Source organism: Aythya marila (genome assembly GCF_965140915.1).
Source record: "Aythya marila genome assembly, chromosome: 7".
In the NCBI taxonomy this organism is placed as follows: Eukaryota; Metazoa; Chordata; class Aves; order Anseriformes; family Anatidae; genus Aythya; species Aythya marila.
Genome location: NC_139048.1, coordinates 14,018,246 through 14,073,707, shown reverse-complemented (window position 1 = coordinate 14,073,707; position 55,462 = coordinate 14,018,246). Strand labels below are relative to the sequence as shown.

Genomic DNA, 55,462 nt, shown 5'->3' with positions numbered 1-55,462 from the left:
TGGGATGGATGGGGACGGGGCCAGCAAGGCCAGCATCTGGCCGGGCCCCACACCCAGGCCGAGCCTCTGGTGTCAGGGCTCAAAGCGCCCTACAGGGCCCTGAGCTATGGGGCTGACCCCCACCGGGACCGCTCCTGGCCCAGCCCTCGCAGACATTGCTGTGGTTTTTTAGGTTCATTCGCCACGTTGTTCATCTCACCGCCCTGCTCCCGGCTGGGAGGGAGGGCAGGTACCCTGACCCCGACCCCAACCCCTTCTGTCCCCCCCACCATGGAGCAGATGCCTCCTCCCTCACGCTGCAGTCGCATGGCGTGACCCCCCCCAACCCTCGCCCCAGGGCATGGTGACCCACGACCCGCTTGGCATCTCCAGTCTGTATATTTTGTATAATAATAACAATAATATGGGTTAAAAAAAAAAAAAAAAAAAAAAAAAGGACAATAAAATCTAACCACGCTATGCACACCGCTGGTATGTCTTTGCCTCTGTCAGCTATATGGGGGGGGGGGAAATGGGGTTCCTTGTGGAAGCACTAATAGGGTGAAGGGAGGCTGCATGGGGCAGGGTTTTTGGGAAAGTGAAGCCTTGAGAAGTGGGGAAAAAATGGTCTGAAGTAAAACAAAGAGGAAAAAAGCAGCACTAAGAAAGGGATGTAGGAGCCGGTGTGGGGTGGTGACACCCCCCAGCACCCTGCCTCCTGTGCTCCAGGAGGTGATGGCCAAAGCAAAAAGCTGCAGAGACAAATGTCCTGAAAGGCTGGGCTCTGGATATGAGGGAAATGGCCTGTGTGGGGCTGTGAGAGCCGTGAGCTTCTTTGCAAAGCCTCTGGCTCCCCGGTGGCCATTTGGAGCTGCCCGGGTCCACACATAGCAATGGCAATTTCTGAGGGCATTTCCTCCAGCCTGCCCAGTCTAACCTAAGAACTGGGATTTGCTGGTGGGGGGCGATGCCATCCGTGGGCTCGCCGTGCCCTCTTGCGGCAGGGGGCTGCTAAAAAAACACCATCGGGGTCCCTCTGCTCCTGCTCCCCAAGGACTGGGATGGCAGGGACAAGGCTGAGGGGGCCCTGTCAGGGGGTGGTAGTTAAGGGAGGGCTAACAGCAGGGCGAGGCGTGGTGAGGTGACCCTCCCGCAGTCTCCTAATACGATTTATTTGGCAAGTAAGCACCGGGTACAATTTATATTTTTGCTGCTTTTTAAAGTTTGGCATTGTTTTTCCCCTCAGCCCACCGCCCTCTTGGTGGTCACCCATCCAGCTGTCAGCCCCACAGGACCCTGCTTAGCTTGCGGGGCGCAGCGGTGCCGCGCGAAGTAGGTCAGGGCTCGCGGGAGCCCCGCCCAGCAGCGGCGCCGCTCCGGCACCGCGCATGCGCCCACACGGCTCCCGCGCCGCGCATGCGCGGCTCCGGGGTAAACACTTCCCGCCCCACCCACCCCGCCTCCCCCCTCCGCGCCGCTTCCCTACACAAAGCCGACCGCGCATGCGCGCTCCCCCTCCCCGCACCTGCGTGCTGCCCCGCCACCTCCTCCCCCCTCCCGGAGGGGCACTCCGCGCATGCGCATCGCGCCCCCGCCTTCCCCGCGCGCGTGCGCCGCGAGCTCCCCCCACCTTCCCCCTCCCCCCGCCGGCCTTCTGAGCATGCGCGGTGCGCGCCGCGCACCTCTCCGCGCATGCGCGGTGCGCGCCCCCCCCTCAGTCCGTGAGGTAACTCCCGCCGCGCCGCCCGCCCGCCCTCAGTCTCTCGGCGCCGCTCGGGCCGCACGGGGCCGGCAGCGCGGCGGGGGCTGTTAGGCCGCGGCGGAAAGCTCCGTGCCGGTGGGGGCCTCTTCGCGGAGCGGAGCGGTCGGGGCCGGCTCCCCGCGCAGGCGCAGGGCCCCGTAAACAGGAAGCGGCGGCCTCCGGGGCGGCGGCGGAGACAAAGGGGCCCGGCCAGGCCCGGCCCGGAGAGCGGGGGTGCTGGCGGCGGGCGGCAGGATGGTGCAGAAGGACGGGCAGGCGGCGCTCGAGGAGCCCCAGGGCAGCCCCAACCCGGCCGCGGTGCCCGGAGCTCCCTTAGAGCCGCCGGGAGCTGCCGCTGCCGCTGCTGTGGGGCCGGTACAGGGGGGCGAGGAGACCGACACCGAGACGGAGACGGCGCTGGGCTCCCGCCGCTTCCTCTGCGGCGTCGTGGAAGGTGAGGGACGGAGGGGCTGCTCCCCTCCCCCTCCCCTCCTCCACCTCCTCCTCCTTCCCCCGCCGCCTCCGCCCCGTGGTGCGCGGGTTTTGGCCGCTAGAGAGGGCTTTGGGGCGGGGAGGAGCCGCGGCTGCCGGGCGGGGCGGCTGCTGCTGCTGCTGCTGGCCCCGTGGCGGCTGGGACTGGGAGCCGCTCGCTGGCAGGGAGAGCCCTCGGAGGGGCGAGGGCAGGCCTGGCTGGGGGGCTGGGGCACGGCCGCTGCTCGCTTGGTGCGTTAAAGGGGGAAGAAGGAGGGAGAAAGGAGCTGCCGTGCGGTTATCGCAGTTCTGCATGCTCTTCCTGCACGCCAGAGGCTCGCATTCGGTTTCCTGCAAAGGGAATAGGTGATCACAGAGACATCTGCTCTGGAATTAATATTAAACGCTCCCTGTTCTCCGCAGTAATGCAGCGTAACGCTTTAATTGTGCTGCACAACGGTGCTTGTTCTGTATGCTGGCATAGGGGCGTTATTAAGAGATTTAAATTGTTCTAGAAGCTTCGCAATAAAGGGACTTATTCTGTTTCTCAGTAATTACAGAATATACGTGCATTTCTGGCAGGTTGGTTAAGGTAGATATTTGAAAGCCAGCAAGAAAAATGGTTTGCTCCCTACGTAAATGTTGGCTTGGAATAGCTCTGAATTCCTGCCGACTGCTATTATTTTTGTACCTATAATGAATCTCCAGCAGGAGACCAAAATGATTAACAGATGGAATAGAGTGTGAAGCAGGCAGTTTATCAAAGTCAGTATCTGCACTGCTTGCAGAATGCCTTTTGTTCATATCTTTAAAAGAGAAGGCCATTTGGCTCTAGCAAATGTCCTCGTGCAGAGCGCGGTAGGCCCGGTTAATGCCTTTAGTTTTTAGCATTGCTAGAGCTTAAATACAGTCAGCATGGAGAGAAATTCCTCAGCCTAAATATTAAACTTCTTTCCTTAAAGAAAGATGCTTTGGAGATAGGCAACAAAAAACAAGGATATAGATTGTGGCAGGGTGGTTTCTCACACTCCTGCCAGTATACCTTGACCGTGGTATCACACATTCATCCGGGAATGTGTCAAAGCAGCTGTGTGTATCATAACCATCCTTCTGTTGTCTTAATTACCTTGTAGACCTCCTTTGCATGTGTTTTGGTGCAGCTGCTGTAAACAGAGGTGTTCTTGGCTACGCTGTAAAACAAAGCGAGAAAATGGCCCCTGCCCACTGAAGCAGTCTAGTGCTAGCCAGGAGCTTTCCGTTTAACCTTAAAAATGTGTACAGAGAAAAGGATTAAGGGATTTTAAAAACAAAAGAAGCAGTTGCGGTGAATGAGGTAAACAGTAGTGGGTGAAAAATAATGGTCTCTTTAGTGACGCAGGAAAATTACAGGGTTCAGAGAAAGCAGGGATTAACTTCAGGAGTGAGGATACACACTTGGACACGGTGCAGCAGTTACACCATGTCTCTTGTCTGTGTTAATTAAAGCAGTGAGCTGGAGAGCCTGCATGTTTTTCTTGCAAGGGATGTGGGGGGCAGGAAATAAGGGAGATATCAGGTAAGGATACTGGGTGTGCAGTCCAAGAGTGGGAAGAACTTGTAATGCGTCCAGTGCACCGTTCTGGGAGTAATAGTATTTAAGAGAGTCCTGGATGCAAAGCCATGGTGCTCAGCCTCCAAGAGATCCTAGCTTTTAATAATGGAGAGCGTGGCACCTGGGATCAAGTGTTTGACGTGATCTGTTGCCTTTGTATGACCCTGCCATGCAGTCTTGAGGGATCAATACAAAAGAGGTCGATTTTAGGTAGAAGCGTCCCAGGATTGTCATCAGCTGGTGACATCAGTAATGTAAGAGATGTGATGACAGACGGAAGAACTGTATCAGTTCTGATTAACGTGTTCTCCTCAGCTCCTATTGAACCAGGTTTTGGTGTGTTCTTTGTGTCTCGTTTTGTTTTATAGGAGGCTTCTGCTCTACTTCAATTTACTAGGTGTGAAACAATAGCATCGTAAGGAAGACAAATTGTTGTGCACGAGTTATGAGATGTGGGCGGTGCTGACTGGATATCGCAGTAATGCTTTCCGTTTGTGGATTGTTGAGCTTCCTCGGGGCAGCATTAGTAAGAATTAGATAACGAGTGAAAACAAGAAATTTGTTCTGGGTGAAATGATTTTGTAGTCTCTTATGCATTGCAACTGCTCTCTTGTTTGTTGCTCTGTTTAATTGCCCTTGGTTTGTCACCTAGCAGTGTCAGTGAGAAGCACTAGTTAGCCTTGCCACTTTGTCGTGCCAATTAGCCTAAGTTCACTTTCTGGGAGGCTAATTTTTAAAACTTGAGCCTGCTTTAAGCTTCTTAAAGTGAGTGTTGGTCACTTAGGTAAATGAAATACTTAAGACATAGAAAATGCTTCAGTTGCATTCAGGCCGTAGGAGGGCATTTTTGGCCTTATTAAGAGCAGATATATATATATTTACAGTGGTGAATAGCTCTGAAAATGAAGATATCTACCTTTTGAACTGATGTTCTGTGGGAACTTGTGAGCTCTGTGTATTAGGAACATCATTCATCATTCGTGTTTGGAAATAAGAGCTTATTAAATTTCAGTGTTATTTTAATCTTGGGTCTTTGCACAGGCTGCCAAGCCGAAGCTTTGTTTTGAAGTGCCCACTTGTGATGGGACTGTTTGCACAGAGGTCTAAGTGAATTTACTTGAACAAAAATAGATTGAGAGTGCTTTTTAAAGTGTTATGTTTCTAGAATGGAAGGAATTTAAACCAGAATCCATTAAAATATTTGTAGAAATACATGACTGTGAAGATAGAATATTCTAAAATTACTTGTGTAGGTGTTTTTATATGATTATTCAAAGACATTGTTAGCTTGTGAAGATGTGGGCATTTGGGAAGTAAAAATATCAACATCAGAGTTAATTTTGACAAGAAGCCTGTTAATCTGAATAAAAAGAATGAAAACCGAAGCATTTTATTGGCTCTTGCACATTTTAAATTACTTATCTACCTCAGTATGCATTTGTATACTATGTGTTTGTATTTAGAATCCTAATCTGTATCAACAGCTGAGTGTTTTTGAGCTGGTAAATATTTCCAGTATTTGTTATAATCAAATTACCTTATAGGTGTCTGGAGTGATAGCTTAATTAGGTTCTGACTGCTCAGTCCGCCCCTGAAATAATGCTGACTTGACTTGAGAAGGGCATCTGCTCAGGAATACAGCTTGGATTCTGAAAATTAATTGCTTCCATGCCCAAAATTATCAGGCCTCGAATCATAAGAAATTAAATATGTTATAATTGCATTTTAAATTTAGATCAGCTTAGTTTATTACACTTTCCTAATGCTGTGGAGCTAGATTTTTGTTTTTGCTTGGGGAAGCTTTTTGATGAGTGTTCAGAAGTAGCTTATTGGCAGAGAAGAAGATGGTTGTAATAGAATATTTCACAGAGCAGGCATTATCTAACATCTAACCGGATAACTTTAATCTTATTTCCTCTAGGATTTTATGGAAGACCTTGGGTTATGGAGCAGAGGAAAGAACTTTTTAGAAGGCAAGTCATGCTTCTTCTCGCTGCAGCACATTCCAGTATAATATAATCATAATCTTCCACTTGGAACAACAATTCTCTTCAGGCCTAACCTAGAGCAACCTTTTACGTAGTGCCTGTTCCGGGGTATTCACCTTCCTATCTTGCTAATTGCATTTATCAGATACCAGGTGTATGCAGAGTTCATAAAAATGTGATTTGATCTTATAGCACAATATTCAGTGAAGAGGAAAAAAAAAAAAAAAGGCCTGATAATTAAATCGAATAAAACATAGGATTTCTGAACTTGTAGATTGCTCTCTCAATTAAGGCTCTTATCCTCTGTTCTTAGACTTCAGAAGTGGGGACTAAATACATACTTGTATGCTCCAAAGGATGACTACAAGCACAGGATGTTCTGGCGAGAAATGTACTCTGTGGAGGAAGCGGGTAATTACTTTTATTTCCCCTCTGCACTTTTGATACGTAGATTGTTTTTAATGAATTGGTCACTGCTGCATACGCTTGTGCATTTAATCACGGTAGCCAGTTCCAAAAGTGAGCTGAGACCTGTTCTCAGTACCCTGCAGCTGTATTTAATGGAGTTATGTTAGAAGCATGGATTTGCTTCTTTTAACTGTGACTCCACAGATGACTCCTAAAACTGCTTTTCAGGCTTTGTCTCAGTAAATTTACCTTTTTTTCAGGAAAAGGTTGCTTAGAATTGTTCCTCTGGCTCTTGATCATCTGGGCCATATTATGAAACAGAATTATTTGCTTCAGAAACTAAAAAGATTGAGAGAATAGTATGCCCTTCTATGTGATTCATTATGTTCTTGTCTCAGTGAAGAGAGTACCGGTTAGAAAAGCAGCTTCTGGCTAGTCAGAACATAAAAGATCTGTGTAAAAGGTGCTGTGAGGCTTTTTATCCACCCCTGGCTTTTACAGGATCTACAGTGGTATTTTTTTCTTGTGGGATTATCATTGTCCTTGGGTGAGGGGAAAAAGATACCCACTCGAAATTAAATAATCCTTGGATGCCACTTTGAATCACTACAGAAATTTAGGGGGTACCACAAGATAGCTTCCAATAACAATATTGTTAAATGCTCTATAACTAATTCTCTCCATTTATTGCATGGAAGATTAATTTTTTTTTCCTAAAACAGCTAGTTCTGCCCTGTGATATTAAGAAAGCCCTTTTCATGTGTACCAAGCTTCAGTCAAGGGAATAGCATGTGAACTAGCGTCATGCAGGGTGATATTACTGCATTGGATTGTCTCTTAGTATGCATGATAGAAGTAGAAAAAATGAGTAATGGTTCTAGAACTGTTGGCGTGCACGCCGTAGAAACAGACTGCATCCATATTTGTCACACAACATTGAGATCAAGAGAATTTTTAAAATATCTTTTAAAAAATTAATGTGGAAAATAACACTGGGTCAGTTCTGTTCCTTTTGGCATCATTTCTGTGAACTCTTAAGTACTTTGGCACTCTTTACTGTGTTAGTTTTCAGGAATTTCAGCAAATGCCTCGATTTATTTTTACTGCAGTAACACTGGCTTCCGCACTTTAAAATTTACATATAATTGAGATTTGGTTATTGGAGCATACCTCTGAAATATTGGAATTTGATTTTCAGAGCAGCTAATGACCCTAATAGCAGCTGCACGAGAACATGAAATAGAGTTCATTTATGCAATCTCGCCTGGACTTGACATCACTTTCTCAAATCCCAAAGAGGTATCCACATTGAAACGCAAGCTGGACCAGGTAAATGACACACACGCTTACTGCAGTTACACTGCTGCTTCATTTGAAAACCTCGGTGCCTTACTTGCTCTTGCACGTTTTTCCTAGCTGCTTTGATGTTTTCAGCACTAGCATTAGTTCGGGTGCCCTAGTGAACAATTTGAATGGGTGCGTTTGGATTATGTTGCAGAAATGACCATTGATCATCTAGATTGAAAATAAAGTCTTTTATCAGATTCTGAAAGCTGTTCTGGGGACGTTGTCTTCAGAATATTTTAGGACCTCAAAGCTAAGACGCATTTACAAAGCAAGAACTCTTGTCCACAATAAATCCTTCAGAGGTAGACCTGACATGTATATATGCTTTGTTCTCGTAATTAACTCTTCTCCTTTGTCCGAGTGCTGTTACGGAGTTAGTTTGCTCTTTTCCAGCTGTCTGTTCAGTGAGATCAGCTTAGATTGTAAAAACTGGAACAGATTGCAAGTCTTCAGAGACGTTGAGAAAAGCGGAGCGGTGGATCAGAGACAGGCGTTCATTGTGAACAGTTAACAAAGCCTGTCTTGTCTCTCGTGCCTTTTCTCCCCCGTTTCTGTATCTTTTCCTTTGTACAAGTTTATAAACTGAAGAATAATTCCTCAAATGTTTTTTCTATTTTTTAAATGTTTTATGCTCTTGTAAATTCAGATTAGATTTCAAAAGTCTATAGTTTGTTTTTGTTTCTTTTAATAAGCTTTTACTCTTGTCTCTTATATTAGGTTTCCCAGTTTGGCTGCAGATCTTTTGCACTGCTGTTTGATGATATTGATCACAACATGTGTGCAGCAGACAAAGAAGTTTTCAGTTCCTTTGCTCATGCTCAAGTCTCAATAACAAATGAAATTTTTCAATATCTAGGAGAACCGGACACATTCCTTTTCTGTCCTACAGGTAAAACGAGATGAATTCATTCAGGCGTAAAGGAGGGGGCCTGTTATCTGACTGTTAGAAAAGCTGGTTTAACATTTCATCACTGCTTTAAGGATTATTTTGGGGTCATATGAAGAAATGGACCTCTAAAGAAAGGTTGAAGTGGTTCAAATATATGTGGAGGTTTTTCCAAATCTGCACATCTCTGAAAAGCTTATTGCCAAGCAAAGAGGGCGGCTTGATAGAATGGTTCAGTAAGTTTGAACCAAAAACAAGGTTAAACTTACACTTCTAATTGGCATGTAGCAGTCTGTTTCCTTTTTCGTTTGGGATAGCTATTAGTTTGAGAATTTTTTAAAAATAGAGATACAGCACATGGCACCAAGCCTGCTGGAGTTCAAGCAGTGTTTGGACAACGGCCCTTTGGGGACCTCTGAGTTGGACTAAGTGATTCTTGTGAATTCCTTCTAACTCAGATATTCTCTGATTTATTTGCTTCTTTCACTGGTACCAAGTTTTAGTAAGATTACCTGCTTTTACTCATTACCGATTTGTTTTTTTTGTTTCTGAAATATCAGATGACTCTCAGGTCTGATCACTGCTTTTACTTTTTTTCAGATTTTAAGCTTCATCTAACACCTATAAGAATATCTTATTGTACGGGTGACAATATTACTAGGTTTGGTGTCACAGGTTATTGGAAGGCAAATTCAGTTCAGTAGCCATGTAATTACTTCATCTCCTTGCCTGTGATACTTCGGTTCTGTTGCAGATTTCCTCTTTGAACAAATCACGTTCTGTTTTTTAAAAGTTTATTTGCACTTTATAATCAGTCTTGTGGTTTCTAATTCTCTTGCATGTTGTCTGCAGTAACATGCACTTATTTTTTTCCTTAATTTTGATAGTTGAGCAATTTTTTACTTTCTGATGTTTTTGCTGTGTATCATTTATAATCTCCTTTCTATCTAGACTTGTTGGGCTTTGGGGATTTTATTGAGGCTTCACTTCTCATGTGATAGTGTGTGACACATGTGCACCTTACTGATAAGTGATGTTCTCTTTTCCTTTGCAGAGTACTGCGGAACTTTTTGTTACCCAAATGTCGCCCAGTCTCCGTATTTACGGACTGTAGGAGAAAAGTTGCTCCCTGGCATCGACGTGTTATGGACAGGTAAAAGTAACTGGGTTATTTGTCTTAAATTCAGAGTTGGTGTTACCATAAGTCTTAAAAACAAAGAAACCAACCCAGCAAAAAGCCACCTGCTGTCCATCTACGCAGGGTGGGAGATGTATATGCAAATCCTGCTGATTGATCATCCTGTTTCACTCTTAGGTCCGAAAGTTGTATCCAAAGACATTCCAGTAGAGTCCATTGAAGAAGTTTCTAAGATCATCAGGAGAGCACCAGTTATCTGGGATAACATTCATGCTAACGATTATGATCAAAAGAGGCTTTTTCTTGGACCTTACAAAGGTCGGTCAACCGAGCTCATCCCTCGACTAAAGGGAGTTTTGACCAATCCAAACTGTGAATTTGAAGCCAATTACGTTGCTATTCACACGCTTGCAACCTGGTACAAGTCTAACATGAACGGAGTGAGGAAAGATGTGGTAATGAGTAAGTATGCATAACTTCTTGCTGCAGCATATGTTTAACCATATACATCATACTGATTTTTGATTATTCTAGCCCTTTCTTACTGGCTGTCTCTTTTTAAGATAGCGTTTTCTATACTGTAAGTGAAGGAAGATGGTTGCCTGAAAAATAGCAAGCATCCAGATTGTTTACTGAGTGCTTTTTATAATGTGCTACGGATGCTTCTCAGGAAATCAATAAAAGCAATGATAGTAGCTTAAATTTGACAGAAGTGACCATGGGTCTTATTTCATTGTAATAGAAACAGATTGGATTAAAAGAGAAACTGGATGCCAGAATGACTAATTTCTGTATCCTGTTTCTGGGCTGACGGAGGTGACCGTAGTTTTCTATTTTGTCTTAGTGGGATGTAATTCCTTGTCCTTCCTTGTGAAGTAAGGCTGTTTGAGAGCTCTTAAGTGACTTTTCTAACATCTTTTTACATGTATTTTAAATAAACTTCGCATGTTAACGTTTTTTTTTTATACACTTCTATCCGTAGCTGATACGGAAGACAGTACGGTTTCTATCCAGATTAAACTGGAAAATGAGGGGAGTGATGAAGACATTGAAACAGATGTTCTCTACAGCCCACAAATGGCCCTGAAGCTGGCCTTAACGGAATGGCTACAGGAATTTGGGGTACCTCAACAATACAGCAGTGAGTTTGATTTTAGTATCATTCTGGTAGAAAAATGTCATTAAATGACCAGTTCGTGTATTTAGATTAAAACTATTTTACAGATGGCAGCAATCTGTATACTTTTCAGTTGTATTTACTACCTTACTTAGTGGGGAAACCTTAATAAAGACAGACGGCTTACATTCTGCAGTGTGCCTGTAGTGGCCCAATTGATCAGCTGAAGTACCAATCAAGTATGATCCTCTGACATTTCTGATACAAGACAGGGACGAGTTTGGATCTTGTTGGTCTCAGTTGTTACTAGACTTCCATGGGACCTCAGAAAATCGAGTAGCTTTTTTTTGAAGAGAGTATTACAGATGACTGTAAACAATAGTACTGCCCCAGAAGAGTCCACGTTCTCCCTGTTGCTTTGAGCTGGCTTTGTTTATTTGAGTTTCTGTCTCTAGAAACCACTTGGGTTCCTTCCAGCATTGTACACCTTTTTTTTTTTCTTGTAGCAATGGGAGCTTGGTATCTGAGGTAAAATCTGTTTCTCTCAAACATAGGTTTTGGGTCATCAGAGTGCCCTTCTCTGATAACTCATGGTAGAGCTGGAAGAACATCTGATTTCCATCTCTACTCTATCAAATTATCCTTTTCAGCTGCTGTAGTGTTTCAGAGCTTTCTAAATCTCAACTGCAGCAAAAACATGGAATGAGGAGTGGTAGTCAAGGTGTCATTTTCTTTTGCATTCATGGAGTTGCTTGGGACGATACCTCTTAAAATCACATAGTCCAAATCCTCTGCTCAAGCAGGGTTGGCCGGAACAGGTTGCCCAAGACCTTTTCAAGCTGAGCTTTCAGTACCTTCATTTCCCTAGGTTAAAGATGTTTTTGCGTTTGGAGTACTTAAGCATCCTTTTATTTTGAAGTCTATTCTCTATAGAAATAGAAACATCAGGTCAGTTGATACAGAGGAAAAAAGTTAACTTCAAAAGCTTTTTATTCTGTCGTAGTCAGAATTGATGCTAGCAGTACACATTAACTATTTTTTGTAACTTTTTTCCCCTCCTCCTTATCTTTGCTTAGTGGTTATCTGAAGGGGGAGCTTGCCAAAATGCGAAGTCTGTAGTTAGAATTACAGTGACAGAAGCCAATAGGCAAAGTGCCAGAAGGGAGCTGCACTGATTGGATGCTGCGACAGCAGAACCATCCATGATTTGCAGAAGTTGCTGTTTTGAATGGTAGTTGGCAGATACTGAAAACTTTAAACTTGTTTCTTCTTATTCTCAGGTAGGCAAGTGGCCCACAGTGGAGCTAAAACTACTGTAGGGGATGTAGGGCCTCTGGTGGCACCATCCTCTTTAAATGCAGCAACTGTGGTTACCACAGTTTACCAAGAACCCATCATGAGTCAGGGGGCAGCGCTGAGCAGCGAGTCGCCAGCTTTGGTAAAAGAGGAAGAGAAGAAGCAATCTGATGAGGAGCCAATGGACATGGTTGTGGAAAAACAAGATGACGCAGACAAGAATGCTAATCAGATTTTGACAGATATTGCTGAAGCAAAGATGGCAGAGGAGTTGAAGCCAATGGATACTGATAAGGAGAGCATAGCTGAATCCAAGTCCCCAGAGATGTCTATGCAGGAAGACTCTGGTAGTGACATTGCCCCTATGCAGACTGATGAACAGATTAACAAAGACCAGTTTGTGCCTGGGCCAAACGAAAAGCCTCTCTACACGGTAGAACCAGTGACTTTAGAGGACTTGCAGCTTCTTGCTGACTTGTTTTATCTCCCTTACGAGCATGGGCCCAAAGGTGCACAGATGCTGAGAGAATTCCAGTGGCTCAGAGCAAATAGCAGTGTTGTCAGTGTTAATTGCAAAGGAAAGGATGCTGAAAAAGTGAGTGTCACCTAATCTTGTTTCTCTCCTTTTAAATCAAAATCCTGAGCAATATTGTCTGTTGTCTGCAATGGAAATGGATGTTCTGTTTCCTAGAAGCTGAAGGGTAGTGTGTAACTAACCACAGGTCACAGTAACTGTTCTAAGTGGTGTAGCACTGAAGGCAGCTCTGTGTCTGCATTTGGACAGTGATCCCTGTACTGGCTTCACTTCTAACAGCAGTAGAGAATACCTGTGAGTCACATGTGGTGTGATATTTTTGCTGATAGAACAAAATTAGCGAATTGCATAGTCATCCTTCATATGTAGACAAAGCCGTGTTTGATCTTGTGGATCTTTTGCCTCCATCCATAGATAGAAGAATGGCGTAACCGGGCAGCTAAGTTTGAAGAGATGTGCAGCTTGGTGATGGGAATGTTCACTCGCCTCTCCAATTGTGCCAACAGGACAATCCTGTATGACATGTACTCCTACGTCTGGGATATCAAGAGTATTATGTCAATGGTGAAATCTTTTGTGCAGTGGTTAGGTAGGTGCATTGGGAGCCACTATAATCCCAGATAGCATATCTTTTTTTTGTGTTTTTAATTAGCCCACGGGGAAAACAAAGTGTTATGCAGATGTGTTTTCTTGAACATGGGGTCTGGTTTGACCCTGTTTTAAAGGTTTTCCTGTCTCGCTATTTGAAGCAACGATGCTGTGAATTTGCTTTGGTATTAAAGTGAAGTCTGCTGGATGCTTAAGATTGGAGACCTTGATTTTCTTCTTGGGCTAATGAAACTTGAATCTCATCTGACACGTAAGTGTTGACTTTAACTTACTCTTGACTGAATGCACACTGGACTATGCCACGCAACTCCCTGGGTATCCTGGTATATGATTGGAAATGACGCTACGAAATGTGACCACATCAGCCACCTGCTGCTTGCTCTGTCGCGGTGACATTACTGCTGTCTTCAAAGGAACAATTGCAGAAGCGACCTTTCAGTGGGCCTGGCCAAGAGGAAGCCGATCCTCCCAGCCCTGTGCGCATGCGAGCTTTAGCTTAAGGCTATTCTGGTGCAAAATAGCTTCCTTTAAACACTTTCCAAATTGCCTTTTTTTATTTTTTTTGCAGAGGGTGGAAACTGTGGAGCTCTCTAGACCGATTTAGTCTGAAACTTAAACTGATTTTTAAATGCGCTTTTTTTTTTTCTGAAAAATTTTTTGGGGGATCCTGAGTTGGCAGATAGCACCAGCATGGCCTGGGTAATTTTAGTGACCTCATTTCACTTTCAGGTTCCAATCCACCTGTAAGGAATATGCTGTGGACTTGCTTGACATACACAGCAGGCAGCAAAGCTGATGGTCTTATGTCACACTTCTTGTAGCTGTCAAAAAAAAAAACAACTCACAGTGGTTAACCATTACACAACCTTGGTCTAGTCCTAGTGTTTGGATTGTTGTTAAGTCATACTCTTAAATGCTGAGAAGTTTAAATAGGAACAGAGTAGACCTATTAAGTCATCAAGTCAGTTCTGACTCAATTTCATTAGTTTTGTGCTTATTAAATATCTGATCTCTGTACTTATGGTTGATTAATTGAGAAAGAAAATGAGCTTTTAGAACTGCCTTAGGCAAAGTACAGAGAAGAAAACTATCTTGGAAGGGAAGCCAGTAAATTAACATCTCTGCCTTTAGCGGGTATGTATTCTTAAGACCAGTGTAACACAACTCCCCCAACTTTACTATTCTTGCTGTATGTTGACCTTCACCTATGAAGAATACTCTTTTCTTGACAACCTAATCTGTTTAAAACTCTAGACCAAAGCTTTAGAGGACACAAGAATCACTGCTGTCTTTATAAAGATAGAGAGCCCAACTTATGACTTGCATTTCAGAATTTTGGCTGAAATAACTTCTGATATTCCGTGTCCCTGTAAAGTTGAGTTCAAGTCTTAAATGCATCAGATACTTGGAATAGTTTGCCTTAAGCTAACTCTGTAAATACCAGCTCTTAACTTTGGCACTGCCCTTTGCAGTACTGAAACCGGCATTAGAGAGTTGAAAAATTAAATTTAAGAGTTTTTGATGCATACTGTTAAATAGACAGTTAAATAATGCTTCTGTGAGAGGAGGTATTTTTGTCTTTAACTTGCATTTTATCATTAATATGAGTACATACGGAGCGAAGTACGTGCCAAATCCAAACAAATTAGTTTTCACAATGGTGTGCTTAATGGTCCACTGAACATTCATTTTTCACCTCTCCTCCCAAGTCCAGCTAGCATTCAGTCCCTTAAATTAGTGTGGCTGTACAGTACTATGGATTACTAATGACTTCTATTGTCTTCTTCCCCATTGTGTACAGATGGGAGAATCCTCAGCACAAGTATCTTCTGCTATTGGATGGACAGCGCCAGATGTTCGCAGCGCGTCGTCATTAATTAATTAAAATGGAAAGGTTTTGTCTGTGAGGCAGCTCAGATAGATTAGATATGTGATAGGCATGAACTGAAGTCACATTTGCGCAGCGACTAAGGCATTAACTATGTTTTTCATTTATACAGCTCTTCATTCACGCAGCTCCTTACTGTAATAATTGGAAGTGCTAGTTAAGTTGTAGTCTCAAAGGAGAGACAGATACTGTCTTCCAAGTTATTGACTAAATTCCCTTGTGAAGGGAATTCTTTTATGTGAGAACTCTAAAATGTGGGAACAGACTAAAATCAAATTCTGATTTTTGGATCACTTCTGATATTTGTCCATCCTTAGGGTAGTTTGTATTCATATTCCTAAACTCTCATAAACGTCAAACTTGGCACACTTTGGGACTCTCTGACTAGCACAACACACTTGTCTGTACTGATCTAGGACTGTTACTTGAACAGGAGTTAAACTGCTGTCTACAAAAGGAAAAGAGTATTTGCGCTGCTCATCTTGTCAGAAAATTAGGCAGGTAATTCCCATTCGAGATACTGCACATCTTTTAAGTCCCCCAGCAGAGTTGTCATTTACGATGGCCATCGAAGGCTGTGGTGCCTTGCTAGTGGAACAGTATTAAAAGTCAAACAGCTAGTGGAAGCTTCTTTTATTAAAAAAAAAAAAAGTGTAAACTAATGCTGAGCACTTTTTAATGGGCCTGCTGTGGCTGGTTGTTCAACAGGGACCCTGGTTCCTCTTGATATGCTTGAAGGCAAAAAAACAAGAGGCTGAAAAAGCAGAGCTAGTATTATCTATGGCAAACAGGATGTACTAGTTTAAATAGTGGTAACTGGAATTAACTCACAGCTTAGTTTTTTTAACTTGCCAACAGCATTGTGAAGGTGTGGCCAGGATTATGTAAATACGTTTAGTCTCTTTGAAGAATGCTGTTTCATACAATTGTCCTGGCTGTCCGAGCTGTTCCAGACTGCACATATTGCCGGTCCTAGTTTTCTGACAAGATTAGAAACAATAATTACTAAAATGTGACTTCAGAAAGGTCCATTTCTTTCAAGGGGCTGTGATAATGGGATTTTATTTGGTCTTCAGCTGCTAAAAATTTACAGCATTAGTTTTTGAGACAAGCAGCTTCCAAGATGTTCTCTTTTTGGAAACGAAACATTTCTGCCACGAATGGGCAAACAAAAGAATGTACAAAAAGCCTGGTGAGGTGGTGCGATTGTATGTAGCACCATTCTTGTGCTTTCTGGTCCGGAATGAGATGTGTTATTAAAAACTAGTTCTTAAAACTAGTCTGTTACATAACATCAAAAGCTGCATTTAGTGCATGAGCACAAAATCTGTATAAATTATACATTATTACAGCCTCTACCAAACCCCTGGACTATAGCTCAGTTAGAGAGCTTTTTCCACAAGTGTGTTAGTTTTTTGCACATGTAAGACACCCAGGAAATCCCCCTTCTCGTAACATTCTCCGCTTGGATCTGATCTCAACAGGGTGTCGTAGTCAATCTTCAGCACAGTTCTTAAGTGGAGACCAAGAACCCTGGGCCTTTAGAGGTGGTCTAGCAGGAGAGTTCCAGGTATCAATATGACTTCACAACTGAATGACATTTTCTTTGTTTTATGAGAAACCTTTTGTTGCACATCAGAGGTCTGGAAGGATTGGTCTGCCGAAGGCTTTCTGGTCCAAAGCCCATTAGCCTTACAGCTTGGTTTAAAATAATTTTCCTCCCCTTTCTACAGTAATTTCTCAAGGAGATGCTGCCTGTCCCACGCGCATGCGAAGCGCAGCGGCTTTAGTTGTACATTTCACATTGTTTCTTTGCAGGTCGCACAGCATTTTTATCTGCGCCCGCAATTGCACAATGCGCGCATGCTTGTCTGCCAATGGGAATTCCATGAGCAAAAAAAGGGATAGTGATGCAAATTTTGGCTCCTCTCTAAATAAAGCTGTAACGCCTTTTGTTGGAAAGATTTCAATTGGCAAATGCTCAAAAATCTGTTTATGCCATGTTCGAATTTGTTCATGGATTTTTCAGGTGCTATACTTTTCCCCCTTCACAGGTGCTCTGCGCGCAGCAAATTGAATCAGCGCATTGCTTTTGGGATAAAGCGTCTCCTCTGGCCAGTTAACCCTCTTCAGACCAAACCTTTCCTCCTGACATTCTATGTTCCTGTGCAGAGATAGTGTAGATATGATTGGTAAAAGTATTTTAAAGTAGATAAGATTAACAGACTCTTAATATGCTGTTTGAATTGCATATTTTAAAACACCAATTGGATATTTCCTATTCAAGTAAGGTCTTTGCATTTGTAAAGCCTACCAACCCCACCTTCTTCTGGGGTGCCTGCAAGTAGCAAATGTTAATTTGGGAGTCTGCAGTGCACGCCCAAGAGCGATGGGTTGTTGGTGTTCATACACTTATATCAAGTATTTTGTTTTCACAGCGTTTGCTACCTATTGATGGGGCAAATGACCTCTTTTTTCAACCACCTCCATTAACGCCTACTTCCAAGGTGTACACCATAAGACCCTACTTTCCTAAAGATGAGGTAATTGCTTTTGGCTCTTATTGTTGTTACTGATACATTTAATGCTGGTTCCTACTGAGTCCCTTCAGCCCGTAAGGAAACAGATATACTGATATCTTGCACAAATAAATGCAGGCTCACAGGAAAATGGAGGTTAAGTGACTTGCCTACCATTCAGCAGCCAGCTGTACAACAGTACAGCTATACCCACAGCTTGATTCCCAGTCTCCCACCCTACCCATCCTTTTTTTTTTTTTATGTGATGCCTTACTTATTTCTGAACAGTAAGTTAAAATTATTCCCTGCTAGTAGTGGAACTGTTGCTGTGGGAACACACGCAGTGACTTAACTGTAGAGGTGGGTGTGTATACCTGCTCACTTAGTAATCATTCTGGTAATTCCTGGTGTTTTCAGAGCTACGTAGGCAGAACTTTGAGTTGATACTGCATCTCAAAGTGTAGTTGTGAAAGTGTGTTATTTCAGCTATTATTCAGACTTTTCTAACCGATTTTTGAAAGGATTTTTAATTGAGTCTGTCTTGGAGCATTTGATTTTTGAAACAGGAATTTTGTATTAATCTTCGATTACAAGAGTTTTTTTCCCCCCTATGTCCCTCAACAAATCTGTAATGCGGCTTCATTCATACTGTCTCAACATGAATACTTTAAATTGATGGGGCAAGTCAGCACCCTTTATGAATATAATTTAAACAATGTAAAGATTAATGTGGCTTAAACTTTGCTTTTGCAGCTACCTTGAAATGAAACATGTTTAATTTGAAACATAACTGTCTAGGTTGTTTGCCCCAGCCTAATTGAATCCTGACTTTGAAGCCCATCAGACAGACTGAGCTATCGTATGAAGACTTGTCTTTTGTCTGCTAGCTTTCGTCTAGCTCTGTCCTGTACTGTTCATGGGCAGCAAAGTGGTCCTTTTCAATACCTTAATTCAGGACTGTACTTAAGCTACTTTTGTAAAAATGTGAAATGTGTGGCTTTTCTTATATAAAACGTGACTGATTCAAGTTTTCCCTTTTGAAGAGATTCAGCTAAAAGCTTTATAAATTGAAGAAGTCCATCAGGATGCACCTGTCCTTCAATGGTTAAATTTATTGCACTGAAACCTTGAAGATCTTGAAAAGCAATTTTTTTAATCAACGGTATTGTGATGTGCACTGAATGGTAACTAATACTCAGGATTAATCTCCTGCTGTAGCAACATGGAGGAAGTTGATCCCCAGCTTTTCTTTCCCTGCCATTGAACTTAACCACAGTGTTTTTGATAGGCAACTTTGAGTTAACTTTGAAGGAGGAAAAAAATAATTAAAAATCAGTCCTTTCTTATTGATGTGCACTCCTGTTCTGTATAACCTGTATTTCTGTCAGTACTAGTTTACAATAGAGCTCTTAATGAAATCTCTAAAACAAAATTGTTATCCTTTGAGTTCAGTGACTTAAAATCATCTGCTCTCTCCTCTTAGGCATCTGTATATAAGATCTGCAGAGAAATGTATGCTGATGGAGCTGATCAACCTTTCCATAGCTTGCCAGACTTAATTGGAGACAAGTACGTATTAGAAATGAACAACCTGACAGAAGTGTTTCTGAAGGGTGAAGTCCTGACACCGAATTTAATTTGAATTTTAAGAAGTATGCATGTGTATGTAGAACAAAAACCTCTTCTGATTCAAAAAAAGAAAAATCTGCACTCCGTAGTCCTTAAGAAATTGAAGTTTTAGTTTCTGAAAGATACTTCTATCACTTATGTGCCGGTTTATGCTCCAGTCACCTGCTGTGAGCTGTTAGAAAGAAGATTGAGCAGAGACCTCTATTCTGAAACATGTGCATCATAATATCATATTGCTTCAGATTTTGTGAAAGTATATCGTGCCTGTCTGTAGTCTGTGGTTACCCTTTGGTATGTTTTGCAGCCTCGTTTGGTTCGTGGTTCTTCAAAAAATTTAAAATTCTTTTTGAGGACCAATCTACCAGTCAGCAACCTGAAGTTTTTTTCTGAAATACATTTTATTACTTGCCTGCATTGCCATTTTAAAACAATGACAAGTGAGATGAAGGTTTTTTAAAAAGCATTATAGCTCATTTCTACTCATTCTGTAGCTCAAGATACTTTGAATATTTTTACTGTCTCGAGTGATTATTTTAGATGGAACTCTTTTATAGAGGCTGCTCCGTGAGTGACAGGAAGATAGTTACAAGATGATGCGTAACAGGTCTCAAAAAACAAAAAGAACAGGGAGGTAATAGCAGCAGATAAAATGACACACAACATGAAGAAAGTTTGTCTGGTGAGTCAAAAGAGCAGTATGTAAAGAATTAAATTGTGGGATCCTGAGCTGCTGCTGCTCGTTGCTGAGTTTTGACAGTGTATCAGTCTGCTAATTAATGCATTGTAGAAGCTTAATTGCATTGCTGGAGGACTGTGTCGCTTTTTTGGATGACCCCAGAGTTTCCTCCAGAGTATCTGAACAGCATACCTGTTCAAATTGATCTTCTGACTGACTGAATTTGGATGCTTTCTGCAGGTTAGTGGGAGGTCTACTCACTCTCAGCCTGGATTACTGCTTCGTCTTGGAAGATGAGGATGGCATATGTGGCTATGCTTTGGGAACAGTTGATGTGACTCCTTTCATTAAAAAATGCAAAATGTCTTGGATCCCTTTCATGCAAGAAAAATATACTAAACCAAATAGTGACAAGGAGCTGTCTGAGGCAGAGGTTGGTATAACCCATGAGATAAGAATTGTGTGCTGAATTGTGCTCATCTTTCTTTCAGAGGCAGGCCTTTCCATTTATTTTACATGTTGTGCTTGTGTAATTCAATTTTGATATCTTTCTGTAGTCTTTGAGCATGGTGTCTGGTATCTGTGACGCTGGTATTACTAACTACAAGTCAGATATACTTGTGTGCTGTAATGTGCCCATGAGGTGTACTTCAGTAGAAATGGCTGCAATAGGTATATGGTAAAATCTGGGAAGTGCAGAGTGAAAGGAACTTTCAAACCAGCAGAGAATGTTAGCTTATAAAAGACTACATATTTGAAAATAAAGGATCACGTATTCTCCAGCAGTATGGGGTATCAGTTTCTGCATTCTATAAGCAGGGCCAAGGCCTGAGAGTCACGTTAGTTTAAGTATGGAAACAAAATGAAAGAGCAATCTAGTTCTTGATGTTAAAATCCATGAGGTGGTTGTGATAGCTGTAAACAGTGCATGTAAAAATGACATCTTGCATATAGCAAGTGCTAAAGATCGATATGTTGAATTGGTTTTGGAAGAAATTAGGAAGTAAGGTTACTGAACTGTCAGAAATCATGAAAATTCTAGTTGATGCATTCTTTTCAAGAAAAGAAATCTGCTTAATGTTCAGAAATGCTCCTTATTTGCATGCTGAAGGAAGTCTGGACAAAGCTGTAGCAGAAGCAGGCACAGAAACATCACTTCTTAGCCTTTCTTTCCCTTGCAAGCTTTGGGATGACCTCGCAGTCAATGACAAAATGCTGATAGCGTAAGAATTAGGAGTTGCCCTTTCATTCATTCACTAAAAAAAAAAAACCAACTAACCCTATTGTGAAAATCAGCCACTACTTACATGTATGTTCAATAAAGGAGAAAGGGAAGTAGTTTTTTCTTTCTTTTTTTTTTTTTTTAAACAAACAAACAAACAAAAACACCACCAACAAACTTGCAGCAAATGGTGTTCTTTCCAAATGTCACTGTTCTTGAGTTGGGTATGACTAGAAAGTGTAATTGCTCAACTACAGTTGTTGAAGTGGTGCTAATTCTTCAGTTTATAAGTTTCCTGACTTTATTCTTCTACATTGCAGTGTGTTGAATCAAGGGGAATGTATTTAAACTTGATCTGAAAAAAAAAAAAATGCACATAAGTTACTAATGTTATGAGTCCTCGTGTGACGAAGCCTTAATTCTGGCTTTTACGACAGCAGCTTTTAATTCCATGAGAAACAAAGTTAGGTAGATTTTTTTTACTTTAGCCAATGTTCCCTAAAGATTTTAAAATTCAGTAACCAGCAGGGAAAATGAGTGTGTTTCATTTTGGCTTTGTCTACTTTTGTTTTGCCTCATGCAACTGTTCAGTTCCCATGTTATCTGATGTCATGCTCTCAAAAACCTTTCAGGGCAATTTTGGAGCCTTTAGTGATTAACAGTATCCTTCAGTGATAAAGCTAGAAACAAATTTGTCTTTGTTGGGGCAAACAGTGTAAATAATTGCATAGGCCTTAGAGATGGTTCTGTGCTGCTGTGAGCCAATGAATATGTGTGGAAGGAGGATAGGGCACTTAAAACTAGCCATCAGGTAGACTATCAGGTGTAGCTGAAAAGTGTGCTGATTTAGAGGTGTACTCACTGAGCAAAACAGCTTTCCTTAAAGCCAAATGAAAATGAAAAGCTGAATAATGAATGTCTGTTAACCATATTCTTTTCAGAAAATAATGCTAAGCTTCCATGAAGAGCAGGAAGTGTTGCCAGAATCATTCCTTGCCAACTTCCCATCATTGATAAAGATTGATATCCACAAAAAAGTGACAGATCCAAGCGTGGCCAAAAGTATGATGGCCTGCCTGCTCTCTTCTCTAAAGGCTAATGGTAAGCTTATTGCACTCAGGATTGCTTGCTTCCTAATTACATGTTAGTTCTGGGATGCAGGACAAATTTGGGATCATTACACTAATATGCTGTTAATCTCAGCCTGAGACTGGATTCTTAACATAGTTGGCATTCTAGATTTAGGTAACTCATTATAAAAGACTTTTGGATAGTTAACTTATGCTTCTGTCTTCAGTAAGAGGCAGCTTTTTGCCTTAGCTGTTATCCTGCAAATTAGAAGATAGGAAGAACTGAGGGAGCAATTTGGCAATGAAAGCACGTTTTGTTGCATCTTGAACAATACACAAATATTCATATCTCCTCTGCTGGCAGTGATACTTATTTGTGGCAGTGTGCCATGGTGAATGATTACCAAAACCTTCGATATGGAGAAGTTCTTGGCCATCTGCCTCACTGCACACCTGATGTTCACAGGTCTTCTGTGCTATTTGATACCGTCCTGTAGTGCTGTTTTCTCAGTCAATGTTAGGGTTTCAGGATGCTTTGATGTGAAATAAGATGTTCAGAGGGAGGTGGTTTGTCCAAACCAACAGGATACCTGCACTACGCAGTCCCTTTGGGGAATGGTCAGCTACATTGCCATAAATCTGGTCTCTTTGGGGGCACTGTGCTGCATATGGAAATGGATCAGTGATTTTTATTGGGTTTAAATGTCAAACTAGGCGGGAGCTCTAATAATATTTGATGTCTGTGCTTTTTACGATAATTCTCCCTTACTGTTTTGTCTGTCTTCCCTCTTCAGGCTCCCGTGGGGCTTTTTGTGAAGTGAGACCAGACGATAAAAGAATCCTGGAATTTTACAGCAAGCTGGGTTGTTTTGAAATTGCTAAAATGGAAGGATTTCCAAAGGATGTTGTTATCCTTGGGAGAAGCCTGTGAAGTGCTTGACAGTGAACTGTTCCAGTACTGTAGTCCCTTAACAGCTGGGCAGGTAGTGGTGGGGATCTTCATATGGTCTAGCTGCACAAAGCCAGCAATAAGCCAGCTTGGTAGAGGGGGCTATGCGAAAATCACCCATCACACGTGCAGACTATGATTTGTTGGAAGGGGATAATGCTGCTGAAAACACTGTTTTAACAAAGAGAAACCTTGTCCTCTCCTGGTCGTGTGTGAAGTGCCAAGGAATCTTGCATGGGCTATAGCTTCTCGGAGGAATCCCTCTCAATCGGCGTTGTGGTCGACGACAGTTCTCTGCATTCAAGCATCAGAAGTGGTCTCTATCAGAAGTACCTGTAAAGATGCAGTTTTGTTTCTGTTGTAGAGTAGGATGCAACTGGAAGTTGCGGAAATGGGAGGGATTACTTGTGTCAATCAGCAAATTTAAAGATAAGTAGCTACAGTTCTGTTTTTGACTATCTTTATGCTTGTTGATAAAGCAATGACCCATTGTCACTTCTAATGACCATTGGTTCAAGCTTTGTGCTTTGTTAGGGACAAATGTGCAGTGGTCTGTGGCAGAAGTCACTTAATGACAAACTTGTAAATTTCAGTGTATATAAACTTAGCTGTATGCTGACTAACTTTTTGTTTACCAGTTTTTGTAACTTTTTCTTTTAAAAAGTGAAAAGGTATAGGTCCAAGATGGCACTTTTGAATAACAAAACCACAATGGAGAGCGAATTTGTCCTCAGCACTGACCTGTTTTACTTTTCTTTTTACACTGTGCCTCGTGTCCAGGGCTAGAAACTGACCATCTTGGGTAAGGGGTGCTGATCCCAACGGATCCTTCCTTCAGATGTCAGTTTATTCCCCGCAAGGCTGCCGCTGCTCGAGGCTGTCATCATTCTGGGACTGAAACAGCAATTCACAGGGTGGTCTGCTGAACCTGTCAATTTTGGTGGCATTAGTACAGAATTGTGGATGGAAGATGGTGAGAGGGAGAGAGCTGGCCCACAGCTGGGATTTATCCTTGGAACAGTCACCATGTTTCAAAGCCTGTTCGTACTAGTTTGATTAAATCAGGGTCTTCAAGTCCTGCACATTTGTATCAGATAACTTTTCTATGAGAAATGCCACAATAAGCACATTTTTACACATTATTTAAATGGTTACCTACTTTTAAATGTTCCAAGAATTTAATGTTTTTATCCAGGTCTGACATGTTTGGCTATGTGATAAAAATCAACATGGTATGGGATCTGGTAGCGAGGTAGTTGTGTCATTTGTGAAATCAGCATTTCACAGAAGTCCCAGTGTCCAAGATATGTGATTGGCCAACGGTATACACCTCGCAGTACCTTGCTTCTTTCACCTGCTGCCATCAGCTGTCTTAATCTTCCTTTTGAAGTTTCCTGGGGTATTTCAGTGGTGCGCAAAGGAAGTTCAGTTCCTTATATGAGCTTCCATCTGCAGAGAAGTTACGCAGCCTATAACGAACGGCATTAAGACTACAGTAATGTTGTCTGCAACCTGTAAGGAGATGCTGTGGTTGGCCTTCCGGTACAGTCACGTGCAGGATTATTTTTTTTTTCCTTTGCAGAATGTGAACAATTTTTTAATGCGGTAGCAAAATATTTAAGTTGCAACAAGTTCATTTCATTTTTTTTTAGAGAGAGGTACGGGGTTGTGCTATGGGATTTCATGTAAGTCAGAGCTGAATGCCACTAGTTTTTAATCCAGCTTTGAGTGCATGTTGAGTAGCTGATACCTTGGTTTATCAGGTGGGAGAGGTTTTTTTTTTTTGTTGTTTGTTTCTTCATGGATACCAGAGTCAACTTATTTTATCTGGATTCATAGCATTACAGCATAGGATGCTTGTGGCCTTATTTCTTGGCTCTTAAGGAACTGCCACATTTTCTCTTCGTATGACTTTGTTATTATTATAGAAGTTAATTGTATAAGCCTATGGAATGTCAGGCCAATACCATCATTCTAGGATTGTAAAGTGATACGTTGACATATCTTTCATGGTTAAGAATTTTCATTAAGGTTGGAATGCCACTTTCATTAATCTGTTTTTAGATCAACAGTATCTGTAGCAGAAAAAACGACCTGTAAAACTGTATTTGAAGACCATGCAAGAAATAGAATAAAAATTGAGAAGTGAATGTAAATAAGAAACGTGTATTTTTGTTGTGTGAGGTTCCTGAACCAAAAATGCCTCGGCAGTGTGTTGCATCACGCCATGTGTGATCAGCTGTCACAGAAGCTTCTCGTGGGTTTTGGTGGTGGCAATGTTGCATGGTGGACACTTACCTGTGCTGATGCTTATCATAGCAGATCCTTCAAAAATATTCACTCCAAAATCTTCAGAGTGGCAGTGCTCAATTGAATGTTACCTGTTTTTGTAAAAATCTGTTTTTTTCAAGGCAATCTTTGGTGTCTGGTAAAGCTGGTGGGAACTTTGTTGCAACATCACTTGTTTACCCTTTCATGCCTTTTTCTTTCCTAGCCAGCAGCTGGTTTTTGAGAGTTACTGAAACCCAAATCAGCCTGGCAGCGGCAACAAAATGAGGAAGAAAATACCCAGGGAATGGGCTAAAGCAAGCAACTTCCTGCATAGAAGAATTACCACCAAGCAAAAGAGATCAGTTTTACAGCCAAGTAAAAGGGTGTATTTAATTATTAAAAAAAAAAAAAAAAAAAAAGCTTTTGGTTAACGGCATTTCACAAGAATGGCTTTAACATCCTTTCACCTGCCATAGAAGTTCACGGTTATGTGTAGAACATAATATTCAAACTAAGTAGGGAGATAAGTAATTAAAATCTTTTCTCCTAATCCAGTAAGCACGTGTTACATTAAAATGATTCTTTTCCTTCAGAATATCAGGTGTTGCATGTAGCTATCTGTGGTGTTGAAGCCTTTCTCGTGAAGTTGCAGCAGAAATGGCAGTGACTTGGCTATGTCCAAAGTAAGCCAACTGCAAAATGGGAAGGTCTTGGATCACACCCTTCCTCAAATGCGTGCTGTGAATCAAGTATGCAAAAGCAATTGAAAATACAGGGAGGCTGTTTTGATTAAATGCAGCAGCCACTGCTCTGTCACGGAATTAGAGCACTGAAGAGATCACTGAGCATGGGAAGTGCTTGAAAATTGGCATAAGTGTTCTTCAATTGATTCAGCAATGAAATGAAAATTACTTGACTAGGTAAGTATTGGCAGATAGCCTTAGCAGCAGAGGAAATAATCTCTCAAATTAGCAATTGCAGCTGTAATTGTGTGTGTGTTCTTTCCTTGTTGTAACAAAGTGGTCTGCTCTGGGACTGAATGCGTGAGAACCCACATCTGAGAACTCACAGGTAGATCTGATGGTGGTAGAGCAACTGCAATGGTTTCTGAATTGAAAATGTTCTCGAAAATAAATGAAATAGTGATCTTTCATTTGCTTTGTACCTCTTAACATTAAATAATCCAGGTTGGAAGAGACGTTGAGTGGTCATCTCGTCCAGCCTTCTGTTCAAAGCAATATCAGCATGGGGTTCAAATCCAGTTGCTTGGAATTTTGACCCTCAGTTCTTTTAAAAACATCAGAAATCAGAGCACTGCTCGTGTTCTGTTCCTTGATTGTCCTCATGGGAGGGTGTTTCTCTTTATGATAATCAGCTTGCTGTCCTGCTGAGCACCTCCATGAAGAGCCCAGCTCCATTTTGGTACCCTCTTGTGGGGAGTACAACCTTCTAATGCCTGAGTCTTCTCTTTCCCATGCTAAACAAGCATATTCAGCTCTTCATCTTCTCTTTGCAGGCCACATGCTAGACCATGCTAGCTGTTCAGTGCTGTGGTGTTTTGTCTGAGCCACTGCACTTGTCAGAGCCCTGCTCTATGTTGGGTTTGGTGCCATGGGGGATGGGACCTTGCTGTTGGAATGGCTGTTGGCAGAACCCATCTGCCCCATGAGCAGTTTGTTACACTCTGTCATCACTAGCCACAATTTTTTATTTGCCCGTTTCTAGGATTCTTTGCTGTAAGTGGGACCAAATATCCTATTCCAAGGGCTCAGGGGTAGGCCTGAAAAAACGTGTGTAATCTGTGCAGGGTGAGTTTTTCAGCATGAAAGGGACTTCAGTCATTTCTACAACTTCTACGTAGTGATCGCAGTACTTTCCAAAGCAGTCATTCTGTGCATCCCCCAGTCCTGGGAACAATGAATACCTGAAGCCAAAAATAAGCGAGGCAAATGGTCTCTGGACTTTGAGCTGTCTGCTTTAAAAAATGTTTAAAATCTATGTGTGTATATATCTTCCTGGGGAGTAGCTTTTTATGTTTTGGGGCTTTCTGAGTCGAGTTGTAGATTATAGTGTCAAACAGGAATAAAAGCAAATTTTAAAAAATGATTTTTAGGTCAAAATCTGATTTCGTTTGTGGTTTAAGGAATGTGTCTGGTGGGAGCTGTGGTCTGTAGCTGGTGACTGCAGACCAGAGGATGGCTGGGGGGGGGAGGTTAGAGCAGTGACCCTGGAGTTAAGGCTGAGTGGTGGAGGGGGCTGTGTGATGTTCCCCTCTTTGTGGGAGGTGGTACAGGAGGGAACAGAGATGTAATGTGAACACCTGTGGGTGATGTGAGCTGAGAGAAGGGAGGTTCCTGCAGAATTTGGGGGAAATTGGGGTTGCAGAGCTAGAGAGGGAGAGAAGCTGGCACACCTTAGTGTGTTTTGGGGGATGTCCTGTCTGACTGGTGTGGGACAGCAAGAATGGGATGTGGAAACTTGTGCCTTGATGCTGCTGAGGATGGTCATAACTGCCAGGTGTTAATATGGTCAGTTGGAATATCTGACGTGCTCAGGAGGAAGAGGACTGCCTGTTTTGAGGTTTAATGTGTGCGTTACCAGTTAAGGATCGAATTCTCTGCTTTTATCCTCACTGTGCACTGACAGGAGGTGCTGGCTGGCTGTCTCGTGCTCACTGCCTTTGCCTGCAGCCCTACAACACAGAGCAGGTAAGGCTTTTGCTGCCAGTAATTTGTGCTCTCTGATATTCAGCTGGCACGGTGGGAGAGTTAAAGAAAATGTACTGGGGAGTGGGTGGATCCCAGAACTGCCTCCACTTGCCTCTCGGTGTCGAGCAGTTGGGAAACTGTTATAAACACAGGCATCCCTGCTCCCTCTGTTGCAGAATCCCTTCTGCAAGAAGGGATTCACATTTTCTTTACTCCTTGATGTGCCCTGGACATAGATGGTGGGCTCAGGTAGGCACTGAAGGAAAGAAAAGCTGCACCCACGCCTTGCAAATCTCATCCCAGCCTCAGAGCCAGGCTTGATCTTGATCTTGAACCGAGAACTTTTCCTTTAAGGGAGCATGAAGCAGAATTTTCCTCATCTCCTTTGCTCCCGGTGCGTGGCTGCAGATGCACATGGCTCTGCTGTGTGCTGCAGCCAGATGGCCGCGGGAGCTGCTGCGGGAGGAAGCGAGTTCAGAGGCATCCAAGGTGCGCTTGTGTAACGCCGGTCTTTTTCTGGGCCTCGGTTCAGCTCCTCAGAGCTCCTGTCATGTTGTTGTTGAGCCGGCTCCAGCTGGAGCAGTGCAGAAGGCAGGCTGGTGGAGGTCTCCTCTGCAGCAGGAATGGGGGCCAATTTCTGACTGAGAATGCGGCGGGAGCTCGCCCCATTAAAGGGAGCTGTTTCAGTGCAGCTTCTGCCCCCCAAAACGTGGAGGAGGCTGCTCTGCTCCCTGTGCTGGGTGATGAAGGACATTGCCTTCCCTTCCTCTGCAGGTGGAGGCCAGTGTACTGCACACAGTCTCTGGGATTGGAGACCAAGCAGTGGAGATGGGCTGTGCCCCCTCCCCGTTACTCCTTTACTCCCCTTGCCCTGGTGTTTCTTGCCCCCAAGCTGACTTTTGGGCTGTTCCCTACCCTTGCCATTTAGGATCCTCTCCTAAGGACTCCGTGTTCCCCCAGAAAAACTCTTCTACCAGGAAAAGCCATTAGGATCCCCCTGGGCTAATCACCCTTCGCCTTTTAGAGCGAGGAAACGGAAACCCTATAAGAAACCCTACAAATGCGGCATTTCACCGCGTACAGCCGCGCGCTGCCCTCAGCCCTTCTGGGGCGCCCCGTGCGCTCCCCAGCCACCAGAGGGGACAGGAGGGGACCGGAGGGGACAGTCCCTTCCCTCGGCAGCCGCTGGGTGCCGCCTCTGAAGGTTTTTGGGGTGTGTGGGGGCGGGCACGGGGCGGTGCATCCCGGCACAGCACGGCTCGGCTCGGCTCTGCCCGCCCCACTCCCTGCGCCGCGCACATGGAGCCGCACGCACCCGGCAGCGTCCTCTTCGGTGAGGGGCACGGGGGGGGGATTTAGGAGGGGAAATAAATGGGATGGGGGGGGTGGGAGGTTTTGGGGAGGTTTGGGGGAAAGTTAGCAAGCGGGTCGGAGGCGGGGGGAGCACGTGGGGGAGGAATGGATGGGAGAGGGGACACGTGTGGGGGAAAAAGCAGGGCTGGGGACACCGGGGGCGCACGGAGAGGGCTGGGAAGGGCCACGTGTAGGGCCGGGACGGGGGCACACGTGTAGGGCCGGGGGGGCCCCGGGCACGTGGAGGTGGCGGGGGGGCCTTCCTCTTCCATGTTCGTCCTCTTCCATGCTCTTCTTCCTCCTCCTCTTCCTCCCCTTCCTCCCCCCGTCCCCCCGCCGCTCTCCAGGCGCTCCGGCTGCGCGCACGTGTCCGGGGCCAGCCCAAAGCTCCTCGGCCACCGCTTGCGCTGCGAAGTGGGGCAGCCCCCGAGGCTTTCCTGCAGCCGGGTTTCGTTCCTCGCCCCCGTGAGCTGAATTTGTGAGCAGGATTAGGGACGGGGCTCGCCCCGAGCTGTTTGCTGAGGCCCGTGCCTCTCCTCTCTCTCTCTCGGCTGGAAATGCCGTGCCTGGTGCGCAGGGCTCGGCCCCACGTTTTTTTTCCCCTCTGCTTCACATTGGTGAATCATCCTGCAACCAGCAAGCACGCCCAGGGTGCTCTGCCTGCCCTTCCTCGCCACGGCTGGCTGAATCCTGACCGTAAGAGCTCAGGACGTAACTTTGCCTCTCCCTTCTTCTTGCAGCTGTTTGGCTACACGTAATAAAATGTCTCGGGACTCCTGCTGCCAACTCGCAGCACCCTGCCCCCTCGGGTTGTTCCTTACCTCTCACGTCTCTTCCTCAATGTTTTTGCCTCTACTTCTAGCTTTTCCCTGGAGCAAAACTTCGCTGATGTTGGGGGGAGCAGAGTATTTCTGTCTGCTGCCTCTCTCCCTACCTAAGGAAGGGTGACCTGTCTCTGCAGCACTCTGGAGGGGATGAGCCTTGTTCTGTGGGGTTTTGGGGGCAGGCTTTTTTGGGGACACCAAGTTTTGTCCCTGTAGGGTGTCGTGCTGGGTACACATTGCTTGGGGACGCTTCTCACTTCGTCTTTTTTGTCTTTTGCTTCCAGGCTGCGAGCTGAGTGCCAGTACCAAATCCTACACGTTTCAGGTGGATGAGGAAGACGACTCTGACCACGTCTTGGCCCTGTCTGTGGTAAGAGAGACGAGAACAAACCCCAGGGGCTGGCAGCCACCATGAGCAGAGGTTCACGTCCCCTGCTTTGAGTAGCAGCACCTCACCTCGCGTGGCAGCTGGGCTGGGGCATTGCTGCGGGTCTCTTATCCCCTGGAGAGCCCCGGCTGTGTCTCCTGGGGGAGCAGGACCCAGGATTTCCATTTCCCACCCAGGTCTGCCTCACGGAGGGTGCCAAGGACGAATGCAACGTGGTGGAGGTGGTGGGGCGAAACCACGAGAACCAGGAGATCGCCGTGCCCGTGGCCAACCTGAAGCTGTCGTGCCAGCCCTTGGTAAGAGGTGGTTTTGAAGGCTCAAACGGGAGAGCTGCAGGGAATTGGACATCTCTGGGTGCCTGTAGGCCTTTCCGTGAGGATCCTGCCTTTTGGGAAATGCCCTGGTAGCCTTGGTTGGCTGCAGGTGCCCCCAGAGCCTCTCTGTGTGGGTACGTGCTGCTGCCCAGCCCTGTGGGGTCAGCCCTGGCCCCAGACCCCCCTCCCAGCCCCAGCATCAGCGGGGTGCCCTCAAGGGGCTGAGGGTTTTGCCTATTTCCCGGGCAGGGGCGGTGTGAGAAGGATGCAGCAAGGGCTGAGCACCCTGCGGGGGCGCACGGGGTGCTCTGCTTCTTTCCTCTGCCCCTAACTCGGCTCCGTCTCTTCACAGCTGAGCCTGGACAACTTCAAGCTGCAGCCCCCGGTGACTTTCCGCCTGGCAGCGGGCTCCGGCCCCGTGCACCTCGCCGGCTGGCACCAGATCAGTAAGGGCTCGTGCCTGGGGAGAGGCTGGGGAGGAGCAAGGGCTGAAGATCCCCCCCCCAGGTGGGTAACAGAGCTCTTTGTGTGTCCCAGCGCACAGGGAGGACATTTCCTTTGAGGACGACGACGATGAGGACATGTCTGAGGAGGAGGAGGAGGAGATTGCCCCCATCGTGCCAGCCAAGAAGGAGAGGAGGAAGCAGTAAGGGTGGCTGCGGGCGAGGTGAGGGGCTGGGCAGCCCTGCAGAGAAGGGGGGGGGTACAGCCCTGCCACGGGGGGGCTGTGCAGTGGGACCCCCTGCAGGAGGCTGCTGCTTTCAGCCTGCTTCTTCTTCCCCCAGGTGCTCGCTGAGACTTCCTCCTGGATGACTTTTACCTCGGACACCTCTTGCCAGGACCTCAACGTTTGCTGCTTTGTGTTTTTATTTTTATTTTTATTTTTCTGTTGGACCTTTTTGGGGGAGTGCTGAGCTCCCAGCACTGGGGTGTCTCCTTCCCCACCTCCCTAGGAGGCTGATCCCAACCCCAGAGGGGTGCTGCTGGCACATCCCCTCTCCCCACCCCTCCGCTGGGAGCTGGGGGTGGTGGAGGTGCTCCTTGCCCTGTGCCTTTTTGCTGCCCTGGACCTCTGCCCTGTGCACCCTTCCTCCTGGCAGAGGCAGTTTCACTCATTCTTGGCTGTTTTTCTGTCCTCACACCTTGTTTTTATACACTTGGAAGCGTGGAACCAGGGCCCAGGCTGCACCCTCACCCATGGGCTGGCAGCTCCCGGCCTGCCTGTGATTTGGAGGGGGGCTGGGGGTCAGCCTGCTTTGTAAGGAAACATTTTTACATTGAATAAAGGTCTCCGGTGTCAGGTCTGGTGGCTTGGCAGCTTCTTCCCATGCTCAGGGCAGTGGGAGATGCTCCTCTGTGTCCCCCTGCTTCCCATGGAGCTGCTGCGGATGCAGAGCACCCAGGAGGGGCTCAGGACCTCCCCTCTGTCCTATAAACTGCAGCTGGGGCACCAAGGGACAGGGGCTGAGCTGATCAGGGCCCCAGCCCTATATCTGCTCCACCTGGGTGCTGTCCCTGCAAGGAGGTGAATCCTCACCCCATGGCCTCTCCTCACCCCGTGTCCTGCTCTCCTCGCCCTAGCAGCATCCCAGGGAGGGATGAAACTTCAGTGCCTGCACAGCACGGGGCTGAGCTTTGCTGGGGAACCCTGACGTGGTTGGGGGGGATTTGGGGCTCCCTGTGCTTTGGCTAGCTGGCACCTCACACCCTTGGGGGCTGGCAGCCCAGCTGGCTTTGTCCTAAGGGTTTTTCCAGGGGTTTCCTTGTGTCCCTGGGTCCCTGTCCCAGTTCTTGTTTGCTGCTGTCCCTGAGAAACACCGTACCCTTTCCAGCCATGCTGCTGGCCTTTTTCGGTACCCTGGGACATTGAGTTTCTTATGCTGTATGGACTCTGGTAGGAAATCCTCCGGGGCAGACCCTCTGCTCCTGCTCCATTTCGGGTTATGAGCGGGGTCCTGGCCCCAAACACCCTTTGACGAGCCCAGGGGGAAACCACTCACACCCCAGCCCTCCAGGACAGTGGGGTGACACCAATCCCTGCCAGGGGGGCACAGGGTGGGGGTCTGGGTGCGTGTGTGGGGCCGAGGAGGCGGCGGGGGCTGCCAGGTCCCTCTTGGGGACCGCTAGATGGCAGGCGGGCAGCGCGGTGCCTCTGGCCCTTGGAGAGGGGCTGGGGGCCGGGCAGCCCCTGGGATGCTCAGGGCAGGGGCGCACAGGACCTTATAGAAACCTGCATGGGGTCTGCGGACCTGCCCGGTTCCAAACCCCAAATCTGCACCCCAGCCTCCCCACCACCTGGCAGCGAGCTCCGCGGGCTGTGATGCTGGGATGTAGCAGGGGGTGACGTGGGACAAAGCTTTGGAGCTGGGGCTGTCCGGCCGAGCTGCTCACAGGGATGGAGAGGATGGATTCAGGGCCTGAAATAGGGGTTTGTAAGGGTATGGGTACAGCCAGGGTTGCACCCAAGGCACTTTGCAGAGAGGTGGGCAGCTCTCCCAGCTCCTGCACCACTGCCAGGGGCTCTCGGTGCCTTTGGGACGTTTTTTCCCCTCTCCCCAGCCTGGATGTGCTGGGAGGTGAGTGCTGGGGGGGCCGCGCTCACACACGGCGCTTGATGGGGAAGGATGGGATTACAGGGGTCACGCTAGGTGAGCAGCTTCCTTCGCCGAGCTGATGGTATCAAAGCAGGTGCCCCCGGCTGCAAATACCTTGGGCAAACAAACAGGGCTGCCTGAGAGCAGGTGAGCTCGGGCACGGCTGGGCTGGGGGGTTTGGGGGGGAGCAGGAGGCTCGGGGTGCTCCTGGTGTGAGGGCTGCGTTGTTCTGTATGGGGTAGGGGGAAAATAAGGGGGTGTGTGTGTGCATACGTGGGGTGTGGGTAAGGGTGTGGGGTCCAGAGCTCCTCCATAGGGTGGTGGAGATGTTGGTGCCCCGGGAGCCAAGTGATGCCCCAAAGCAGGTGGCTGTGGGGTCTCTCTGGGAGGTGGTTGCCTCCGAGCATCCTTTTTTTGCTGCATTTTGGGGCTCTGCACACTGACATCTCAGGGGATGGATCCTTCCCTGCTCTGGCAGCACCGGGCACCCTGGCAGCCTGCTGTGCTCGGGGAGGGATTTGGGGTGGCTGTGCTGAGCCAGCCCGTGGCACTCCCTCCTTTCAGGGGTCAAGCGTGAGTTGCCTTTCAGGGATGGAGGAGAGGGATGGGGAGCTGCTCTGCTGATCACAGCCAGGGAGAGGTGTTCCTTGCGATGTCCCAGCTGTTCTCGCCCCCCAAAAATGTTCCCGCATGTGGCGGCAGCCCCCGGCTGGCCGGGAGGCGCAGCTGTGGCCGTGCTGTAGGTGGGGCTGGTCCCCTGCTCCATCAGCGCTCCGCTCCTGCCTCTGCTTCCCTCTGCAACCGGGAGAGGCTGCAACCCATCACCACGACCTTACAGCCAGCAAAATGCCCCTGGTGCGCTGTGTGGGGGCAGCCCCGTCTGCTGGAGAGGCCAAAATTCAGGGCTGTGGTCGTTTTGGTGCTTGGATGCGGGCTTGGGGGGTCTTTGTCCCCCCAGGAGGGGACGGGGCTGCTCCAGGTGCTGGGTGCACGGCCCCAAACAGGCTCTGCTCCGGGTGCTTGCAGGGTGTGAGAGCTGGTCAGTGTCTCTGCTTGCAGGGGGACGCGTCCCCAGCCCCACGAGGGGAGCTGTGTGCTTGCGGAGTTGGAGCCGGGACCCCCGTGGCTTTATGGGCTGCAGCAGGAGGTGCTGGGGGCGCACGGGGTGGTGCCTGGGGGACACTGGAGCAGGGGATATAAGGAGGATATGGGGTCGGTTGGACCCTCCTGTGTGGTTCCCTGATCCCAGCCCCGCTGGTGGCAGCCCCAGAACGGGCAGGATTTGGCCTCCGTGGTGCCCTTGGTGGCTCTGCGTTGGTGCTGTGGGGGCTCTCTGGAGGGATGGGCTTGGGTAAGGGGATTTAGGGCAGGTCCTTGGGGTTGGCACAAGGCACAGCAGGTGCAGTGGGAGCGTGCCTACCCTGCTGTTCCTTTGGGGTTTGCTCTCACTGGTCCCATCACGTCCCCCTGTTCCCCATGTGGGGTGCCCGGGGCTGGATCCCCAGGACAGGGTCAGGACGAGCGGTGTCTCCGCCGGGCTGGGATGTCAAAGGGGCCGTAACCCTGGTGTTTTGCAAACTCCTGGGGTCAGCAGTTCAGCTGCCACTGACACAGGGGCCCGGAGACACACACGGGCATTTTGGGTGGATGCTGTAAGCAAACAAACGGAGGTAGAGTTACAGCCGGCCGCCAGCCCCCCGGCCACTGCTGTTAGCTTTAGGCTTAGACCCTAAGCACCCGTAGGCACCGGGGCTGGGTGCAGGCTTCCTCTTCCCAGGAGGACCCAACCCCAAGCCAAATCCCCTGGTGCTGCTGGCTGGGAGCTGGGCAGCAAAGGGCTGGCATTTGGGGGCTCTGGCTCAGCTCCTGGGTGACCGGGGGAGCCCCTCCAGCACCCAGCCTGCTTTTGAGCCCTGTCCCAGCCCTGCCTGGTGCTGCAGCCCACGGGGATGGTGCTGGGAGGGTTGTGCCAGCTGCGGATGTGCTGGGTCCAGGTCCTGGAGAGGCTCTTTGGGCTGTGCAAGGGGGGAAAAAATGGGGTAGGTGTGTGCACCCTCACCCATGTCTCCACGCGTGTCACCCTTTTTCCATGCAGGTGTGCCATGGTTATTTGTGGACAGGCTGCTCATTCACCAACCCCTGCCACACACAGAGCAGATTTGCCCAAAAACGCCTGATTTGGGGCTTAAATCACTCAGGGCTGGGGATGCTCCCCGGGTGGGGACCAGGAGTGGAGCTGCCCTGTGCTGAGCTTCCCATGGCTGTGAGCAGCCCCAGCCTGGCCCTGCTGATGTGGGCTCCTTCCCGTGTCACCCAGGTGGAGCAGAGATGGATGGAGAGAGGAGCCCAGCCTCAGTGGCTCTAATCCACAGCAGCATCACCGTGTGGGTCACAGCACGTGGCCACCAGAGGATGACGGAGCTGATATTGTCACCAGCACTTCCACGAGCACGTTTCCAGAAAGCTGCTGGGCAGGAGGTGGCGAAATCATCTCCAAAAGACAGAGGCAAGTGCCTATTTCATGAAAAAAAGCCATGCGAGCAGGCTGTCAGAGGGACCTAACGGGGCCACGGCGCCCTGGCCGGTCCTACACAGGGGTGGGTGCAGCTCCAGGGGGCTGAGCATGGGGTTATTCCCCTGGCCTGGTGTTCCCACCACCTACAAACCATTCCTCAGCCCTTTTGCTCGTAATTGAATAGAGGAGAGGGAATTGTGAGCGGGCTCTATCTCCCCTCCCCGCTCCTGGCTTGCCCTGGGGCGGCCCCGGCGCTGTGGGTAGCGCAGACAAGGTCATTCCCATGTAACACATCCTGGGGGGCTTCGGCCCAGTTCCTTCCCTTTTGGGGGAAGGCCGGGTTAATGGTGAGTGGTGGGATCGCCCCGGGGCTGCTGCTCACCGCTCAGCCATGCAGGAGCTGCTGCTGCCTCCGCAACGCCCCATTAATGCCGTGTGGGATCAGCGGGCAGGGGGCTCGGGCTGGGCAGGGTAAGAGCGCTGGGGCTGGCGTCCCTCTGGCTTTTGTGGCAAGACTCCGAGTGCTTTTGGGGTGGTTTATGGCCGAGCATCCTCCAGACCTGGCTGTAAAGTGTTGCAAACTCCTGGTTTCCATGAATTTTGGCTCTCCATCGAGTGGTGTCGGAGGGGAGGGAGACGCTCAGCTGCGGGGTTCTGGTGTCCCCGTCTGCATGAAATCAGACATCAGCCCCATCCTGCCCTCACCCTGCTGGTGCTGTCCCTCTGTCCCCTTTCAGAGAACTGCTCTGCACCCTCTCCAACCCCACCGTGCCTGCAGAGAGGAGCTCTCCTCGCCCTCAGGCTGGCCCCGTGGTGGGATGCTGCTCTCCTCTGCTGCTCAGGCTCAGCGCTGTGGTCCCTGTCCCTGCTCGGGGTGCTGCCCTCACCATCCTGCCGTGCCCCTCACCTACCCAAAGGTGGGAGCGATGTGGCCGTGGAGGCCTTGGCCCCGCTCCCGGGTTGCTGGCAGGAGCGGGAGCATCGTCTGTCACCCCGTGTCAGCACAAGTGCGGCCGCCCCCCGGTGATCCCGTGCCGGCCCGATTTTACGGCCACGACTGGCACTTGAGGCTGTTTGCCGAGGGCAGGGGGCACACACGGAGCTGTCAGCTCCCGGCCGCCTCTGACCCCCTCTGGGACACTGTAAATCTCCCGGTTGGAGGCAGCCGGGGCTGCTCCAGACACGGCGCTGTCGTGCACATCGTGTCGGACGGGGGGGTGCAGCCTGGCACGTGGCCTGGCCCCGTACCCACGGGGGCTAAAATGGGGCTGGCTGCTCGTGACCATGAGCAGCATCTAGGAAAGAGATGTTATGCCTAAACCTCGTTCATTTTTATGCATAAAAAAGTAAGAATTTTTTTATTTATTTTATTTTTTTACCTTAGAGCATCAGGTATATCTCATCATCCCTGCCTGCTTTTCCCTAACCAGACAGATTTATGGGCACGGGAGCCACCTCACCCGCACCTCAGCACATCAGTTTGATGGTTTTTCTCCCAAATTCCACGCTGGACCAGCAAGCAGAGCCTGTGGGAGCCCTCTTCTGCTCCTCTGAGCATCTTCAGTACCGATCCTGCCTGTTCTGGTGGTGCTCCTGAAGTCTGCCAGGTAAACTCAGGCTCTGCCCAAGACTTTTTTTTTTCCTTTTGCATTAAGAAATGGGGAATAAAATGCACAAGAGGCTGATCCTATGGGAAATTTGGGGCAGAACGAGGTGGCTACCCACCCTACATGTATAACCCTGCACGCTGCTAGGTCTGGTGATACTGATGTAGGGATTTTTTTCTCCATCAGCTCTGTGGGGCCAGCCTGGGGATGGGGCAATGCCCAGGTTCCTGTGCCTGGCTGTGGGGTGCTGGGCAAGAGTGGGTGAGCCCCAGGCACCTGCCCCCCCGGGACACCCACTGAGGTGGCTGTAGGCAGCATTTTGGGGTAAAACACAGTGTGTGGTGGGACAAGGCATGGGCGCACGTGGAGTTGGGGTGCCCAAGCAAGGGGAAAACCCCACAAACTGGACATCAGCGTGCCCAGGGGAGAGAAAAGCGTTTCGTGAGTGTGGTGGGGGACTCCCTACGGGTGTGGGGGGGGTGAGTGTGCAAAGAGGGGCGTGCAAAGGGCCGCTGAGCGTGGGTGGAAAGGCTGCGTGCGCGTCCAGGGGTGCGCGCCCAGGGGTTGTGCGCGTGCACGGACACGAGTGGGTGCGGGGAGCGTGCGGGGGGTTGTGCGTGTGTGTGCAGGAGGGCTGTGCACAAGCGTGTGTGTGTGTGTGTGTGTGTGTGTGTGTGTGTGCAGTGTGCGTGTGTGCTGTCACTCAGAGGCCGGCTGCCGGGAGCTGCCTTCCCAGCGGCGGCAGATAGCGCTGATTGCTGATTCGAGGAAAACAAAATAGCAATTGTAATTATGGGCTCTGATAAGATAAAGGAAGGAGCGGGGAGCTCGGGGACCGGCAGCGGGGCCCGGCCGGCAAATTAGCGGCTGTCACTCAGCACCGAGCGAGGCGGCGCCGCCGCTGCCCCCGCCACCTCCACCGCCACCGCCGACCCCCGGCCAGGTACCGAGCCCCGGGGGCCGCCCGCCCGCCGCAGCCCCCGCCCCGGTGCGCTACAGGTGGCGGGGCCGGGAGCAGCCGCCGGGGCTCGGCGGCACAATGCAGCCCTCCGAGGCCCTGCCCGGGTTGTGGGGCTGAGCCCCAGCCCTTCGTGGCCCCCCTCAGCCGGCTCTAGGGTTGCCCGGTGCCCGCAGCAGGTAAGAGCCCCGGGGGGATGCTCGGGGAGGAAAGGGGGGTCCCGCTGCCCCGCTCCCCAACCCCGGCTGCGGTATTTGCTCAGCCTCTCGAAACTCCTGCCCCCCACCTCCATCCGACACCCCCCCCCCCAGGTCCCGTCCGTCCCTCCCTCCTCTCCTTCCCTCCCTCCCTCCCTCCGCCCCGGTAATCCTTTTAATGTCTGGCACGTCCAGCGAGAGGGCTCGCCCCGCTCGGCCCCAATCCACAAGGCGCTGCGGAGCGGTGGTGTCCCCAGCGGGGAAAACCCTCCGGGGCTTCCATCTCCCCCCCCCCTTCACCCCCCCACCAGCCCTTAAGCCCCCATTTTACAGATGGGGAAACTGAGGCACGGCGCGGGGACAGCAGCCCGCAGGCGGCTGCGCCCGTAGCGCCGGCTCCGAGCGGCCCGGAGCCCCCCCACCTCGGCAGGTACCGCCGGAGGGGGGGGTCCCCTTGAGGCTGCCACCCCCCCCTTTTGGGGGCCGGCCCCCCCCGGGAGCTCCGTGCCCGCCCCCCCCCCCCCCCGGGACCTCGGGGCCGGGAGCGGGACGGGACGGGGGACAGGGGGCGTGGGGGGGGGGGGGGGCTCCCCTCGGTGGGGTCGGGGAGGGAGAGGGGGGGGCCGCCAGCCGTGAGCCCCCCGGGGGCTGGGAGGGCGGACGGGTGGGCTTTTCCCCCTCTGTAGCCGCTTGTGCCCTCCTTTCCTCGGGGCGAGGAGGACGCGCCGGCAGGGCGAGAGGAGGCGAGGAGCCGAGGCAGCGCCGCGCCCCCCTTGGCCCCCCCCCGGGTCCCCCCGCCCCAAAACGGGCTCTCCCCGCCGCCGGGTCCCGGGCTCCCGGCCCCGCACCGGCTCCGCGATGGACCCCTGCTCCTCGCTCTTCAGCTACGTGTGAGTACCGGCAGCCTCCAGCCTCCCTCCTGTCCCCCCCCCACACCTCCCCGGGACCCGCAGCCCCCCGGCTCACACCTCTCTCCTGCTTTCTGTCCGTCCCCCCCCCCCCCCTTCTCTCCAGGTTAATGCACTTGTTCGTCCTCTGCCTGCAAGCCCAGGTAAGCGCCCGCTTCGCCGCCGGCTTTGTTTCGTGTGTCTGTGTCCCCCCCCCCCAGCTCCATCCCGGGGGTCCGGGGGTGCCCCGAGGCTCCCGAGCAGCTCCCCGGGCTGGGGAGGGAGGGAGGAGGGAGGGAAGGAAGGAAGGAGGGAGAGGGAGGGCTGGAGGAGGAACACTTTAAAACCCCGGAGACAAAAGTCGCCCGGCTGGAAAAAGCCGAGGCCGGGCGGCTGCCCGAGGGGGGAGCCCCCCAGGCTGCGAAACGAGGGGCAGGAGAGGCGAGCTGCCAGGCAGGGAGCACCCGGGGCTCAGGGGATCGCCCGCTGATATTTTTAAGTAGCTTTGGGTGCTGCCTTTCCCCCTTCCCTTCCTCTACATCGCACCGCGGATCCCCCTTTTCCTCTTGTCTGGGGTTGTTTTTCTGCGCCGCTTCACCTAAAAAAAAAAAAAAAAAAGTAAAGCGGAATTAAAAAGAGGGGAGGGAAAAAAAAAAAAAAGCAGCTGTTTCCTTACTAAAAAGCGTAGGTTTTGATCCAGCTTCAAATTGTCAAACTGTAGCATCGCTGGTTTGTATCGCCAGAGACAGAAGTGTCACCAGCAGATGAAACAGCCCGGGCAGGGCTTGTGCAACACCCGCCTAGCAGAGGGCACGGCGCTGGGGGGAGCGGTGCGCCCCCAAACCAGGGCGAAGCCCCCCCCTTCCCCGCACATCACAGGTGCAGAAGCTTTTTGGAAACGCTCTTCAAGCTCCTCTTTTTATTTTGCTGGAAGCTCGGGGAGGGGGGAGGAAAAAAAAAAAAAATCGAGTTTCCAGCCCAAACGCAAAGGGAACCAGGCGCGGGGAGTGTGCAGTTGTGTAAAAACATAGCTGTAATATTTTGGAGTATGAGATGGAGACCGAATAGCGGCACGGCTAATGACCTCTCCTCCACATGGTACCCTCATCAGAGCCGGGAGAGAATCCCGCTGCATTATCCAAACGCCGTCTATAGGAAACACACATGCAGACGCAGCAGCGGAGGGAGAGAGCTGACATTGTCAAGGGGAGATATCTATATAAAGGCAGCTCGGGGAGAGCGGCGGCTTCGGCTTTTATTGGGTTTTTCTGTTGTTGTTGAAGACGGGAGGAAATCTTCCCATTTGACGTGGGGGTGGCGGGGGGTAGTCCCAGCCTTCTGATGTTGAAAGGAGCCATCTCCCAACATTTGCTCAGAATACATCTTTATAAATGTCAGGGAGCAGCGAAACTTTCCAGACTTAAAAGAGGGATTTGAGACGAGGGGGGAAAGGACTCCTGTGCACGCTCGGAGCCAGGAGCTGAGGGGGGGAGCGGGTTTGGCTGCTCCTGAAAATCATTTAAAGCCCGGGAGCAGCAGCAGCAGCAGCAGCAGCAGGGCTGGTGGCTCTGGAGGGGACGGGCTCGGCGTGCCGGGGCTGGGGACAGCGATGCGCTGGCACGGGCAGTGCCTCGGGGTCCCGGGGGTCTCACGCCACCAAATGCCCGGGCTGGGGCACGGTTTCCTTGTGCCTCGTAGCTCTCTGCCTTCTCCGTGGGTTTTGTGTTTAAAGAGCTCAGTGAATGAGGTGCTTGGGAGCAAATAAAGAGCCTGGCACCCAGACGAAAGGCAGTTGTTGAAAGAGCTGGGGCAGCCGCTGGGGTACGTGTGCCGGGTGCTCCTGTGGAGGTGACAAAGGTGTGGGGATCTCTCGGTCCCTCGGGGGCACGATCCAGTGCCCTCCCTACACATTTCTCCCCCGGGACACCTCCAGCACCCAGCCTTGATGCTCATCTCAGGGACCCTGGTGCCAGCTGGGACCCCCTGAACCCAGGGAGGCCTTTGGGGTCGCCAAGCCCCATCGTGCTCCCGAGTCACCTGCACCTTGTAGGGCATGGCCAGAGGGGTCCTGGCTCTGTAGGGCCACCGTGTCCCACTGTGTCCCGCTGCTGGTGCAGGAGGCACCGCTGCCATCCTGCCTCCACGAAGCCCTGCGGGCAGCCACGAGCGATCTTTGCTCAGCCCATTCGCCCCTCTGAGGAGTAGAGATTATAATGGTGTGTCGTATATTTTTTAATTTCCTAAAGGTAACTGTTCAGTCCCCACCTAATTTTACACAGCATGTGAGGGAGCAGAGCCTGGTGACAGATCAGCTGAGCCGGCGGCTCGTCCGTACCTACCAGCTGTACAGCAGGACCAGCGGGAAGCATGTGCAGATCTTGGACAACAAGAAAATCAATGCGATGGCAGAGGATGGGGACGTGCACGGTAAGGACGCGCGGTGGGGGGCGGGCAGCCGGGGAGGTGTCCGCAGCGCAGCGTGGCAATTGATGATTTCCGACCCGTTCGTTAGCCAGAAATCATTAAAATCATTCAGCTCGTGGAGGGAAAACACAGGGGTCAGTGCTCAGCGGCCGCAGGACTGGAGGTGAGGGCACGTTCCCCGTGCCGAGGGAGGGGAGCGGTGCTGGTGCCTGCTCGGTCGCGCTGCGCACCTGACTTGGAGGGCTCGGGGTGAGCCCTCCTTTCGGAGCAGCACGGGGCTGGGAGTCTCCGAGACTTCCGTTTGGAAAAGAAATAGAAAAGTTAAAAGGAGAAGAGAGGGAAGTGGGAGGAAAAAAAAAAAAAAAAAGAAAAAGGTGAACTGCTGCTCCGGAAACCTGCCCCGAAGTAGAGCTGCCCCAAGTGGAGTTTTCCTGATGTGACCCCCCTGTGCCTCCCTTTCCAAAACAAATCCCGAGCGCAGGGTCAGTGAGGCAGTTGGCTGCTGGTGAGGAAAAGACAAAGCGGAGGGCTCTGTGATTTCCAGAGCCTGAGCTGTGTCTCTGCCCTCTGCCATTGTGCCAGCCCTGGCACCCCCTCCCCAAAACTTGTGGCACCCCTTCCCCAAACGCTCCAGCACCCTGGGCAAGAGGGACTGGTCCCATAGGTGAGACTTTGAGTGTGCCAGTGACACACGGGGATGCTCAAACACTGCAGAGGTCAGTGGTGTCATCCCCGTGCTGCTGTGGCCCTGTTTGTGCTCTATGGGGACAGCCTGGGGGCTGGGGGCCTGATCCTGGACCCTCTGCAGGCAGGAGGTGACTGCATTTCTGTGCGCTGTAGGCAGGAATCACAACTGTTGTTCTTTGGTATTAGCTGCAATTTCCCTTTCTTGCTTGGGGAGATTAGTGGAAGTACTTTTCTTCCTTTCCCTTCTCTATTTTTTTTTTTCCCTTTTGCTCCGGCTGCGAATTTCACGCCGAACTTTTCACAGTTTGAGCAAAGCCCGGGCTCCCCGCACGCGCTATCCCGTACGTACAGCGTCCGTCTTCCAGACAAATTATTCCCACCCTAGGGCAGCCCTGGATTGAAAGGGCATTAGCTAATTTCCCAAGCAAAAGGATGAAAAAAAAAAATAATAATAAAATAACCCTCGTCTTGTTTCAGGTCCGTAATGCCTGGGCTTTAAGAGGCAGCTCGTGCATACTGAAATAACGCCCAGGTTTAAATAAGGCCAGGAGGAGGGGACTAGCGGTGGCTCGAAAAACTCTATTAAAACGTAATAAAAAAAAAGGTTAAGCAGTTGAAGAGCAAGGGAGGAAAATGAAGACTGATCTAAAACAGAAAGAGAACAAGCAGTTTTTCAGATGTAACGTTTTAAAGGAGTTGCAAGTCTGTAAATGTTAAAATAGAGGTTCAGGATTGTTCTATATGAATCTCTAGGGAGGCCCCCATGTCTGGAAGAACTATTAAAACGCTTCTTACTTTCACCTTTTTTAACATTTCCTGAATACTTTCTCCTCTTCGCAGTCCAGTTGGGGGATCAAGTGTGTCTCGCTGCATTTTTTCAGCATTTACGTAGCCACTTTCCCTTCAAAGTTTTAGCATGAAACATAATTTTACTGGGATAAATCTGTCACTTAAGCGAAAGAATGGAGTTGAAAATGTTAAGCTCCGCTCCCCTCCAGAAGGGGGGGGGGGGGGGAAGGTCTCCCCAAAAATTGCTATTCAGAAACCCACCTCTGAAGAAAGGAGCCCCCCTTCCCCAAGCCCCTTCATTTTTTATTTTTTTTCCCCTCTGATTTTTTGGGGTGGGCGTGTAGAAGGGGTTGATTTATTTTTGCGGCTGACCCCTTTCCCCACGCTGACGTTTTTACAGCCGGCTTCACATCGAGCCCGGCGGTTCCCCGTTATATGTCTTAATTGTCGATATTTGATTGACTTCTTTTCATTCCGAGCGGAGGTGGCCGGGCTGTCCCTCCGGGGCTGCGCCCGCGGCGCTGCGAGCCCTGCCGCCTGCCTTCCCCCTGGGTCTGTAGGGTTTTTTCTCCGTGCTCGGGGCCGTGTGGGTGCTGGTGGCAGGTTGTCCTCGTCCTCCTGGCTCTGGCGGGGCGGCGATCCCAGGCGGAGGCTGTAAATCACGGCCGCCCTTTGAGACGAGGCCGGGAGGGAAGCGGCGCGCATCCATCGCCCGAGCGCGTTTTGTGCCTGCTGGGGCCGAGGCCTCCCCGCTCCCTCCCTCCTCCTCCTCCTCTGTCCCTCCCTCCCTGCTCTTTCTATCTCTCGGAGAGAGAGAGCAGCGAAAAATCAATGCTCCTCAAACCTTTTACTGCCTCCTGGATCAATTCTTCCCCCCCTTTCCCCAATGTGGATAAATCGGGGTCCCTGTCTCAGCGGTTCGTTTTCGGAGCTGTGGCTCCGCTGGCCGGTTTGGGGACGGTCCCTCTGGGTGCTGAGCTGTGCTGGTGTGGGCTGAGGCTGTCTCTTCCCAAATTTCTCTGCTCTGAGCACAACCTGTGCCTGGCTGGGGGTGTGGAACAGAGGGCAGGGCAGTTTGGGGATGGGATTTTCTGTAGGATGACATGCATGAAGTCCCCACTCTGTGCCGTTGACCCCAGAAACGCCCGTGATGTGAGGGATGCAGGATCAGGGCATCAGAGAGAGAGAGGGGCAACATTTTGTATCTGGCCCTGGAGCATGGTTTAGGCTTGGTTTAGTTTGTATGTGCACCCAGAACCTGCATTTACTGTTCAAAAGCATTCCCCTATAAAACAACCTGCTGCCCTCTGGGGCTGGGCACTGCTGGGGCAGCCGAGCACCATGGGGTGGGGATGAGAGCGGGCTGGACCACGGCCCCATGGAGCTGAGCAGCCCCTGGGCAGAGGTTGGAGAGCAGAAATGAGGCACTTAGCCATGGCCCCGTGATGTGCCACGTGCTTAGGGGCCCTGCAAACTCTGCTCAGGTTCCCTTGCAGAATTGGGTGCATGGCAGCAGGTGTTGGTGCTTGGCACGACCTGATGGTGATGAGATCTTTGGTGGTGAGATGGGACAGTCCCAGCTGGCTTTTCATGGGGAAACCTTTGGTGCTTGGCGCAGTGCAGCCCTGTCAAGGTGTGAGCAGGTAGCTGCTGTCGTGCTTGGGGCTTGCCCCCGGTTTCTCTGTGAGGAGAACTGGCTGGGGGCCATGGCAGCAGGGCTGGGGGAAGGATGCCCCGTCCCCATCCTCCCCCTTCCCAGGGGACGGGTGGGCTCCGAGGCTCGTGTTCCCAGGGCGGAGGCAGGAGGGAAGGTGACAGGTCTATTTATAGGCGGCCCATCGACCCGGCGATTTGCATAGCTCCTTCGGAAGTCAATCGATGCCTCCATTAAAAAAACTGAGACCAAATCAATACGCCCTCTCGACTCGCGCAAAGGTGAAAGGCATTAAAAGGATGGCCGTACCCTTCCTGCCCCCCCCGCCAGCTGCAAAGTCACTGCTCCTCCTGCAGCCCTGGCCCAGCGGAGAGGCGCAGAGCGGTGTCCCCGTGGGCTGGGGACAGCTGGCAGCATGCCGTGCAGGGCAGCTGGCTTGTCCCCTGCCTGTCACCGCGTGCCCTGATCCCTGCTGGGACACCATTGGGATACCCACGTGGAGCTGGGCAAGGCAGAGCTGCTCCTGCACGGCTCCGGGTGGCAAAGCGAGGTGACCAAGGTCATGCAGGGACACAGTGGCAGGGCAGGAGGATGGCACGGCTGGGCTCTCCATCCCTGTGACCCCCCCCCTCTATTTCTTTCCTCCCCAGCCAAGCTCATTGTGGAGACCGACACCTTCGGGAGCCGCGTGCGCATCAAGGGGGCGGCCACGGGTTTCTACATCTGCATGAACAAGAAGGGGAAGCTGATCGGCAAGGTAGGGGCTGGCACCCACCCCCTGGGGATGGGGGTGTCCCAGGACTCGATTTCGGAGGACGGGGACGAGGCACCCTGCAGCCCAGGCGGGTGGGAAGGGGCAGGCAGGTGCCGTGTGGGGCGCATTCCTTGTATCTCCCCGAACAAATAGGCGGGTTGCTGGGCTATTCTCCCCGATTACATGGTACAAGGGCCGGGAATGTCGAGATGCTCCGTGGGGCAGGCTGCTTAGTCATGCTCCCTTCGAGCCACTGTGCTCCTTCCCTCGGGCAGAGGGGGCTGGATGGGGGAAATCCCCATGGGGCAGCGATTCTCTGGGAGGATTTTCCATCCCCTGGGGCTGTGGGGCCTCTCCCTGGTCCCGGTGCTGTGTGTAATGTGGAGGAGCTCGGCCTCCAGCTGCCACCTGCACCCGTGGGGATCGTCCCCATGGACCACGTGCTGTCCCCCCTCGTTGCTCCTCCTGTTCTGGGTGGGATGGGGTGGGTGGATGAGAATTGCTGCAGAGATGGAGAGTTTGCTCACGGTCGTGCTGGCAGGGGAAATATCCCCTGTTGCGCACAAGGGGTTGAAGCATGGGACATGCTGCACATGGGGGCCCACAGCCCGGTGCTGGCATCATGCTGGGGATAGCTTTGGGGCAGCCCTGGCCTGTAGGAGAGGTGAAAAATGAGCTTTGAGCCCCCCACAAGCACCAAAACCCGAGCCGGGGCGGCGAGGAACCCCGTTTGCTGACCCCCCCTGCCCCTTTCTGTCCCGTGCAGAGCAACGGCAAAGGCAAGGACTGCGTCTTCACGGAGATCGTCCTGGAGAACAACTACACGGCGCTGCAGAACGCCAAGTACGAGGGCTGGTACATGGCCTTCACCCGCAAGGGCCGCCCGCGCAAGGGCTCCAAGACCCGGCAGCACCAGCGCGAGGTGCACTTCATGAAGCGGCTCCCCAAGGGCCACCAGACCACCGAGCCCCACCGGCGCTTCGAGTTCCTCAACTACCCCTTCAACCGCAGGAGCAAAAGGACTAGAAACTCCAGGGCTGGCCCTTGACTCGCCGAGCCCCGAGGACTCTGCTTAAGAGCTTGGTGGACTTGACCCGTAGAGACTTTCCTATGTGGTTATTAAAAAAAAAAAAAAAAAGCAAAAAACAAACACAACAGGGGATGGGGGGAGGATTTAAAAAAAAAAAAAAAAAAAAAAAAAAAGAAATTTCCTGCGGTAGTTGTTGATAATCTGGGGAGGGGTGGTTTTGTTTTTACAAAAAAAAAAAAAAAAGGCAAAAAAAAAAGAGGCTCTATTTTTGTACTCCAACTCGAAAAGAGATGAAACGCTCAGAGACTGGTGAAGGGGGGGAAGAGCCCTTCGCTTAGCAGTGGTCTAGTCTGTTTGGGGTTGTGTTTTGTTCTGTAATTTTTTTTTTTGTAGCTCTAGGGGGAAAGGAGAGGAAAAAAAAAATCATCGTTTAAAGCAAACAAGCAAAAAAAAAAAAAATCCAAACATGGGGGCAACGTGCTACCTAAATGAACTGAGCGGATGCTTGCCAGAGAGGATGGAGAAGTCTGAAAATGATGGGGAGGGGACGTGTCGGAGGCGAGGACCCCCGGGTCCATTCCAGCTCCTTCCCAGCACTGCTTGTTTCTGTCCTTGGGAGCAAGAGGAGGTGATGGACACCTCACAGAAAGTCCTGGACCGACTGGTACCTCTCGCCCACCAGAGCATCTCTGGATTTTTTTATAATTTTCCTTTTTTTTCCTGAACTACTACAGTGGGGCAGCAGGCGATGACTGCTGAAGAGCAGGCTGGTGGTATCTTTTTTTTTTCCATGAGGAAAATGTGAACTTTTTTCTGTTTATTTTTTTTTTAATCAGATGGATGTTTTCATCTAATTAAAAAAGTTTACAAATTGCTGTGGAGCCATTTCAGGCTGGTTTTGTTGTAACACTCACTTTGTGGTTGACGCTTCCATTTCCAACTTTCTCTTCCAGGTGTGCTCTCTGATGAAATACACTGCCAATTTTTAATTTTTTTTCAGGGAAATTAGAGGTTTTCTGTAAAAATCTGTGTTGACAGAAGCCCAAGTTTTTATTTAGGAAAAAAAACACAAGGGAAACGTTAATTCCCTTGAGTGAACATCCCCAGCCAGCCCCGCTCTGCACATGCTGCCCTGGGACCGTACCTCTCTCCAAAGGGTTAAAGCAATTATTCCTAACGGGGAGGGCAAACAAAGACACTGGATAGGAGCCAGGACCAGGGGTGACTTTTCATCCAATCTTTTTTTTTTTTTTTTGATTGTTTGTTTTCTGTTTCCTTGAGGATTTTTTTTTTTTTGGTTGTGTACAAATTGAATATGAAATGATTGAAATATTTATTTAATATGTGCATTAAAAATTTGTATTAGTCTAACTGGAGCCTGCCTGCTTTCCCGGGAGGGCTGGGGCTGGAGATGCAGGATGGAGAGGGGACTGGGAGGTTGGAGAGGTGCAGGACAGGCTGAGGATGTTGCTTGGAGCGAGCTCCTTCCCCGGGAGCAGGTATGGGAAGCAGGAGGATACCTGAGATCTTGGACCCCAGTGGGTTTTATGGGAATCGTGGCTATCTTTGTAGGGAAGTCCAGGTTTAAGGAGCAGACAGGAGCATGGACAGGAGCAAGGAGCTTGAACAGGAGCATGGTGCAGCACAGCCCTTACCTAGACAAGTGGTTTAGGCATCAGATGAGGTTTTCCAAGACAGAAAGTAGGTTTTCTGCTCCCCTCTGCTCTGGGTGAGCTTGGTGTCCATACAAACTGAAGCAGGCTGTTGGGTCCCCTCCTCTGGTGGCAGCTCAGCCCTTGTTGGGCTTGCCCAGAGGAGCTGATGGGCCCTGGTGTGAAGCAAGGACCATGTCCAAGCAGAGCAGCCCCAGTGCAGCTCTGAGCATCCTGCTGGTCCACTTGGTTTCATTTATTTTGGTTAGGTGGTGAAAGAGGCAAGAACAGGATTTTTAATTTTGATTGTATTATTTTTTATTATTAATAACCAAATGCCATGCTCTGGGCTGAGCTGTCAGTATGGATATCTTTAATTTCAAGGGGGCTGAGTGCTCGGATGTGCTCTGAGCATGGCTCCTGCACTACTGCCATCGTGGTTGGGACCTGGGCTGCAGGACAGAGCTGTTGGAGGTGGATGGAGCCACCAGGGACCCAAGGGCAGTGGGTGTCTGGGACTGAGAGCACTGGGGCAAGCCCATGTTATTGTCCCCAGGCTCCAGGGAATAAAAGTGAATGGCTCCAGGCCCTTACCCAGGTGGAGATGGTGTTTGATAGTCCTTAATGGGTGCTTTTCTTTCATTAATTTGTCTAATTGCTTCTCCTAATGGCTTTGTGAACCCGGATGAATTGGTGCTGGATTGCTGCTCCAGGTGAGGGTAGCAGGAGGGGAGGACTGGCTCCATGCAGGTCCCACTAAGGGACACAATCAGCAGGGCGTGCTGGGGGTGCTCAGCCCCCAGCGAGGCTGTCCCACCTCCCAGGGGACACCCAGCACCCTGGGGCCAGGAGCAGGCAGGGATTGAGCCCAGGGAAGGACACCCTGCTTGTCCCCACCACAGCTGGCACAGCCTGCCAGCTCCTGCCATCAGCCCAGCTCCTGGGAAGGGATCCCCAGCTTTCCCAGGTCGTTTGGTCCGTGGTTAATTAGCCCCTGTTCGTTAAAGGGCTTTGGGGTTACCGTGCTACCCAGGAACACTGCGGTTTGGGTCTTTGTTTATTGCTGGGATTTGTCTAGCTTCAGCTTCCAGCCAGCAAATGTTGTTTTGCCTTTGCTTGGAAGATTAAAGAGCCCGCTGCTGCTTAGTTAATGAGTAAGTGAATTAATTAATGGCTCCTCATACCCTGTCCCTGTGCTGATACCACTTGAGCCTTGGCCTGGCTGGAGCAGCTTGCCCCTGCGGTCCCCTGGCTGCAGGGAGGTGGCAGATGAAGCAGGAGCGGAGATGTCCAGCCCTGGCTGTTGGTGTAGGGTTGATCTCCACTCCTGAGCTTCAGGAGCAGCATATGTGCTTCCTGGCCTGATGAGGACATTGCTGTGTGAAGCTGGCTGGATTCAGGGGCAAGGCTGGAGCTGAGCAAGGTTTGGGAAGGTTGGCATCACCAGGACATCATCAGTGACACCAGGAGGCCAGCTGGGCCAGCCAGCACACCAGGGGTGAGATGTAAACGTGGGGCTGCCTCGACCGAATGCTACAGATTAAAGTGGGAAGGGAGAAGAGCTGTTCTCAGGTTAAACATTGCTATGGCAGAGAATCGTTAGGTGGGCAGGAATAAATGGAAGTGACAAGAAAAGGGTCCTACGGTGCTGGAGTGGGGGCTGCGCTCCTGCACTGCACCAATGCTTGGTGCTCCAAGCCTTCAGGCACCCGCTGCCCCTGCTCCCAGCCCCTCTCTTGCTGTATGAACACCTCGTGTCTTTGCTGCAGGGCCAACCTAATACAACTTGTCCATGAGGTCTGGGTGCCCTCCAAGCAGGGTGAGCTTTGTGTGCAGGGATGGGGCTCACCTGGGCCCCCCGGGCATGCCCCAGCTTGGGAGGGAGGACTGGGGTGTTTGTTTATTGCATCAGGCTCAGCTTTCAAACATCTCCCTGCCATCCCCATCCCCCTCCTTTAATTAATTCTGGGTAAGAAGTCCTGGCTTTATTGTGCCACCGAGCTGAGGGCTCCCTGTGGGAAAAGTCACACCTTCTGAACAGCTTCTGATACCATGCAAATGAAGGACAAGTCCAGGAAACGCTTTCATCTCGGACCTGTCCAGCCCCCTGCCCATTAATTACACACATTTCATTTGTTTGAGGGCAATTCCTCTCTGGGAGGGGGCGGGGGACGGCCGATCATCTCGGCCATGCTCTCTCCAGACCCCTCCTTGGGAGGGGATTTATAGCCAGAAGCGGGGATGCTCGGGGGCTCCGTGGGGGATCCCATATTTCTGCTCCCGTGCAGCCACCCCAGGTCAAACTGTGCTGCATCCTGCCAGCAGAGAGGGCTCAGCAGTGCCCCGTGCCCTGTTTGGTGCCAGCAAGTCCCAGCCGTGGTCCCAAGCCTCCTGGGGACATCCTTGGAGGGAGGTGCAGGGTGGAACAGAAATGAGCTCAGGGGTCTCCCAAGGGAGCTAGGAACCCATGAGAAGGGGAATCCTGGGCAGGGTGGCCACCAAATGAGTCCCGTGCAGGGAAATATCATTTCATGGTGCTGCTGGGACTGCACCACACCCAGCCCCAACTCCCCTGTTGGGCCTTTCTCTCTGTGCTCCTCTCCTTTCTGCACAGCCCCCCTGATCCCGGGGGTCCTCGGCAAAGCTGCAGCCAAGACCCCCCCCCAGGCTGGCTCCCTTTTGCCTGGGGCTGGTGGGGAGGCTCTGCCCCAGAATCCTGGAGAAGGCAGAGAGCGAGGGGATGTGGAGTGCAGCGGGTTTTCACGGCCTGTTTCCTGGCCATGATAATCACATTTAGCACTTCTGTAGCACCTGGGATGCTCCAAGCACCTAGGCATCTGCTCCTCGTTACCACCCCGCTTCCCATTTGCAGCATCTCTGCCCCCTGCCCACGCACACCTCCGGCAGTGATAGCTCACCCCTAAAAAAGAGGCTGCCCCCAGCTTTCCCCTGGTCTCCTTTGGGGCAGGGAGCTTCAGCCTTGTTCTGCTTTGGGGCTGGGGCAGGATGCTGCTCTCCAGGAATGGGGTAAGAATTTTGGGGAGGATGCCATGGCATGGAGAAGACCTTTTGTGACCATGTTTGTCATTTTATTTCCTCCTGGAGTGAGGAAGAGCAATCCATGTCCTTTGGTATGATGACTTATGGGCCTGGCGACACGTGGCAGCTGGGGCTTGGTGCATCAGAGGAGCTCTCGGGAGATGTTGGAGGGATATTTTGGACTTGGTTTAATGGGAATGAGCAGAGTTGGTGTGGAAGCAGTGCTGAGCTCCAGAAAAACTTCTCACCCACCCACTGGCCCTGTACCATGTCAGCCAGAGGATGAGAGAAGTCCTGTTGTGGTTGGGTTGGAGACAACAGCCAGTGCTCCAGATTACTCGTGGCCCAGTCTACTCTGCAAAGAAACATAATTTAGATGTTCTGGGGGTAGAGGGAATGCTCTTGGGGTTTATGCATCTTACACCATCTCTCCTACAGGGCCTGTAGCTCCAGGAGGTCCCCTGGGGCTGTCAGATGTGATGGCCAAGATGCAAACTGCGGCCGAAAAGTCCTGATCCAGTGGCTGGTCTGTGTCAGGAAGAACCACATCAGCTGTGCCCAGGTATTGCTGCTTTGCTGAGTTGCTGCTGTCAGTAGCTATGGGCTGGAAATGGGATGTTGAGGGCTGTGGGAGCCTGAACTATGTCCCTGCTCCCCCCTTTTCCCCTTTCTTAGAGCTTTTATAGCAGGAGATGGGAAAACTCAGCCTCTTTTGCCGTGATTATTCTGTATATTGGAGTAACACCCCAGTGGCTGGAGTCTCTTCTTTTATGAGCTGCTCACAGAGTGAACGGCAGTCCTTTCCCCCAAGGGCTTGAGTTTTGTGTGGTCAGCTACAACAGGTGCCACAAGCCAGCAGACAGATCTCAGCGTGGCCCCTGGTTTAGCTGCTGCTGTGGCAAAGGAGAGTCCTGGGAGGGGATCTGAGGGATGCTGAGGGATGAGGGATGGTGTCCCTGTGGGTGCTCATAGCAAATGTGAGAGAAACTTCAGTATCCATGCCCCAAAACCACCCAACCCACAACCAAAAACGCTGCCGCAGCAGCTGAAATTCGGGATGAGCAGACCCGGGCTGTACACGGGTAGGAAAAATTTGGCTGTGGGATGTGAAAGGGGACCCTGAGCGCTGGCTCGATTTGCACGCTTAGGCCCCATCATCCGTGAGAAGCAGCTGCCCAGCTGGGAGCCGGCCCTTTGGTAATGGCCTGCGAATTTCCCCAGGCTCTGCTAATTGCTGCCCGGCTGCTAGTTACAGCTCCCGGTCAATTGCTGGGAGCGCTGGGCCCTGCAGAACAACCCCTTGAAATGGGTTGTTAGCCCAATTAACAACCAGTTTGGCTTCGGTTCAGGCTGTTAACCATCAAACAGCTAACTGCTGGTAATGATTGATTTCAGAGGAGCCAACCTGCTTCACAAAGCGCCATTAAAGCCAAGGCTCTGGGAGCACAGCTGGCTCGGACAAACGCGAGAGCTGTCCCTTGCCATGGAACAGACAAGGCTGTGGCCAGGCTTTCTGCCCATTTTGGTTAAAGTATGGGGTCATCGTAGCGTTTTGGGATGAACTGGTGAGCCAGCTCTGCTGGCATGTGATGCTCAGGCGGGCAGCCCCTTGTCCCCATGGATTATCAGGACATCCAAATCCTCCTTGGATGGAGAGCTCTTGGTGTCCAGCTCTCTTCCACCAAGTGAATCTGCAAAGATGAGTTTGTCTGATTTAGACGTTCAGGTGTTTCCACAAATCACCTGGGCCCTTTCCATCTGCACAGCCAGCTGGGGGCTCCTACAGGGAGGGCAGGGCCCATCAGCATATGCAAGCCTGGGAATGCCTCCAGAGCAGCCTGGGATGCTGGCCTGAGCCTGCTGGTGGGCAATGCAGACACATCTGCAGATGTGGCTATGTCTATTAAAGCCATAAAATACTCTCTGAGCCCTGGGGAGGGCTGACAGCATGGGATTCAGGCACGGTTTGCTTAGGATTGCTGGTCAGGTCTTCTTCCATTTTCCTCCACTGTCTCAGGCCCTATTTCTCCACCACGCACTGGCAGTTTGCTTCTAACACATTGCTGGTGCTACATCAAGGGCTTTGCGGGGATGTTTCCCCCCTGATCAAAGTGGCCGATTCAAGCTGCAGCATGTACGGGGAGGAGGGAGGCAGCCACCTGTTTGGGAAACGCTTTGAAAACGCAGAGGACGTGCTGCAGAGGTTGACCTTGTGAAACGGACACTGCAAAGTGGTGCAGGGCTTGGAGCAAGTGCTTGGCATTCAAAACCTCAGTTCTTGAGTGTTTGAGGGTATTCAGGGGGCTGTGGTCCTGCCAGGGCCATGGCACAGCAACCAGAGCTCTGGTTTTGAAGCTGGGTCCCGGTGGCTTCCAGCAGCACAGGGATACCCAGACCCATGTAGATATTTGAAGATCCTCCATCAAGGTTTTTCCAAGCACAGATGTGGTTCCCTACAACGCCATCCTTTCATGGAAAAAGACAGAAAGGAATCTTTTCTGGGATCCTTGTCCCACATCCCCACCGGGATGTACCCTTGCATGTTGTCTGTAATTACCCATATTAGCTATTCCTTGTGCAAATAGGTGCTTATTTCCTCAAATATCTATGAAAAATAGCATATCCCTCTGCCACACTGGGGTTGCCTTGTCACCCTCCCTGCCTGGGGGGCTGGGATGCTGCCTGGGATGCTCCCCATGCTGGGCAGCCCCCGTGCAGGGAGCTCCTGCGTCCCAGGGGTTTTCCCTGTGCAAGGAGCACCTGATTCTCACAAAGGGCAAAAAAGAGAAGTTTGGGTAAGCAGGAGAGCTGAGAGCCCAGCTTTCCCACTCCCTGTTCTGTGAGCAGATGGATTTGCAGCACGTGTATTTAGCTATTTAGGTTGGATGTGGCAATCCTGGCCCGTCCTGCTCCCTCTGCAGCTGCTGCAAAGTGCATCCCTCCAGGAGATGGGGATGGGAGCTTCTCACCTGCTGGAGCTGGGGGAGCTCCGTCCGCTCAGGCTTTTTCTGTAAACCAGAGAAAGTCAGTTATAAACAGCAGCCATTGGTTTTGTTGGGGGCTTTTTTTAGATGCTGAAAATGCTCCATCATCATCAGGCTGGCTTTGCTTTCAGCAGCCAGCACGACCGAGCCAAACTCTCAGCAGAGAATCCAGCAGGAGAAGTAACACAACCTTTCCAGGGCTATTTCACTGAACTCCAGTGTCCTCATTCCTCCTCATAGCTTGTGCCACAGCAGCTGATGCTGTTCTGGGCTCTGCACGGATGCAGGGGTGAGCACCAAGGAACTCGCAGCTGGGGCTGGGAGCAAGTGGCACAGCCCCGTTTCAGAGAAGGAGCGGAGCAAGTCAGAGCACAGAAGGATTAAGGTCTGAAAGGACTCCTGGCAGAGCTGGGAATCAGCTGAATCAGTCTGCGAGAGGCCAAGAAAAGGTATGGAAGTGGTCCAGAGGGGGAAGCAATGTCTATATGCAATAATCTGAGCTATAAATGAAGTAAAAAACCACAGAACTGATCTTTTGCTAAACCTCAGGTCTGATTCCCCCGCTTTGAGTGAAGGTTGGACTTTGTCCCGCATCCCTAGTGGAAGAACCCTGTTTTCATACAGGAGCAGATTTTAAATTCGTGGGGATTACCCTGACTGCCTGGTCCAGTCCCCTGCAATACCCTGACGAGAGGATCCTGCTCAGTGTCCTCTGAGTGAAAGCTGTAGTCCTCGGGTACAGACAAGTAAGGAAGGAAGGATATCCTGCAAGGA

The 55,462-nt window shown here is 50.2% G+C and overlaps 3 protein-coding genes across 3 annotated transcripts; all 3 read left to right on the top strand.

Annotated features, from left to right (window-relative positions):
• Window positions 1–1,690: 1,690 nt before the first annotated feature.
• OGA (O-GlcNAcase) lies at window positions 1,691–26,313 on the top strand. Its single transcript, XM_082764565.1, has 16 exons — window positions 1,691–2,174; window positions 5,704–5,755; window positions 6,084–6,181; window positions 7,377–7,507; window positions 8,243–8,414; window positions 9,466–9,564; window positions 9,727–10,011; window positions 10,532–10,690; window positions 11,947–12,557; window positions 12,912–13,086; window positions 16,479–16,564; window positions 17,433–17,537; window positions 18,997–19,082; window positions 20,059–20,251; window positions 21,982–22,141; window positions 22,905–26,313. Exons 1-16 carry the CDS (start codon window positions 1,976–1,978, stop codon window positions 23,039–23,041), a joined length of 2,748 nt encoding a protein of 915 aa, XP_082620691.1. The 5' UTR covers window positions 1,691–1,975; the 3' UTR covers window positions 23,042–26,313.
• Window positions 26,314–29,283: 2,970 nt separating this feature from the next.
• Window positions 29,284–32,217, top strand: NPM3 (nucleophosmin/nucleoplasmin 3). Its single transcript, XM_082765480.1, has 6 exons — window positions 29,284–29,371; window positions 30,500–30,585; window positions 30,780–30,899; window positions 31,270–31,363; window positions 31,455–31,584; window positions 31,703–32,217. Exons 1-5 carry the CDS (start codon window positions 29,338–29,340, stop codon window positions 31,565–31,567), a joined length of 447 nt encoding a protein of 148 aa, XP_082621606.1. The 5' UTR covers window positions 29,284–29,337; the 3' UTR covers window positions 31,568–31,584; window positions 31,703–32,217.
• A 7,429-nt stretch (window positions 32,218–39,646) lies between these two features.
• Window positions 39,647–47,089, top strand: FGF8 (fibroblast growth factor 8; the record flags this gene model as incomplete). Its single annotated transcript, XM_082765417.1, has 5 exons — window positions 39,647–39,678; window positions 39,803–39,839; window positions 41,922–42,102; window positions 45,880–45,986; window positions 46,750–47,089. The coding sequence occupies 5 exons, from the start codon at window positions 39,647–39,649 to the stop codon at window positions 47,029–47,031; spliced, it is 639 nt and encodes a 212-aa protein (XP_082621543.1). The 3' UTR covers window positions 47,032–47,089.
• Window positions 47,090–55,462: the final 8,373 nt, after the last annotated feature.

Bases quoted from the DNA above. Each gene is read 5' to 3' on its own strand.
- OGA (XM_082764565.1), top strand. From the start codon at position 1,976: ATGGTGCAGAAGGACGGGCAGGCGGCGCTCGAGGAGCCCCAGGGCAGC. The intron at 17,538-18,996 runs GTAATTGCTTTT...CTCTCCTCTTAG, and splicing joins CCTACTTTCCTAAAGATGAG to GCATCTGTATATAAGATCTG. The intron at 22,142-22,904 runs GTAAGCTTATTG...TTCCCTCTTCAG, and splicing joins CTCTTCTCTAAAGGCTAATG to GCTCCCGTGGGGCTTTTTGT.
- NPM3 (XM_082765480.1), top strand. From the start codon at position 29,338: ATGGAGCCGCACGCACCCGGCAGCGTCCTCTTCG. The intron at 29,372-30,499 runs GTGAGGGGCACG...TTTTGCTTCCAG, and splicing joins ACCCGGCAGCGTCCTCTTCG to GCTGCGAGCTGAGTGCCAGT. The intron at 30,900-31,269 runs GTAAGAGGTGGT...GTCTCTTCACAG, and splicing joins AGCTGTCGTGCCAGCCCTTG to CTGAGCCTGGACAACTTCAA.